Consider the following 72089-nt stretch of genomic DNA (forward strand, 5'->3'; position numbering starts at 1 on the left):
AAGGCGACTTGCAGTTCTGAGCTCCTTCTCTCTCCTACTCTCCTTTCTGTATGTATTTCACCTTTATCTCCTCACGTGGGTGTCTACAGGTTAAGGTAAGGTAGCGGTTGGTTCTGTTTCGCTGTTCGTTCGTACACGTAGCGCTAACCACCTTTTGTGTCTGCCGCTATTTCCATATAAGTGTCTATCTCGGCTATCTCTCTCAGCCTTTCTCTCTATATTTACTGCCTTCCTGTGTATCAGAAGTCTTTACATTTTTCTATTTCTTTCCCACTATCTTCTATCTTTTATTCTTACCTGTTTCTTTCTTTCTTTGCCGGTGTCCGGTTCCTTTCCGTTTTTTGTGAGAACAACTGGAGTCTGTTTTCCTCTATTCAGCCCTTCCTTAATCTATCAGTGGAATCTTTGAAGACTTTTGTACCCTTCCCAAAGGACAATTGAAAGGTACTACCAAACACTCACCAGATCTGAAGACGGACGGTTAACATCTCTCAGGGTTTTTTGGCTTTGGGCTTTTTCCCAGCACGAAGGGCGTGCTCCTCGGGTTTCCCCAAGATCTGTAAAACATCCAGATCAAGGTGGCCACCGAGGGAGCGCGTCCTTACTTACGTCAGAAGAAGGAGAAGAGGCCAGTGGAAAGCATAAGAACCAGGAAGAAGACAGAAGCATTAAAGTTGGAGGAGATACAAGAAGAAACAGGTGAGGAGGAGATAGGGGAAGAGGAGTCAAGTTTTGACAGTATACAACGCCCAATTAAAACCATGGCGTCTCCGGAACAGATACAGGAGATGTGCAACGCCATCCAAGGACTCAGAGTGGAGATGCAAACCCTGCATGCTGAGAACCTTCTGCTTCGTCAACAGGCTGCGGCCAGAACAGAGAGTAGAGATGATTTACCACCTATGCCATTTTCGTATGGTAAATATGAAGGAAACCCTAAGACAATAAAGGAGTTCCTAGATGCCTGTGCGGTATATTTCTCCTTCAGGCCTAGAGCCTTCGAGTCTGGAAGGGCTTGGATAGGATTTATCATTTCTAACTAGGCTGGAAGTGCTCTGGCCTGGGCAACCCCCCTGGTCACTAACCAGGATCCTTTGGTTAATGATTATGCTGTGTTCATACAGGGGTTCAAGGACCGTTTTGAACGTCCAGAGGTCCAGTATACCAAATACGAAGCTTTCCTCGATGTAAAGCAGGGAAATCAGGACCTACAAGCTTACATTGCGCAATTCCAGAGTCTAGCAGTATCCGCTGGTTGGCCAGATACAGCGCAACAGACAATCTTCAGAAGGGGGTTGAACGAGGAAATGAAGGACAAACTGGCCCGGGTAGCTCGTCCCAACAGCTTTCGTGAGCTAGTTACCCTCTCCCTCCAGATCGAATTTCGTATCCAGGAGAGACGTTTGGAGAGAAGGAGAGGAAGAGGCTATGTCCAACGGTACAGTCCCCCGCAAGGAAGAAGAGAACGCCCAACCCTAGAGAAACCGATGCAGATAGGATCTACCAGAGGGCCCTTAACGAAGACTGAAAGGAAGAGAAGACAAGAACTGAACCTCTGTATGTACTGTGGATCCTCTAGACACAGCCTCAAGGACTGTTCTGAAATTCCCTCCAGAAGACAGGGAAACGACAGACCCCAGGCCTATGCAAGGGAGACCGTGGGGACAACTGCTCAAACCCTTGCAATCTTAACAGATTCAGCCAGGAAGGAATAGAGGACAACCGTTTAATGGTATTTCAGGTCTCGTTTTCCTACAGTTTGAAGCAGAACATCCCTGTACTAGCCATGCTAGATTGTGGAGCTGCGGGAAATTTCATAGACGTCAAATGGGCCCAAGAGAACCAAATCCCGCTCCAGAAGAAGACAACACCTCTCCCAGTCGAAGGGGTGGATGGACGTCCTTTTTCTTCCGGATTTATTACGATGGAAACGGTTCCTATCTCATTTGGAATGAGACACCACACGGAGACCCTTTGGGCCTCATTACGACCCTTGCGGAAATGGAAAAATGATGGCGGAAATGCAATACCGCCATCGAACACCGCTCGTTGCGATCATGACCCGTCACCGTAAAGTACGATGCCATTAGCGACACCGCAGTGAACGGCAACGCTAACTGCACCAAGTACGCGCACGCGCGCCTTGCAAAACCGGAATCACCGCCATGGCGCAACGGTACGCGAATTCTGACCCTAGCGGACATGTACTGAACGCCATCAAGCACGTCGTAAAGTACCATTCCGCCATGGCGAGAAATACGGCAACGTGAACCAACCGTAAATGGCCCACTGAGTGCCTGTACTCCACTCCCTGGCCACATTGCACAACTCCTGGCAGGCGCAATGTACTCACACTATGCAACCAGTGAAATCTACAATTCACCCATGCATGCCAACGTAGAAAAGCATGCAGGGGCTCAAAGCGCCCCGTGAGTGGGCATCCATGTACGGCATGTCACCATAGCCGTACTGACGCAGCACAGGCATGTGAAGGTACAATACATCAAAATGAAAATCAAGAACACATGACACAAAACAACAGTAGTCCCCCATCGCTTGCCACCAGCGCAAGGCAACATCCAAAACAGCATCCTGAGGGGGATTGCACCAGCCCTGTACTCATGCCAGTAAACAAACCAACCATCAGCAGAAGCATGTACCACACAAGTTGGCAGAGTGACTGAGCAGCCAGGCTCATCCCAAGAGGGGCCGATGGGAGCTGCAGGGCACAGATGGCATCAATACAGAAGCTATTCCAATGGACATGACCCCAGTCCCCCTCCAACAAACGCACGCAAACACAGTCACCTGTGACCAGCCACATTCTGAACATCCCATCATTCCACCAATCGACCTGGCTGACAGGCACCAGTCGGCCAAAAGCCAATCCCCCGCCCCTGAACAGCACATCATGTAAACAGTCACAATGGCAGCCCCTATCCGTGACCATACTGTGCTACGTAGGCAAACGCGGCCAGTACTGTACCACACAACTCAACTCAGAAGGCGGAACACAATGCAGATCATCTCGCAATACATACCGCCACAAAGCGAAAATCGCCACATCACCTGCAAAGAACAACGCAACACGACAAATATCGGAATACAATTTAAATGCACATCCAAATGACAAAGGCCCCACAGCAATTTGCAAAATAACACCAAAACAACCATCATCACCGAGGTCTGCATCTGCAATAATTGACCAGCTTCCACTTGTGTGACGCCCTGTACCATCATGGCACACAGGGCCTACATCAACGTTCCAAAAGGCAACATGGAAGCGGCAAGAACCGCAGGTCCGTCCCATGAGGCAGGCACTAGTCGAGCTGAAAGGCCGAAATGTTGCACCTAGCCACCAGTACAGCGTAAGGGCATGTGGCCCATTGGCGATCGTCCCATAAGATCGAAATGGTGCTCCACTGATTCACCCGAAGCTGCAGGAGTCGAGAGTAAAAACCATCTGGAGGAGTGGCGTAGAGATGGCATCTGCAATAGGGCAGGAGATACCTGTCACCCAAAAGAAACACAAATTAACCGATTGCATTACGGGACTCATGATGCATTACAATCTTCATTCAACACACCAAATCCACACCCATATGCATGCTAGCCCACTCCAAAGGAATATACACACCCCTAAATCAGTATCGAATCATAACGAAATCAATCGAGCTAAATACACCATTGGCAACGTCGGTTACTGTGCATGCGTCCGTCAAGATAGAACCCATGACATGGGATTAGTAACGTGCCTAGACACAAGTGTATGAAGGCGCGTCGAGACAGGGAGGATCCGACAAGGGCAGATAGACGTATGTCCCACTATGGCAGCCTTGCATCACATAGCGCAGGGGAAGGGGAGTGATTCAAAAAACCCATGTACATGGCAGACCCTAAACGGAATCATCAGTCCATGCATCCATTCATCATTCCCTCATCCCGCAATGAAAACGCATGAATATTCACTCACATTATATGTGAAACTTCCATCGCGTCTGTGCGTAATGCAGTCCGCAAAAACCACTGTGCCCCTGGCCGGATCTGTAGTGTTGTGAAGCAAGATGGATTTGGGAACGTCCTGCCTTATCGTCCACTACGCTATTGCGCATCCCATTCAATTCATATCATTCATTGCCTGCTCGTTATGGGCCATGTCCCAAGGACATTCTACAATAGAACGTTACATTTCCAGCCAGACCTGTGGGCGTATCCTCGACGCTACTTCAAAACCAAAAATGCTGGCCTTCGAATTCCTCACTTGCAACATTACGTCGAAAAGGCTTCTGTGAACGCTTGCATTCACAATTACATCAATGTAGTGCGGCTGTGTGTCATGATGCTAACTGGCTGCAATCACAAATGGGACGCCACGCCCGTCGGTGAAGTACGTTACTGTGCTGCATGAGGGTCGGCCATCGATCGAGCCCTACATACCACTGACTCTTCACAGGTATGTAAGCGGCTGCAATCATAGCATGTGTAACAATGGGAGCATAGCATGAAAATCAGTCAAAGTACATCACACTGCCATCGGGATTTGATACATGATTCCAATCCCAAGATGCCATGCGGCCAAATGCAGCCTTACGTGCGGGACGTGCTCGGCCAGAAGGGATAGCATCTGCCACAGAATCATTCAATCAGCACAGGTGGAGGCCATACAGGCCGACAGCACATATATAGCAGACCCAAACCCCTCCCACAACCACTCCCACTCCAAAATGCTACCGGCAGGACTAGCGATGTTGGGCCTGGGGGACCAGATAGCACTGCAAGTGCTACAACTACAAGAAGACGACGAACAACAACAGGTACAACAACCGGGCGCACAGGGGAGACGGAGGAGAAGGAGGAGGAGGAGGGCAAGGCAGGGTCAGCAAGGCCCACAAGCACTGCCACTACCACCACGCAGGCGGCCCGCAATCCCACGCCTCCGAGCCGATCCGTTCAACCTCACTGCTGAGCAGATCCACACCCTCTACCGTTTGGACCGGGACACCATAATCGCCATTGTGGACATGACGCATGCTGACCTCGTGAGCATGATAGATAGCCCAACCGCCATCCCACCCCTACTGAAGGTGGTGTCTGCACTCCACTTCCTGGCCACAGGCACCTACCAGCACACAGTGGGACAGTTGCATGGCATTTCACAGCCACTGTTCTCACGGACACTCTTCCAAGTGCACGATGCCCTCCTGAAGCACGCCGACGACCACATCACACTACCACGCACGTACCAGGAGATTACCAACGCAAAAGTGGGATTCCATGCACTTGGCGGCATCCCGGGTTGCATTGGTGCCATCGACTGCACCCATGTTGAATTGGTTGTCCCACATGCCATGGAGGTCCAGTACCGCAACCGGAAACAATTTCATTCAATCAATGTGCAAATGGTGTGTGACTCCAACAAGATATTTACGCATTGTTGTGCCAGATTTCCAGGATCTACACATGATTCTATGGTCCTGAGGAACACAAGAATACCACGCTACATGGAGCGACACGCAGGGCACAGATCCTGGCTACTCGGTGAGTCTCATTCCATGCATGACATCGTGGCCCATTTGATGCGTCAATGACCTTGCAGGAGGGGGGGGGGGCTACTTAGCACTATCATTCCACTGACACCCTTTATTCGTCTCATACAGGTGATGCCGGGTATCCACTGAAGAGATGGCTCCTTACACCAATCCGGAACCCACAGAACGAGCATGAGGAGGACTACAACCATGCCCACTCACGTACCCGTGTGGTCATTGAACAGGCATTCGGCCTACTGAAGGCTCGTTTCCGCAGCCTCAGCAGGTCTGGCGGGGCACTCATGTACAGCCATGAGAAGGTTTCTAAGATGGTCATGGCATGTGTCATGCTGCACAACATGTGCATACGTAGGAATGTGCCCATGCCCCCTGACGCTGTACTGCATGCACCTGAAGATGATGATGATGATGAGGGTGGGGATGTGGAGGCACCTCAAGGAGTCCATGAGGCACAGGATGCACGTGCAATCCGACAGAGCATCATAGATGCATGCTTCTAGCAACCACGCATGGTGCCTATTACACGGAAAGGGGACCTGTGGCACTGTGTGTGTGTAGTACAGGCACATTGTGGACTGTACGCCTATGAAGGCCTCGTACGCAAATATCAATGTCCACACATGTCATTGGATGATTATGAGATGCTGTATTGTTAATGTGATTTGATTTATACACCCTATGGACCCGCCACCCAGTGAAGCCCAACACACCCCCTCCACCCTACTACCTCCCCCCCCAACACCAGTGTCCAAATATGCATGCTGTCCGTGGTTGGACGCTATTGCAAGCCCCCTCTACGGGTATCAGGGGCACCCCTGCCCGTGGAGCGCAGGTTCCTGCCAGATCTGCGTTGGGGGCTGCCCTGGACGGAACTTGCCACGGATGATGTCTCTGCCTGCTCGCGTCCATGCATGTCTCTGAGGGTTTGTGAGAGCTCCGAGAGCACACGGCGCACAGCAGCAAGTTCAGCACAAACGTCTTTGGACGTCGCATGCAGTTCCCCCCTCAGGCTCTCGGTGCTTTTCTCCATTTGTGCTCTCAGGCTCTCGGTGCTTTTCTCCATTTGTGCTCTCAGGCTCTCGGTGCTTTTCTCCATTTGTGCTCTCAGGCTCTCGGTGCTTCTCTCCATTTCTCCCCTGAGGCTCTCACTACTTTTCTCTATTTGTGCCCTGAGTGTCTCGGTGGATGTTTCCATGGCTGCCCTGGAACCCCCGCATTCATTTGCATGGTCCTTGAGTAGCGTGGACACTTCCTGCTGTTGCTCGATCAGCAGGTCGAGGGACTGTTGCCTCTGCTGGGCCATGGACATTTGCGGTGGTGTGACAGGGGGGCTGCTCAACACATGTTGCCTTGGCACAGGACTTGTGGGGGTTGGCCAGTCGTCGTCTTCAGGGTGCCCCTGCGTGGTTTCGTCATGGTGTAGGGGATGGAACATGCAGGGGGATTGGGAAAGGTCATGGATGGTACCTACGTCGCCAGCACTGTTTTCCGTGTCGGAGCATGCTGGCATGACAGCTGTGTCACCTATGGTGCTGCTACCACCAGAGGCAGTGCCATCAGATACGTTCTTTGGGGGGACCTGTGGTGCTGGGGTTGTGGACTTGCTGGCTGCTGGGGTGCCTGTTGCAGTCCCCTCCAGTGTGCTGCCACTTGATTCCTGCTGCTGCCGTGTCTTGATCCTTGCACCTGAGGTGGAGGCTCTTGGGACGTTGGTCCTGGCCCTCTTTGCAGGCGTGCTGGTAGGGGTGTCCTGCAGCTCGTCGTTGGTATCGGACCCTGTGGTGGAGTAAAGAGGGGCGAGCGTTAGTTATGGGTCTGTCGGATTTGGAATGGCAACGTATCAAATGCATTGGGGTGGTACATGAGGCTGATTTGGGACTGGGCCTTGGAGGTGGTCTCATTTTCGTGTGGATTGAGGATGCATTCATTTGGCTGCCTGCAGTTAGGGGGTGCATGCTGCACATGTAGGGGTTGTTTATGGCATCTTGATTGATTTGTTTATTCATTCTGACTTTTAGAGGGCGCTGTCAGGGCAAAGTATGTATTGCACTATGGGGTCACATGGTACTGCACATGTTCGTGGTTTGTGGATTTCGCATTGTTTCTCTTGGCCAACCTACCTGATTCTCCGGATGTCGGCACTCCTTTCTCCATCCCTCCGACTCCCTCTATGCTCTCCATTCCTATGGTGGAGGCGCAGATTTCCTCCCAGGGGGTCAACTTGATGGGCGACTCTGAACCCCCCCCGGTAGCTGTGGCGATGTTCCTGTTCGCAGAAAGTATGCTGCGTACGCGGATCCGCAGGTCGTCCCACCGCTTGCGACATTGCTGTGGCGTGCGGGGTGTTGTCCCCACCGCACTTACGCGCTGTGCCACCAGGGCCCATATGGCCTTCTTGTTGGCAAGGGCCGTCCTGGTCATTTGACTGGAGAAGACGACGGCGGCATTTTCCTGGAGGGTCTCGGTGAGCACGGTCAGTTCCTCTCGGGAGAAGTGTACCTGCCGCTTGCGGTCACACGCTTTCTTGGCTACCTTTCCCATATTTATTTTTTTAACTGGGGTTGCTAACGGGTTGGGATGTGTGTCAGGGTCGGATTTTTAATGGTTGTGTTGGGATTCGGTTTTTATAGTTGTGCGGCGTGCTGTTTCCCGTTCCGGCCACATGCTTTTACTTCCGTTTCCGTATATTTACGGTGGCCGTAATTTGCGGTGCCCGCTCGTTACGGTGACCGCTCATTACGGTGACCGCTAAGATGGGTGGCGGTATTGCACCTGGTGCAGCGTACGGCGGCGGTAAGGGCCGTTTTGGGGTCATTTCCGCCATCGCAGCCTTTCGGATTCCGCCATGGCGTAATGCTCGTGCCCGATGGGTCGTGATTAGCCGCACTTTGCTCCTTCGTGCAATGGCGGAAACGCTATTTACGCTGTTGCGGTCCGGTCAGTCACTTTCCGCCAGGGTCGTAATGAGGGCCTTTGCTTTGATGTCATCACGGCGGCACATTTCCCTCTGATACTAGGTATCTCCTGGTTACAACGTCATAACCCCAGAATAGATTGGACGGCTAACAAACTCAGCTTTGATTCAGACTATTGCAGAGAACATTGCATGAAGGGACTCCAGATTGAAGTCCAATCCAGCATTACCGAAAGACTATCCAACATCTCAGTTTCCTCTATCCCAGTACAGTACCAGACTTTTTCAAAGGTGTTTGAAGATGTAAACCCTAGACTCCTCCCACCTCACCGTAATGAAGACTGTAGCATAGACCTCAAGGAGGAGGTTTCTCTTCCATTTGGACGGATGTATCCCTTGTCCTTAGCAGTGAAGGCAGCTCTGAAGGATTATCTAGATGCCAACTTGGAGAATGGACTGATCCAACCGTCAAAGTCTTCAGGAGGGGCATCATTGTTCTTTATATCTAAGAAGGACTCAAAGGAATTACGTCCATGTATCGATTACAGGGGTTTAAATAGCCTGACTGTCCGTGACAGATACCCAATGCCCCTTATTCGAGACATTCTCGAGGCTGTCCGGAACTCAAGGGTATTCACCAAACTCGACCTACGAGGGGCCTACCATTTGTTAAGGATTAAGAGAGGGGATGAGTGGAAGACTGCATTTAGAACACCAATGGGGTTGTTCGAGTACTGCGTGATGCCATTCGGATTAGTGAACGCCCCGGCGATATTTCAGAGATTTGTAGACAAGATCTTTGCAGATCTTCTATATACATCCATCGTGGTATATCTGGATGATATACTGATCTTCTCACCTTCCTTGGAGGAACATTGAGTCCATGTAAGTGTGGTTCTACAGAGACTACTAGAGAATCATCTCTTTGCCAAGCCGGAGAAGTGCATCTTCGACGCTTCCGAGGTCTCATACCTTGGGTTTATCTTGTCCGCTAATGGGGTGCGAATGGATCCTAACAAGATTCAGGCAATAGACCGATGGCCAGATCCTTCCTCTGTTAAGGAAGTGCAACGCTTCCTAGGTCTGGCAAATTTCTATCGCCGGTTCATTCCGAAATGTTCAGACCTGGTTTTGCCCATAACCTCGCTCCTCAAAAAGGGAGTGGTTTTTCACTGGGATACTGAAGCACAGGAGGCATTCAAGAACCTTAAGAAACATTTCACTTCTGCTCCGGTTCTACTACAACCTGATCAGACCAAACCGTTTGTCCTGGAGACAGATACCTCCGGAGGTGCCTTGGGGGCAGTCTTATTACAAGAGGATCGTAAAGGGGAAGAACACCCCATAGCTTACTATTCCCGTACCTTGACGGGAAGTGAAAGGAATTATTCTGTGCTCGAGAGAGAGCTATTGGCTATGCGAGCTGCCTGTCAAGAATGGAGGCACCTTTTGCAAGGGGCAGCACAACAGTTCACGATCCGTACGGATCATAGAAACTTGAAGGTACTCCAGCAGATGGAGTGTAGAAATTCGAGACATGCTCGCTGGGCATACTACTTTTCCAATTTTGACTTCCAAATCACCTATATACCTGGATCTCAGAACAGTGTTGCTGACGCATTATCCCGAAGCTGGGTAGATGAGGAGAAGCCAAAATTACAGAAGGAAACAATCCTACCGAAGCATCATTTTTACATGATAGCAAATCTTTTTCTACAGGAGGTTCATAGTGGATTGGAGGAAATACACATGAAGAAAGAGAAACCTACCAATTACAAGAGATTGACGGACTATGGTTTCACCAGTCTGCACTATTTCTACCTACCTCGACTCTTCGGAACCAAGCCATCAGCTTTTGTCATGATCTACCCTTGGCAGGACATAAGGGAGAAAAGGCAATTTATGAGCTGATATCCATAAGTTTTTGGTGGCCATCTATGCGAAAGGATATCACCTCCTATGTTTCTACTTGCCCCATCTGTGCCATCAATAAGACACCTCGTCAAAGACCATTAGGACTCTTACATCAAGCCAAGGCACCGACACGTCCTTGGGAAGACCTTTCGATGGACTTTGTAGTAGAGTTACCAACTTCAAATGGTAAAACTGCGATCTTGGTAACGATAGTATCTTATACAAAGCTAGCCCACTTTGTAGCATTACAAGGAGTACCCTCTGCCTCTGAGACGGCTACCATATTCCTCAGGGAGGTAATAAGACTACACGGCTTACCCCGAACCATAATATCTGACAGAGGAACCCAATTTACCTCCAAGTTTTGGGACTCCCTTTGTCAACAACTTGGAGTTCAACAAGCTCTCTCCTCGGGGTATCATCCTCAATCAAACGGACAGACGGAGAGACTGAACGCTAATTTAGAGCAGTACCTTCGTTGCTATTGCAATAGAGAGCAAGATAATGGGCTTCTTTGCTACCAATGGCAGAATTCACCTATAATAATACGTATCATAGGGCAATCAAGATGAGTCCTTTCAAATGTACCTATGGGTACCATCCGCACCACTTACCAGGAGTCCTAGCTCCAAGGTCTAAGATCTCCACACCAGCCATAGAAGAGATGCTAACGGATCTCAGAGTGTCACACAAAGAAGCATTGCGAGCATTGGAAGACAGTAGGAGGAGATACAAGGTGTCCGCCGACACCAAAAGAGGTCCTACTCCATTATGGAAGCCAGGAGATCGAGTCTGGCTCTCTACTCTGTATTTACCTCGTTGGACCCATATGGGTAAATTTGCAACCAGATTTATAGGTCCATATCGCATTCTATCCAGGATCAATCCAGTTGCATTCAAATTACAACTCCCCAGCGCCTTAAGAAGAATTCATCCGGTCTTTCATTCATCGCTTCTAAAGGCTCATAAGGAAGATCCTTACAAAAGAACAAGAAGAAGCCCGATCACTGCCCCTCGCGATGAACCAAAGAAGTATGAAGTGGCCAGATTGGTGGATTCTCGTTACAGAAGGGGAACTCTTCAATACCTAGTCCATTGGAAGGGTTATCCGATTGCTGAAAGAACATGGGAACCAAGATCCCATGTACATGCCCCACGACTTGTTCAACAGTTCCACCGACGGAATCCGGGAAAGCCTGGAGGAAGCAAGTATCGAAGGAGGCATACTGTCATGCACCAGCCCTGGAAGTTCATGCATAGATGGAAATACCACTAACATGGTTCTGATAGTTCCAAGTTGACGGTCTAGTTTTTATCCAAAATGGCCGCCGGAACCAATAAACAACAATGCATTCTGGCGCCCGGCGCGTTGTATCAACTTTGTTACGTACGCTGCCAGTTTCTTTCCCAAAGGCGACTTGCAGTTCAGAGCTCCTTCTCTCTCCTACTCTCCTTTCTGTATGTATTTCACCTTTATCTCCTCACATGGGTGTCTACAGGTTAAGGTAAGGTAGCGGTTGGTTCTGTTTCGCTGTTCGTTCGTACACGTAGCGATAACCACCTTTTGTGTCTGCCGCTATTTCCATATAAGTGTCTATCTCAGCTATCTCTCTCAGCCTTTCTCTCTATATTTACTGCCTTCCTGTGTATCGGAAGTCTTTACATTTTTCTATTTCTTTCCCGCTATCTTCTATCTTTTATTCTTACCTGTTTCTTTCTTTCTTTGCCGGTGTCCGGTTCCTTTCCGTTTTTTGTGAGAACAACTGGAGTCTGTTTTCCTCTATTCAGCCCTTCCTTAATCTATCAGAGGAATCTTTGAAGACTTTTGTACCCTTCCCAAAGGACAATTGAAAGGTACTACCAAACACTCACCACATCTGAAGACGGACGGTTAACATCTCTCAGGGTTTTTTGCCTTTGGGCTTTTTCCCAGCACAAAGGGCGTGCTCCTTGGGTTTCCCCAAGATCTGTAAAACATCCAGATCAAGGTGGCCACCGAGGGAGCGCCTCCTTACTTACGTCAGAAGAAGGAGAAGAGGCCAGTGGAAAGCATAAGAACCAGGAAGAAGACAATAGCATTAAAGTTGGAGGAGATACAAAAAGAAACAGGTGAGGAGGAGATAGGGGAAGAGGAGTCAAGTTTTGACACCTCCAGTTATTACAAAATGTTGACTGTCAAAACAGCCAACAAGCCAGGGGGCCGCATTTCTTCTCTCACTATGACTTGGTGGGTACCTATATTCCAGGTTCACAAAATCTCATAGTAGATGCCACATCCAGGAATGGTCTGAAAGATATTGAGAAGCCATTGTTACGAGAACGCAAGTTATCCAAGGCCATCTTTCTTTGTGTAATTGACAACATCTTACAGCAGCTCCAGCAGGCCACTATAACCAATCCTCTGGATGTTGACATCAGAAAAATGTTGGTGCCATAAGGGGGTCTCCTATACTACAAGCATCATATATATATGTTCCTACGGTTCATTTACGAAGGAAGATACTACACTTGGCACATGATGCTTCAGTTGCGGGGCATTGTGGAGGAAAATCCACACAGGGTTTGATTGCAAGATATTTCTGGTGGCCAGGGTTACATCAGTCTGTTATGGACTACGTTCGCCAATGTTCTGTCTCTGCTCAGAACAAGAAGCCACAAACCTTCCCAGTCGGTCAATTGACTCAGGCTTCTTTACCTTCCAGACCATGGAAAAGAATATCTACAGACTTTATCACTGAACTACTTCAGTATCAATTATGTATGTCGATAATGGTCACTGTGGATTCTCTCAGCAGGATGGCCCATTTCTCTCCGTTACCCAAATTACATACTGCAGTGGAAATGAGCCATGTCTTTATGAAAGATGTATTCCGATTAAATGGCCTACCAAACGTTATCGTATCTGACTGTGGTACACAATATACCTCTAAATTCTGGATTGCTTTATGTAAGGAGTTTGGTATTGACAGGGCTCTGACTTCAGGATATAATCCAGAGAAGAACGGTCAGATAGAAAGACTTAATCAATCCCTGGAACAGTATCTCAGGTGTTTCACTAATGCAACTCAAGATATTTGGGCTTTCCTACTTGCAGAGTTGCAGAGTTTTCATGTAACGACTCAGTTCACTCTGCCATCAGAGTGCTTTCTATGGCACCTTTGGATATCATCCACCGTGGATTCCATTTACTACATCCCATGGGTCCATGACCCCTATGATTGAAGATACCATCCATAACCTGCATGAGGAGCAAAGGCAAGCTAAACAAGCTCTTGAGCAGGCACAAAACAGCTCTAAGATTTTCGCTGATCGCAAAATGAAACAAGATCCGGATTACCACGTGGGGGACAAGGTGTGGTTATACACCAAAAATCTAGCAAAACATATGACCCCTACAAAGTTTGCTCCTAAGTATTTCGGTCATTTTTGCATTGTGAAGAAAATCAATCCTGTGGCCTATCGCCTTCGCTTACCAGCCTCTTGGCATCAGATTCATCCTGCGTTTCATGTGGCATTGCGGAAGCCTTTTTTGGGTCCCACAAATGTTACAACCCCTCCTCCCCAGTATTGGTTGACGATCAGCAGGAATATGAGGCGGAAGCTATATGTGACTCACAATACTTCAGAAACGCCTTACAATATTTGATACAATGGAACGAGTACAGTGTGTCCGAATGTCCCAGGGAACTTGCAAACAATGTCCATTCCCCAATTTTGGTTAGTTTGTTTCATATGAGGTATCTGGGGACGCCCGGTGGAACCGACTCTGGAAGGGGGCATACTGTCAGGCTTTCATCTCATTCCTTTACAGAGTGGAGATGATCCATTTGGAAGCATTGGCGTTGGTACGGGACACACTCCATTCCTTGCTGTGACAAAACGTGTCGATGTCATGACGTTCAAGATGGTGGCCGACATTCAGTACTGATCGGATATTGGAAACAGATGCATAAAGGCAGCACGGGTCAGGTAAACGATGCATCGCAACTCTGCATCTCCTGGTTGCTATACGCACAGTTTTCCTGTTATTTTCATGCCTCCTCCTGGCTTTTATTTCTCCTTGCTCCCCTGCTTCTGGCTTTCTGCCTCCCTGTTGCCTGGTTCCCATGTTCACTCATCTATTCTCAGCTCACAGTCTTGTATCTCTGTGTTGCCTATCAGAACCTCCAGTCCCTGCTATCCTGCCTGGGGCTATCCTTCAAGATCACCTGTGCAACAAAGTTTTTTACCTACTTGGGTTTTCCTCCTTGCCTTGGGCTCTGCTCCGGGGAGGTTCCCCAGCCCTCTGTACCTATTCAGAGAGGCGAGGCAGCTTCTCAGGGAGACAGCCCTTACCTCTTCAATGCACCTTCCTGTGACACTTCTCAAGCAAGGCCTGTCACTGATAAAATGTCTCTTTGGGGTTATATCATGACTCCCTTTGTTATACCAGAAAGGTAACCCTATAGTCGAATGGTATGTATAGTATGTTGGCATGAAACCAATCGCATCATGTGACAAACATTGTGACAAAAAAAATCGTCAATGTAACCAAAGGGCGTCCATTTTGTATAATATCGGCCATTTGCTTTTTTCCTTTCTGTCAAAACGCTTTGCAAATATATTCTATGCTTCGAACTCACACACAGTGCAAGGCCACGGCCTGAATGCTGAACTACTAACACAGGCAGAAATGTCAAACTGTGCAGAAATACATTGTTTTTCTCTCTCACTAAGTCCTTGAAGGCCAGCAAAAGCTGCATCTAATCAGAAGACCAGGTGCCAGGTTGTCTTGCAAACGCTGTAGTAAAAGGCAGTTAAAACATGAATTATATTCTTCTAGCTTTGCTCCTTCGTGGAGAATGGCATTTTCTGCTTCAGAACTGTCTGACCCTTAGCTCATGACCCAAGTCACACAGATAACGTAGTAAGGAATGTTTCCCTGCTAAGAACACGATATCCTTGCTGAGCCAGAAGCTCCATGTTCCCCATAACAGAAAGCTGTCTCTGCTGCCTTTGCTAAAAATAACTATGATTGGGCTGAATGAAGACTTGTCATAACTTGTCATAATTGTATAATTGTCAATCACTGAACCCTAGCCTGCATGACATGAATATGGGCGGATCGAATTGCCTTCATAAAGATGATGTCTAATATATATATTGCTGCTCGTGCGCTGTTCGCTCTCTCTCGCATCTCACAGTGTTTGGGAACACACGTCGTGAGGCGTTGAGACCCAGTCGGCCGACTGAGAATACTTTGAAATAAACCAGACTTGTTTGGAAAACGAACCTTGTGCCTGACGTGTCACTTTATTATATGGTTATTGTGCCTTAGTTTCCATATGCGGTCTTTATGGCGTAGCAAATATGGCGCCCAAACAGGGACCCTCCCACTAATGCTCTATCATATATGTTGAAGGTGAAGAAGCCAAAAACGAGTCGAGGACGAAGCCGTCGAGCCGGGATCGGAAGGTGTTTGGGGCGCCCCTGTAGAAGTGATGAGAGACCCCTCCGGAGATCTGTACACAGCCGATCCCTGATCGACGAGCAGCACCCAGAGAGCATCGAGGCGAGGGTCCTGGAACGAGGCAGATTGAGCCAGACACGCAGTCACAACATTTCTTTGTTGCGTCTGTATACAGGCAAATTGCGTCCTGAGTGACAAATTGGTTGATCAGGTGAGTCATGCCCCGATTCTTAAATGTCCTGATATTGGTTGAGTGTTGCTCTTGCAAGATCAAACGCCCAGGGTAAGAATTAACCATGCCTGGGAAATTGTCTTCCTGTTTAGTGAGTTTTTTTCACTGCAGTAGACAATCTTTGGAAATTGGGCAGGTCGTGCCACCCAAAGGGTCGCTGGCACATGAAATGTACATAAAATACGGTATAGGGGCAATAGTGTTTAATGCGATTTGGCATAGGTAGACCAGACATGTATCAGACCTTCAGTGGCCTAGTAATGGGAGCTTTGAATTCGCACATATAGAACACCTAGAATCAGTATTGTTACACAAGAAGGCCTGACCAGCAGCGTTCGACGTTGTAAGAGACTGGAGGAAGGAAGCTAATCTCTGATTGAGAAGTAGGGAGAAACACACGCGCAGACACAAAACGAATGCAGAAAAAGCACTAGAGCATGACCAACATCAGCAGACAGAAGTCATTAGGAACAATACATCCTCAGCAAGATTTGCATACATCAGATAAACTAATAAAGAAAATATTAAACGAGCAAAGAAATTAACATCAAAGAACTGACCCAGTTGCACCTCCTCCTTAAGTACCTCCCATTCCCGTTATTCCATCTGCACCTGCCGTAAGCAGTTCCTCTCCCCCTGCGCCTGTGACATCATTTCCTCCACCGCCTTCAGAGAATGAGTTACCCACTTTAGCAGGCAGTTCTACAGAGATGGGGGCCTGCGCAAGGAAGCATTAGCCAGACTCGTAGTACGATTAACAAAAAAAGGAAAGAAGAACTGAAAGAATGGGCCGAAACGTATACTAATGATAGCAATGAAGTGGCTGTGCAAAGTTCCATATCTGATCATAGAGGGCTTGGTGAACAGCAGGTATTGTTAGAATGCATGGGGAATTATCTTGTGAAAATATGGGGTAATTTGACCGATACAGTGGTACCGCAAGAGTTGCACAATTTGGTTGTTCTTTCAGATTTGCTAGATAATGCGACAAAAGGACGAGAGAACACGTAGGATGAATATTTGTGTTTAAGCGAGACTTGATCGATTGCATAGAGAATTGTTGAAAAAAGATAAACCGCATTTGTCATATGTCCAGCAACGATTTTTGCCACCGCTGAAACCTCTTAGTGAAGAGATGCGGTTTTGTACGCGAGATGCGCTTAGATGGATTACGGATGCTGCCATTTCCCCAATTGAAGTGCATGATATGTTTAGTCAATATACACCAGAAATGCAGAGAAAGGTATCACAGGTTATGGTAGAGTACCTACAAGATGAATGTATGAAGAATAAGATATGTTGTCCTGCTGATTTAATGACAATTTATAAAAGAGCATTTTCACCTGAAGCTGGAACAACTGCTTTTTCACTTGATTTAGCTTTGTTGCTTAACGAACGAATGTAGAATCGCCTAGTTTGAAATTACCCATGAAAGAGGTGGCTCCCATGTTTGTGCCGAAAGTATGAGTTGCTGCCTCTGGAGGAACTCCAGCGTGAATGATAGAAGGTCATTATATCGCACAGTTTGTACATGCCCCTTTTTCAAGGCAAAAGGTAAATACTATAAAGCAGACGATCCCTTATATTAGGAAAAACCCATCAGGATTCTATAAGGAAATTGAATCTGTTTTGAATTCATCTGTTTTTACATTGTGTGACATTGATTTATTGTTTCCCGTGATTCTTCCTGTAGACATATGGAAACAGGTTAGAAATATAAATGACGTGCCGATGTTAGGTGATACATGGGAGAAAGGCTGGAGAGAAGCCACTGTAGGTAATGTTGGCTTTAACATCACGAATAGTAGAGAAATTGAAAACTTTGGTGCCCGAGAAAAGAATAGTTTGGGGTAAATTGACTGCTTGTTTTGCAGGGCAAAGAAGAAGGAAAGACAGATTATTTTAATCGATTTGAAGAACTATTTGCAGATTTTAGTGGTCAAGATCTAAGTACTGAACCCAGGAAGAGATTGTTTGTTGATAAGTTTGTGCAAGGGTTATTACCGAAAATTCAAAGTTTAATAATGACATCTGAAAGTGCATGGCAAGCAAAAACACAAAGTGAAGTATTACATATGGCCCAGTATTATGAGAACAGAGTAAATTTGGAAAAGGATGAGGAACTAAGGGACAAAGGGAAATTGAATACAAGAGTACTGTTACAGCAAGTAGCGAACAATAACAGAGGTGGTGGGAACGCACCGTCCAGTGTCCAATTTGCATTAACAACCAATATGCAAGGGGGTCCAATAGGGATTAATCAATGCACATATTGTAGACAAGAAGGACATTGGCGAGCACAATGCCCGCATATCCAGATTAGAAATGGGACTTTTCTGAGAAGACAGAATAGAGGTCGTCCAGGAATACAAGGAAAGAATAGAAACCAAAGAGCGCCACAATTTAAGGATAACCAGGGTAATCAGAACCAGGACCAGAATCACAATCAACAACGAAACAATACAAATGGTGGGAACATTTTTGACAATCAGTCCAGTGCATATTACTCTGGCGACTTTACATCTGACGATGTACTGTTCTACTAGGAAAGCCCGAGTATCTATTCCTATAGACCAGAAAGGGCCCTACGTAGAAATGAAGTTTGGGAATAGTGAGCACATTTTTTTACTGGACACAGATGCACAAAAATGTTCAATTGACCCTCAGCGAGTTCCATAAATACCACTGTCAGGGGATAAGAATGTCCCAGTAGGGTTCTCAGGTATGGCAGTAATTAGTCCAGTGTCACAACCAGTACCTATAACACTAGGTCCGTTCACAGAGTCTTGCCCATTTCTTTTGATGAAAAATTGCGGCGAAAATTTTTTGGGATTAAATTTATTGAAGAAATTGAATGCGGTCATTTATTGTTCTCTGGATGGAGTGCATTTGACAATCTCGCCACAAAAGATTCCTGTATCACAATTTGTATCTAAGTCACTAACGACTGACTTGAGTAAAGTACCGGCTTGTATATGAGCAGTGAACGACAATGATGTTGGTTGTTTGAAAGTAGAGCCAGTAAAGATTGTTTTGAAAGAAGGAATTACATTGCCGCATATTCCGCAATGTAAAATTTCAGCTGAGGGAGAAAAAGCGTTGAAATGCATTGTATCAGATTTGATTAAAAGAAACGTAATTGAGTAAATTTCTGATAGTACTTGCAATAGTCCGATTCTTCCGGTTTACACCAAAGGAGGTAATGATATAGCTTACCGTTTTATAATTGATTTACGCAGAGAAAATAAAGTGGTTGATCCTCAATTTCCATTAGTCCTGGATGTGACTACAATTTTGACTATGATGCCAGCCTCTGCTTCGTATTTTAGTGTTGTTGATTTGAAACGTGTTTTTTAGCATCCCAGTGCATCCAGATAGCAGATATTTGTTTGCTTTTACTTTAGGAGGACGTTCATTTACATTCACACAAATTCCACAAGGTTACACTGAGAGTCCAAGTATTTACAATAGAGCTTTGAAGGAACAACTAGATATGCTAGAACTACCGGCAGGCTGCGGATTACTACAATACATAGATGATTTACTGATAGCAGCAGACATAGAAGATATTTGTAAAGAGAGTACAGTTGCATTATTGACACATTTAATAGCACATGGACACAAAGCTTTGCTAAAAAAAATCCAGTATTGTCAAAAGGAAGGCCTACTTGGGCTACCTCCTTTCGAAGGAGGCAAGGAGGTTGCCATCAGAAAGAATAGAACGCATCTCTGATATGCCTATTCCAAAAACGCAGAAAGAAGTCAGGGCTTTAATTGGCATGGCTTCATATTGTAGGCAGTGGATTGCTAACTTTTCGATGATTGTGAAACCAATAGTTGCATTGACAAGGGAGGATGTTGCATTATGTTCAGCTTCAGTTTTGGGCACGCCAAATTACGACAAGAGTTTTAAGTTATTTGTGCATGAAAATAATGGATATGCTTTGGCTGTTTTGACCCAGGAACCTGGGGGGAGAAATAGACCATGCGATTACTTCTCTTCCACGTTGGATCCTGTTGCATGTGCTTTGCCGCCTTGCTTGTGAGCTGTTGCTGCAGCCGCTGCATCAGTAAAACAAACTGAGGGAATGGTTTTAGGTCATGCTTTAACCGTAATGGTACCTCACTCAGTGGACATTCTTTTAAATAGAATGCAGACGTAACACCTTACATCAGCCAGATTAACAAAGTATGGAATAGTCCTATTTGCACCGCATATCCAAATTAAAAGGTGTTGCGCTTTAAATCTGGCCAAGTTAATGCCCCCTCCAAATGAGAATGGGGGTAAAAAAACAATTCCCCCATGACTGCTTAATGGTTACTGAACAAGAGACAAAAGGAAGAATTGACCTAACCGACACCCCACAGAAAGAGCCAGATGGAGAACTGTTTTGTGACGGTTCCTGTTTTAAATTACCAGATGGCACATCAACTGCTGCTTATGCCATCACGACACTGAAAAGTATTATAGAAAGCAAAAGAATCCCATATAACTCAGCACAAGCTGCAGCAATAATAGCGTTGACAAGAGCATGTGAAATCTCTGCAAATCTCAATGTAAACATATATACTGACAGTCAGTATGCCTTTGGGGTGGTATACAATTGTGGTCGATTATGGGCTGAAAGGGGTTTCATGACATCACACGGAACCAAAATCCAACATGGCACTTTGATAGTGAAACTGTTGTCAGTACTTGCGCTTCCCAAGCGATTAGCGATAATGAAATGTGAAGCACATAAAAAAGTAACATGTAATGTTGGAAAGGGAAACGCATTTGCAGACAAAATTGCGAAACAAACTGCCACTGATTTACACACAAAAACGTATGTTGAAAAAATTGAGGAAGTTCCTTGCATGATAGAAAATGGAATTGCAACAGTTAAGGAAAGGCAAGCAGAAGCTACTGTAGATGAAATAAAAATCTGGTCTGAGGGCCCAGCAGAATTATATTCTGAAGGTTGTTGGGTGGACAAGAAAAATAACAGATAGATGTTACCAAAGGCCTATGTGATGGCAATGGTCACTATGGCCCACAGTCCAACACACATATGTGCTAGAAAAATGATACAACACCTGGATTCTGTATGGCAGAATCCACACATTAGGAAAACTGCTGAAAAATTGGTTCAAAATTGCATGACTTGTTTACAACATAACATTGGAAAGGGAACAGTGACGCCAGTAGGAAGTTTTGAGCCACCGTCCATGCCATTTGAAGTCATCCATTTTGATTTCATAGAAATGGAGAGGTGCCAAAACTATAAGTATGTTCTTGTGGTGGTTTGCGCCTTCAGCAAATGGTAGAGGCCTATCCCCTGAAAGACTGTACAGCTATGTCCACAGCTAAAGCCATGCTAATGGAATACTTTCCCTGTTTCGACCTACCTCGTGTCATATGTTCAGATAACGGCACGCACTTTATTGCGGCCGTGATATTGCAAATCTGTGTAGGTCTCCAAATTTCCAAATTGATAAACGATTCCATTCGGTCAGACACCCAATGAGTGCCGGTTTAGTAGAATGCCAGAACGATATTTTGAAAAACAAGTTAAGCAAAATATGTGTGGGGAGAAATTTGAAGTAGCCCGATGCACTACCGCTAGTCTTACTCTGCATGCGCACAACTGTACAGGCGAGGACTGGTCTCTCCCCTTACGAAATCGTGATGGGGAGACCAGCAAATGTTTGGAATGTCCCTCGACCAAAACGGTTGCGAGACATAGAGTACCCATTACTTATTGATTACTTTGAACAGTTAACTCAAAACTTGCGTTTGATTCATCAGCAGGTGCAGGAGGCTCTTCCTGTCAGATATACTGGCCCAGGACATTGTCTTCAGCCTGGGGACTGGATGCTTGTCAAAGATTTTGAAAGAAAATTTTCACTTGCACCGCGTTGGGCGAGACCCTTCCAGGTGCTACTGGCTACTCAGACTGCCGTCCGAGTGAATGGACGCAAGCATTGGATCCACGCAACACACACGAAAAGAGTTCCATTTTCTTTGCCACATGAGAAAGAGCTTGATGATCCTGACAGCGAAAGAAAGCTGCACTTGATCACAAAGATATCATCGCCAGTTCTCTGTCAGAAGTGCTTCCCGAGCCCGAGAAAGGGCCTGGGTAGATTGCAATGAAGATCGGAAGGCCAAAGGTGCCTCAACTTTGTCCGACTGCTTCCTTATCATCATCATGCAGTGCATCTCAAGCTGGCACTGCTCTTAGATCTGGAAATGAGAGTGGATTATTCATCGACCATACTGTACCTTGAGCTGTGAGGTGCAATCTACGTTCGCAAAATCGGAAATGATCAGCTTTTGTTTCGCCTTTGTTCCTAGCTCATGGATGATGCTGGGAACGGAGGCCTAGGGAAAAGGCGCGTATGAGCTGTATCAAATTGAAAGCTCTGACACACGGTTTCCCTGTGCTACCATTGAAAAGTGACGGACCAATGCAAACTAGCACGGAAAAGCAGGGGCATATGGTACAGACACTATCAAATTGATACCTGCTCCTGCCTTTTTGGAGCTCTGTGCAAATTCACATTAGCTTGCTGTCATCAATATGCAGGCTAGCCTGGAATGGCCTGAATGTTTGTTGCTAACGTGTGTTGCTGTGGAGAATTTCCTCGACGGACACTGAAAAACTTTTCCTGAGATAAACATTACAGACAATGCCTATATTCGCTCCTGCTCCCTCCTGCACCGATGCTGTTGATGATATAAAGATAGAAATTAAGCCTACTGCAAGAAAGATTTGATTTAGAAGGAATAATATGCTAATGATTATGATACCACTTTACATTTTTATTACACTTGTCCCAATATTCTGGTATCTAGAAACTGTGCATCCTTTGAACTCTCTTTTGACTGATACCAATGTTCCTACTATGAGCAGCTGTCAAGATTGCCACAAGACATCCAGCCCAAAGTGTTCGACAACGGGTCTTGCCCGTTTTAAGGAAACTCTGTTCCTTTGTTAAAGAGCCAAAATGCCCTTTCCGAACCCGTGCTGCCACGTTGCCATGTGACTATGGTGTCCTCTCCACAAACAAAACTACCACGCTGTACGAAGGAGGAGGAGCCAAACGAGGTTGCGGCTACCCGTTATAACGCTTCCGGGTATCCATACTCACTGCTTCTGATTTTCGTCTGAATCACAGCAGGCTCTCGCTCCCATGTCTTCACCCCCTTGACTGCGCCTGTTCTTTTCCTGGCCTTTGACCGCAGTCTGTGTTTCTTGAACTCTTTTGCTTCCTTGTTTAACTGCACTTGGATTGTTTACACGTTGCCAATCCCCGGAACGCTAATCGACCTGCCTTTGTCTACTGTTTGTTACCTCCTGAACTGCTTCCGCATGCTGCCAAACCTCGGAATGCTATTTGACCTACCTTGCCTGCTGTTCTGTTCTGCATTTCTGTCCGCACGCTGCCGAATCCCGGAACGTGATCTGACCTGCTCTGCCTCTACTGTTCGCACCGGTCTTCCAACAAGACCTTTCTTCAACACCTCGGATTCACCATGCCGGCTCCAAAGGGACAACAACCGAATTCTCTACACTGTGACATCATCAGCACCTTACCTGAGTAAATCTGCATGCCCAAGAGAATAGCGCACGAACTAGAGACTGACACCCTGCGCTCAGGTCGTTAGGCGTCCTCGTTTCGTCGGGATAGTCTGGGACTAGAGACTGCCACATTTCCGTGTAGGCGTCCTTGTTTCTTCGTGAGTTAGGGATAGGTTGGGTTTGCAGAGTTTTCTCAGTAGTGCCTTCCCACTGTCCACCCATTGGTTAGTCTCTCTGTCTGTTATTTCTTCATCATAGAAATTCGTTATTGTCATTTATTATCACTTCCTGAACTTGTCTTTCCCGCTCTATCTCTTGAATCTTCTGATATACAATTTTCCTCCTACAGCCCATATTCTCAGTGTACGTCAACACCCACTACAGCGTTCCTTGATCGGCTGCATTGTCTACGCTCCACAGTGTCTGTGTCCATCTCCAGCTACGGCAGTAGATCCATCTTTCGACTAATTGGTTCCTTTGTAGTTTTACTTGTAAATACAAAGGGACACATTGGTAGGAAGAACTCAACGGCTACTCTTCGAGTTCTTCTACCAGGCCTCCTGATCAAGAGTCGGACTAACTTGACAGCAGCCCAGTACATGTGCTCTCTTATACTCTCCCCTCACAAGAAGTGAAAAATAGAAAAGGGTATGACAATAATACATTGCTATTGATTATGAATATGGCCCATGCTATCTTAAATAGGTCCAATTGTTGGGTCTGTTCCCCTTTACCCCAGCACGGGGAAAGAGGAATGGGTTGGTATGAACATCCTCTGCCACTTAATACCACCTGTTACGCATCATTAAGAGCGCTATGTTTTCAGAAAATGGAATGATAGTGTCACTGGTCAGTTTTATGGAACAAACATAAATGAATTTGAAAGATTGGTATTGCAACCGTTGGGTTGTTCCGTATTTACAAAGAAAAACAAAGTAAGCCCGGTAACAACAAGTCCAGTAGATAGGCTCTCTAGGCCTTACAAGCCCCTAATCACTTTTAAGATGGCCCTGGTAGGAAATAAAGATGCTGTGCCTCCATCTTATACTATTAATCATAGTCCACGTTCTGTCCCATTTTGCTTATGGAAAAAGGGTTCCCCCCTTTACTAGATGCATGAACATTGCTGTGCTTGAGCAAGAAGAAAACCCATTATATATAGGAGGTTCTGTCTATTTTATATGTGGAGATCAGGCCTACCCATGGTTATCTAGAACTTGGGAAGGGACCTGTTATTTAGGTATACTTCTACCTGGTGTATTTCTTTCCAAAACTTCTGAGATAGCAAAACTATCTAGATCTTGGCCACGTCGAGATGATACTGCAGGACAGATTGTAGGGGATATAGTGAAATCATTTATACCATTTTGGGGACAAGCAATACATTCATGGAATATAAGGAAACTGTCTAGGGTGTTAGAAAAAACAATACATGGAACTACAGATATACTCTTTAATATGACATTGGAACAAAAAACAATCAGGTTAATTGCACTTCATAATAGAATGGTTCTTGATATAATTTTGGCTGATCATGGAGGAGTATGCAAATTGGTGGGGTCAGCGTGCTGTGTATTCGTAAGTGACTCCTCCCCCACGATATTTGAAGCAATTAAAAAATTGCATGTCCTAAGCTCTGAAAGTCATGTTCCCACAGGTGGTTGGAATCTGAATATAAGTGTATGGATCTGGGAAGTGCGATCATGGGGATGCAATTCTAGTTATGATATTTGGAATCCTCATGTTCTGCTGTTGTTGCATACAATGCCTGCTAGTCCTCTGCTCCCAAATTACAAATGAGTGTGTACATGCAATTAGAACGAAACCTCCTTGCATGTTAAGTGAAGGTGCACAACACGAAAATGAAATAATTAAAGAATTCATGGCAATTCATATTTCTGATGACGATTACAGAAGTGTGGGTAGTTCGGAATTAGATACATGGTCCGATGAAGATGCAATGTATGGATGATGCTATTGGCTTACGGCCAAAAGGAGGGTTTGTTAGACCAGAAAAGTAACCCTATAGTCGAATGGTATGTATAGTATGTTAGCCTGAAACCAATCGCAGCATGTGACAAACATTGCAACAAAAGAATCGTCAATGTAACCAAAGGGCGTTCATTTTGTATAATGTTGGCCATTTGCTTTTTTCCTTTCTGTCAAAACGCTTTGCAAATATATTCACTGCTTCGAACTCACATACAGTGTGAGGCCAGGGCCTGAATACTGAAATACTAACACAGACAGGAATGTCAAATTGTGCAGAAATACATTGTTTTTCTCCCTCACTAAGTCCTTGAAGGCGAGCAGAAGCCGCATCTAATCAGCAGACCAGGTGCCAGGTTGTCTTGCAAACTCTGTAGTAAAAGGCAGTTAAAACATGAATTATATTCTTCTAGTGGTGCTCCTTCGCGGAGAATGGTATTTTCTGCTTCAGAACTATCTGACCCTTAGCTCATGACCCCAATCACACAGATAACGTAGTAAGGAATGTTTCCCTGCTAAGAACACAATATCCTTGCTGAGCCAGAAGCTCCATGTTCCCCATAACAGAAAGCTGTATCTGCTGCCTTTGCTAAAATAACTATGTTTAGGTTGAATGAAGACTTGTCATAATGTGTCATAATTGTCATAATTGTATAATTGTCAATCACTGAACCCTAGGCTGAATGACATGAATATGGGCGGATTGAATTGCCTTCATAAAAATTATGTCTGATGTATATATATTGCTGCTTGAGCGCTGTTCACTCTCTCTCGCATCTCACAGTGTTTGGGAACACACATCGTGAGGCAATGAGACCCAGTCGGCCGACTGAGAATTGAAATAAACCAGACTTGTTTGGAAAACAAACCTTGTGTCTGACGTGTCACTTTAGTATATGGTTATTGTGCCTTAGTTTCCATATGCAGTCTTTATGGCCTAGCACTTTGGTTGAATCCTCCAGATTCTCTTCTCTTTGAGGTTTCCCAAATGTCTCTTTGGCTTTATAACATAACCCCCTTGCTTGAATCCTCCAGATTCCCTTTTCAGTGGTGTTTCCCCAAATGTCTCTTGGGCCTTCCAGACTCCTTTGCTTTCTACTTTTCTTAAACGTTGTGCTGGCTTCAATATTTCTATCACTTATTAATATCTCTGGTTTCTAAGGCTCCTGTGACCTTCTTTCTCTCTTTCTCTCTGGCCAACCCTTTTACTGTCTGTATTTCTCAGCGAAGTCCAGCGGGGTGACTTCCCAGCGGGGTTGTGGCGGTTCACCTCCCTTTTCTGCGTTCTTGGCCCGTAATCGTCTGCTTCTCAAATACTGCATGGCGCGGCAGACTCCTTGATTCTTGTATTCAGAATGGAGAATTCTTTTCTTTGTTCCTTCCTGGTCTTGGTGCTGTTTCTCGAGTTCATGACCCACCAAGGTCACTACATCAAGGAACAAGGTTTTCACGTCTCCGTTTCTCGTTCAGCTGAGTCACCTCTGTAGGCGTCTGCTCCTCGGATACTGTCCGGCATGGCAGGCTTCTTGGATCTCATATCCAGAATGGAGGATTCTTTCCTCTATTCTCTCCTGGTCTTGGCACTGTTTCTCAGGTCCCTGATCCACCAAGGCTGCAGCATAGTCACACCACCAAATTCTCTACTCTCCTTTCACGATTCTTTGTCTTTAATTTAACGCTCACGTACATCAAAGTGTCATGTTGCTGTATGTCCACAGCTGAGTTCAACTGTTCTCCAGCATTACCTTGAGCCAAAGGAAAAGTGCTGTCAATCTTGGTTGCAGGCCATATAGTCGAAAAATAAGTTTCATCTATGCCTATAAAAGGCAGAAATTGTCTTCTTTGGAGGGAGCGCCTTAAAGGAATGGGACTCCGTGTCCCACAGACGTGAGTCACTCCCAGTGAGGTCCCGTTTTCCCTAACCCCTAGGGAGGGTCTTGCACAGGGGGCTAACCTCTCTAGTCTCAATTAATCCATTCTACCCTCTGGGAAGAAGGGATGAATTGCCTAGATACATCAGAGAGTTTATGATTTAAAACTTGATCTCAAAAGGTATTGGGCATATGGAAAAAAAACACACTACACTGACCGATCCTCATACGGTTTAGTTTACATACTTGAAACAGGCTAGATTAAAGTGTTTGATAACTTGACGAAGCAATCCCCTATGTGGTAATGATTGTGCTTTCATCTAAAACTCCAACAGCTTCTAATGCACTACCCCTGCTGCACAAGCCCTGCTGTGTGGTTCATCTGGTGGTTGTAACACTCTGAAACCAACCAATGTTAAAGATTAAGAAAAAGAAATCCAGACCATACCAAGCGTTGAGAATCTCAAAATATTATTATTTATAAAACACTGTTATTTCCAAACGTAATAAGATTTCCAACAAAATAGTTTTAAGTTGCTGGTCACATACAAAAACTCATGTTATCTAAGACCATGAGAAAAGATACATTAATCAGAGGAGTGCACCTCAAAAGGCCTCTCACATACGTACCCAATTGTGAAGACCTTAAGAAAAACCAACATAAATTAATTAGTGAGCACGTGCTAATGTTTCACCCATTTGTTTGGGCTTTGTCCAGTCTATATTCTTTGACAGTAGTTGTTGAACGTGAATTCCTATTATGTTCCAAAATTGTCCTTAACACTACTATTTGTACAACCTAATCATACAAAGCTCAAATGTCGATCCTATTCATTCACCAACTTTCAACGCATATTCTGTAAAAGAAAAAGGAAAAAGAGAGACATGGTGGTGAGTGGCTAGGAGAGATAACTATTAACATATTACATTCTAAGTTTCAACAAACACTATCTCATTGCATGTATAACAAATTGCATCAATCTGAAAAACTTCATCTAAGCCATTGGCCGTGTTATAAGCTTATGGTCCTGAATAACACATCACTGGTTCCCACCTCGACCAGACACTCTCAAAAGATATACAATTTTAACACTGAAGCAATCTTTGGCACTTCTCCCTTTGATATATTTCCTAAGACAAATTAAGGTTTATTATGGAGGCCCCTTCTTACCTCACTACTTGGACTTGTTTATAACATGTTGAATGGTAAGTCCACTGAGACTAAGGCCTATAATATAATGAAAAGTGTCATTGTTGACTGGTATACATTATGTCTCTTTACTTATATGAATATTTATCATTTGTGTAGACTTCCTGTACCTGTTTGGCATCACATTCTTTTGTCAGTAAGCAACTGTGCATCTGTACATGAGATTGAACCCGTAGGCCCTTTAAACGAGGTAACGATTTATTAGATGGATGGCGATGCAGAATTTACTCTGACACTAATAATAAGGCAAACTCAGGAAGTTGGCAAAACATAACTGTTTTAATTGCAATTGTCTAAAACAGGGAGTGCAACAACCATCAACGGATGTTTGCTCAAATCTCTCTCTCGAGTTCTCAAAGCCTTTCATAAAATATTACAATTATATAGTGAAAATTCGTCATCATTGACATCATACTACGTGGCAAAATAAGAAAACCTACCTGGGGTTGTGATTGGTCTACGGGGAACTTCTAGGTATACTTTCTATGGGGGATAGGATTATGATTGGGTCTCTAAGGTCAGGTGGACAGTTATGCCCACCCCTAGTGCAAGTCATCTTCGCTGTCATGAAATACACTACGTTTCATTGGCTTTCAACCTATAGGGCCCTTTGCTACATGGCCCTCTATAATTGGTTGGCACGCTACCCTTCTGGAATATTCCACTCGCCAGCAGCACGCAAGCTGGTACCCCAGGTGCATGTCGGTTGACTTGACCATGCCTTCCTCCCTAATTAGCCCATCATCCATCATCACTCCTGCTGTCTGCCATTCAAATTGTCTTTGAACTCAGCCTTGCAAAGTATCACTGCACATGAGAATAAAAGGGAATGTAAGCACAGTCTTATCTTGAGTCCCGATGTAGCTTGCCCAAAGTCTATTTCCAGCTAGACCATGTGACTGGAGACTGTGTTTTTAGCTCCTTCTTCGTATTGAATACTATTAAATGAATAAAACCTGGCACTCAGTGTTTTTCCATTACCCCCAACAGGAGCTTGTCTCGCTTCTCACATTCATTGTATATTCTCGAATAGATAACCAGTTTCTTGGCTGCCCCAACCCTTGTCACTGAGCCAGCAACGTTTCTCGAATCTTTCTCCATCGTCAGCTGTTTTCTTCTACTGCGCCACACTTTCAGCCCTTTCGCTCATGGGGTACTAGTTTGCTTAAACATGACGTGGAACATCCAGATTCTATATACACATATATATATTGGCGGCAGCGCCTGCAGTCTATTCACTACGGATAGCCAGCCTTATGATTACTTAGTCTACTTGCGTTACAGCATCTGTACAGTTATAAAGCAATTAGCATTTTCTTCAGTGCTCTTCACACGTGCAATCTTCATTCTCGCATATGAAATATTGCTCAATTCTTCACTTCGCCATCAGATTCTATAAGGTCTATATACCTTCTTTTTCGGGATCTCTTCTTGGTGCGTCATCTCTGCTTCATGTGACATCACCAGTATCTTGCCTTCCCGGCTTCACACTTCTTCAGGAACCTCCGTTAAGAGACTGTAATTTCTCTACAGGTACATCATATAGGGCCTTCTCAATGGATACCTTGTTTTGAGGATTCTTCGCAGAATAGGTACCATTATTGGCGTTGTGCATGTTGCAATTCCCGGCTTCCAACATATAGGAAGAATGGGGGTGGGACTTCCGGTAGAGGCATTTAGCTTCTCCTCTACATTCCCCCCTCTGGTTGATTCATCGACCACTCTCCCATCAGTCTTCACATCTAGACATCCTTGTCTGAAAAAGTGCTTCTTTGGAATTCATATCTTCATTACACCTTTTAGAGATCCTGCTGATTTGACATGCTCATCGACACTCCAGGTCATGTGGCTACATTGTCCATTCAGACTGCAGTAGATCCGTCGTCCCACATACTTCTTGTGGTTTCTCAGATACAGGAACTTAATTCCCTCAGGTGCTAGAATAATACTGGCTTCTGTATATTTTCTTATTTCTTCATCTGTCATCTCTTTGGATCCAAACACAGACTCAAAATCGATCATGATCTTCATTCCTACTGCTTTCTTTGCTGTCTTCTTGCATTGTGTGATTATCATTTTGATCACACAGAATTCAAACATGATCATCACCAATAGTTCTCAGAGAAACCTGAAAATATTTGCCATCCATTGTGGAACCCATGAGAAGATAGATGCAAACCAGCTGTCATCTGCAGTATCTTCTGTTTCATCTTCCATCTTGATGTGCAGATTTGTCAGCATTGTTATAGCCTCTGTCAAGGTCCCATTCTCGTCATCATGAGAAGATATGAATGTGCAACATGATTCTCTGATTTTGGCGCAAACACCTGCATTTATAGCTGTAATCATGTCTAGGACATATCTATTCTGAAGCGTCATCAGTCTTATGGCTCTCAGTGCTTCCTTGATTGCGTTGAATCCCTCCATGGTAGTGTTGATCGTCTGCAGAAGTTCACATCTGGTAATCTGTAACCACTTGGCAATCGCCATCGTCTGAATCCCTGTCATGAAGACTGTTGCAAATACTGCTGAAGTCTGACTGAACAACCCATGTTCATATGGAATAGCATCGAAAGCTTCTATGGATTTAGCTGAAAAGTAGTTCTCCCTCTTTGTTTGATTAAGAAATTCAACTGATCTCCTGTTCCTCAGGTGAGCATCTGCTTTTGGGAATTCCCTAATTTTCAGGTGACTCTTTGGAATCACCAATGCTGGAACATAGACAATCACTATAGAACACAGCCCTCCCCTTGGGCAACTTCATATATGCTCTGGATCCGCAGGCCCAGTAGTGGTCCATTATCACTACTGTTCCATCCTTCATTACCGGCACATCGAAAATTTGGCCGCACTGCTGATTCACTCCAACTTTTCGTGTGCCATTGTTTCTGAAGCATAGCTCTGCACTAGCCAGAGGCACTATCTGCAACGGGCCTCCTTTGTCATCAACCCATGTCAGCAACATTGCATTCCTTCTCCACACTGGTTCATAATATCTTGTTATTGCTACTGCTCTGCACACAATCAGACCTTCCTCCCAACCATTTGGATAAAATATTGTTCCCTTGATTTGCAGCTGGCCTCTCTCCTTGCATCTTCACATATTTCTTCATAATTATTTCCTTGACAATCAAGCTGTTTGTTTACTTCCCATCGGGTTCCTGCTCCATTCATTCCAGGCTGTTCATATCTTATCACGTGATCTCTGGTGTATGGTCTCTCTCTTGTCTTAAAATCTTGCACATAATAATCTTCTTCTGGAGCTGTCTTCTTGTTCACCCATACCACGGATGCTGATCGACCCTGGAACTGACCTCTCGTATGGCAGGCAATGAGCTTTCTGGACTGCTACCTTTATAGTAGCAGTCCTTGCTGCTGTACTCCTGACTGAAACTGCACTGGTCACCTGTCTATCCTGTGATCTTGGGCCCAGTTCCCCTCCCCTGCCAGCTGCACACCTGCACTTCCTCCTGGGCAACCCCTGCACTTGGGGGCTGTTTCTGTATCCCTACAGTCCCCCCTGCTCTTGACACTTGATGCCAGCACTTACTCCTGCACTTGGCACGAGCTGGCCGCACTTAATTTATTGTTTTATTTATTTTATTTATTCTTTACTGTTGATCCTATGTATTGCACTGCCCTCTCCCCCTTACCCTTGCACTTTCCCTTTCCCCCCTCCCCTGCACTGGCGCAATGTCACCTGGCCTAGTAAAATTGTTGTCCTTGCCTTCCCTCTGTTCCCCCTCCTTTGCCTCGTCGCGCCTTGAAACACTTGTGTATAGGCGCGTTATAAATGCCTTATCATATCATATCATAGCTATGAATATCTTAGAATTCCCCATGGCATAAGGTATGAGAGCACAAGCATACCTACTCTCCCTAGAGGTTTTCTCCCCTACCTTTTTCTTGTGCTGATACCACATGTTATTCCCCAGGTGTGCTGTACTGTCTAGATAGTTATTTAACTCATAATCATCTTCCCTTGTTCTTCTCCTGTGTCTCCCGCTTGCAAGGAGGGTGCATGCATAATGCTCATGAAGTACATCAATATGGGTCCTTCCTAGAGGGGGAATCATAGGGACACTTGTCAGAGAAATGGGGGACCTTACATGTGTCACTGTTGTAGGGATAATAACAAATTGCCTTGGTCCAGGGACTTCTATTTTGCTGGGAGCAATTAAATAAACAGTATGGATTAGCAGGATCAGGATAACAATAATAAATTCTGAGCATGCATAAATTATGCACCAGTACATTAAACCCCGCCATTTACGATTCTCCACGCGTCGTTGAGTGTGCTCACTTTCCGAAACTGTACCATTCTCGACAGTCCTCGTTGTGCCTGTGTACTGTTTTAAGGAAGGAAAAAAACCTTTTAAATCAGGCAACCCTGTTAAATGATCAGGTAACTGCAGGATCTGCTCCAATGTCGCCATATGCAACCTCCTGATTGCAGGGCCATTTTTAGGATCATGCAGAAAAAGACGTAACTTAGTACTGTGCCCAACAAGAGCAGGATAAGCTCATAGAATGAAAATGAAAACAGCGAGAAGGAACCTATGGGCATCAGCATCTGACAGGACCATTGGATTAACCAAAAAGAAACCCAGTGAGGGGGGCGTGGCCTGGAGCGCCAGCGATGAGGCAGCTCCATTAATGGCCTCCGCATGGGTCCGCAATTATAAAAGATTTTCTTCTGGTTCCTGCTATGCCCGCCATGAACCTTGCCAGCATGCTGCAGTGGAACATCCCCCGCACCATTAGCCGCAACCTGGGAGCTTAACGCCCCCAGGATCTCTAGAAATGCAGCGAGGAAACATTCCTACAGCAGCCTGCGCTGCAACCAAGATGGCAGCCGCTTCCCAGTTCCCGCATCTCCGAACCTCGCTACCACTTCCTTACTGATGCGCTGCGGACCTTGGTGACTGGATTCTCCCCCGCGCACTCTAAAGGTGCAGTGACAGCACCCGCTCCCGCCTGCCAGCTCTACTTCGCTGCGCATGGGTTGCCTATGCTCCTGGCTGGCCCCGCTCTCACGATCCCCGGAAGCGCAGAGTGAGCCACCCGCCACCAACAGCTCCCTCTCCGGCCCCAGAGAGTAGACGCTCTCTGGCCCCTCACCACTCGGAGGCTCCACAGCTCGCTGCCCGCAGCCCATGGGATCCAAGCCTGCAGCCCACCACTGGACCGTGACGGGAAGCCCCGCTGTGCCCGCCTGCACCGAAGCTTCCTGGGGCGGCCCTGCCCACCTCCCCTCATCGCCTACCGGGGAGAGCCTGTCGCTGCCAGCTGCACCCGGGGCCCTTGCTGCAGGGGGTGACTCGGAGGCCCATAGCCACCCTGCACTGTGGGGCTGTTCCTTCACGGCGACCTACACCACCCCCTTAAGGCCTGGAGGCTCTTCCCACCTACTCAAACTCCTGGGGCGCTCCGGCCCACCACGTCCTCTAAATCTCCCCGTCCTCTGCCATTTTCAGTCCCTGCAGCACGCAGACTCTGAGCTGTACCCCGGAGGGTGCCTCTTCATCCCGAAGCCATGTCTAAAGCACTGAAGTTCTCCAAGTCGTCTGACATCTCGACCATGCTGCAGGCCTCAGAGAAAGGGAGGAAAGCAGACCCCCCTAAACTCACACCCCAGAAGGCGACTGATGACAAAGGGATGCTCGCAACCAAAGAGGACCTCCAGGCCTTCATGTCGGAGATCAAGTCGGAATTCAGAACCTGTATGATGGAACTAACCGCTAAATTAGATCAAACTGAGCAAAGGGTTAGTAGCATCGAGCAGAGGGTGGGGGAGGCCGAGGATCTCGCCATGGAGCACTCCAACTCGCTAGCGGAGATACAACGCACCATCCAGACATTAATGGAGAGAACCGAAATTCTTGAATACAAGCAGGAAGACATGGAAAACCTCTCCCACCGCAACAACCTGTGCATTCAAGGGGTGCCTTCTTCAATTTCTGACAAGGAGCTTCCCGGATACGTAAACTCCTTCTTCCAGACTTTGCTACCGGATCTAGACGAGGCTCAGCTCCTACTTGATCGAACCCACAGATTGCGCCCTCGCTGGGGAATGGACTCAGACCCCCCTCCGGACGTAATCACAAGAGTCCACTTTCACACCACCAAGTAGGCCATTGCAGCGATAGGCCGCTCAACGGACAAGCTCTCTTTTCAGGGTACCCCACTACAGATCTTCCAGGACCTCTCCCCTCTAACTCTCCAGAAGCGCAGATTGCTCCGACCTCTCTCGCTCTTCCTCCGAGATCAGCAGATCCGCTATCAGTGGCTCTTTCCCATGGCATTGCAATTTTCATACAAAGGCACCCCCACACCATCAGCCACCATGACGATGCAGCCTCAATCCTCCGTCCAGAGTCTCCCGGGACCACAGACCCATCCTCTCCGGGCCGAGTGGGCCCTACTCCGAAATTCTCCCAACCCAAGACGAGCCCCCTGGTCAAAAGCGCAGAGAAGCCGCAAACCCAAATGACGTGCGAGGACTCCCGCGCAAGATACGTAGCACTGGAACCACCTAAATCTTTGACCTCGCTGCGGACCCCGTGCGGTCCATACCCTCCTCCAAGGTGGATGTCACCATTTGACCCTTGGAGAGACTTTCAACCATGTTGGTCATTCTGTCGAATGACAGTTTGGGTAACCAGGGGTTGGGCCGATAGTTCAAAACCGGTCCCCCTGGTCGCACTTTGGACCCCCCGTTGGTGGCCCTCCCGTTGGAGGCTGAAGTTGGGACTTTGGATCTCCCGTTGGAGACGAGTTAGGAAAAACCTTCAGCCACAGGAGACCCCAAAGCTGCTGTTCCCTCACAGTTATGGCTGCTCACCGCAACCCCAATACCCCTCCCCCACAGAATACAGACTCGAAGCGCCAGCCCCCACATCTAAAACTGAAATTCACCACTCTGAATGTCAGGGGTTTGAACTCCCCCCCCAAAAAGGAAATACGTTTTGCAAAGACTACAGGACGACGGGACCTCAATCGCTTTCCTACAAGAAACGCATCTAATCCAAGCAGACTTTTCTCGCCTGCGAAGCAGACTCTTCCCCCTACAATTTCTGGCATCCAACAGAACCAAGAAGGGTGGCACTGCCATCCTTTTCACAAAGGATTTAAAGCCCCAGATCCTGGACTCCCTAAAATGCCAAGAGGGTCGCTTTGTGGCGGTCAAATGCATCATCCTCGGCCAACTTTACACCCTTATCTCCACTTACGCCCCGAACGAGCACCAGGAAGGATTGTATCAGGACCTAGAAGACTCCCTCCTTCCAGTCCTCGAGGGACAAGTAGTCATCGGTGGAGATTTCAACAGAGTCTTGGACCCGCTTAAGGACAGGTCTCACCCCCCAACACCCAGAGACCTGAAGTTAGCAACAGCCCTGCTCCACTTGTTTCACACGTTGAACATTGCTGACACCTGGAGGGTGCTGTCCCCGGAAGAGAAAGATTACTCCTTCTACTCGTACGTGCATCGCACCTCCTCTAAAATCGACCTATTGCTAGCTTCCCACCAGATCCTGACCTTCACGGACGATGTTACGATTAGCCCCCGGATCCTCTCGGACCATGCCCCGGTCTCGCTCACCCTGCGGTCCCATGACCCAGACCCTCCTCCCCGCCGTCAGTGGAGTCTGTATGACCCCATTTTGGGAGACATGGCAGTGAGGGACTGAATCGCCAGAACAATTAAAAATGTTTTCGCTGAAAACCGCGACGAGGACACCTCCCTGGCTAACACCTGGGATGCCATGAAAGCTGTACTCAGAGGGGAGGTCGCCCAAGGCGTGACGTACCAGAGACAGAAGCAAGCCACCCGCGCTACCTTGGAAACCGAGGTCTGTGATGCTGAGGCCACTCATAAACGAAAGGACTGGTCCCCGAAATCTTACAGGATCCTACAAATGGCAAGGAAGAGGCTCGAGGCGCATTACGCCAACTCCACAGCAAACCTGCTAACCAGAACCAAGCAATGGTACTACGTCAACCAACAACAAGGCTAACAAGATGCTGGTCAGTAATCTGGCTAAATAAAAGAGCAGAAACACCATCCTGGGTCTCCGCGACTCACAAAGGAAGATCCACCATGCAGACCATGAGAAATAACGGCTAGCAGTCGCCCACCAGTCGGAAATAATGACGGCATCCCCGCGGGTCCTGGTCGAGCAACGCTCCTACATCCGAGAGGCGGCACTCCAGCTCCTGTCTCCATAGGCAAGAGAAGAACTCGAAACGCCTATCATAAATGAGGAAGTGGAGGAAGCCATTAAAAACTTGAAGCCTAGGGCCCCAGGCCCAGACGAATTCTGCACACGATTTTATAAACTCTTCCGGCCCGAATTAGTGGCTCCCCTGACCCGCCTCTTCAACTCATTTGTGGCCACTAGAATGGTTACCCCATCAACGCAAGAGTCCATCACGGTCCTCATTCTCAAACCTGGAAAGGACCCCCAGGGGAACAGTTTGTACAGACCCATCTCACTGGTGAACTTGGACGCCAATATATATTCCAAGGTGCTGGCCAACCGCCTCGCGCCTACTCTTCCAAGTATTATCAACCCGGACCAGACAGGGTTTATATTTCATAGGTTGACTAAAGACAACATTCACAGGGCACTGGATCTAATAGAGGTTGCCAAGCAGGACTCCCAACAACTGGCCCTGCTGGCACTGGACGCAACCAAAGCCTTCGACAAGGTGGACTTGCCCTATCTGCGCCTCACTCTGGAGGCCGTCGGCTTTGGCTCGACCTTCAGGAGGATGATCCTAGCGAACTATCAAACCCCTAAGACCCGGCTCAGAGTTAATGGCCGCCTGTCGGATCCAATCCCTCTCACATGCGGAACGGGACAGGGATGCCCACTATCTCCCCTGCTCTTCGCCTTGGCCATGGAGCCGCTGGCCCAGCGGGTTCGCATGAGCCCCCTGATCAGTGGTCTGAGGATCGGCCCAGCCCAAAACAAAATTGCCCTCTATGTGGACGATGAGTTGCTAACTATCACCAACATCAAATCTTCCATGGGGGCGCCCCTAACCGAAATCCAGAGCTTCGGTGGGGTATCAGGATTCGCCATCAACTTCCAAAAATCAACAGCGCTGGGAGTGGGCCTGAGCCCAGGCGAGAGGGAGGCCTTAGAGAAGCTAAGTCCGCTTCAATGGAGCACCCAAGTGATCCCATATTTGGGGGTTCAGATCCCCGTTCACCCAGCGAAACTTTACCAGGTCAACTTCCCCCAACTCTTCGAGGAATTGGAAAGGGACCTCGCCCGTTGGCAGACACAGGAGATCTCACTTTTGGGTCGCATAACGACATGCAAGATGAACCTTCTCCCCTGCTTCTTCTACGCCTGCGCCTCCCTCCCAACCTTGATCCCTCTTCCCCGCCTTGCAGAGGCTCCAAAGAAAAATCATCGACTTCATTTGGAAGGGCAAGAAAGCGAGGATCCCTCGAAGAACGATGATGGCCAGCACGAGACTAGGAGGACTGGGGGTGCCTGACCTTCGGAAATACCAAGCGGCGGTGCAACTGGCCCACCTCCATGCATGGGGCCTCGTCACTGGGCACCCGAAGTGGGTAGAGATCGAAAAGTCTCACCTTCCTCTTCCCCTCCGCTTTCTTCCGTTTATTCCCACAACACTACGCCGGAGCTGGCCAGGAATCCTGACCACCACGAAGCAGCCGATAAAGGCATGGGAATGGGCCCGCAGATTTAGAGGTGTCCCAGGGGGCCTGAGCGCATCTTCCCTGTACTTCCTCAACCCAGCCTTCTCCCCGGGAACTCATCCAACGAACTTTAGGAACTGTGTGGCAGGAGGCCACGAAACATTGGGGCAGCTATTTGGGGGGGATGCCACCCTCACCTTCGAACGCTGTAAAGCGATCTTCCAGCTAGCGGAGACGGACAGATTTACTTATGCCCAACTGAGACACTGGTGCTCCCACCCCCAGACCCGGGTGGCGGCAACACAACCCCTTGCCCCGCTAGAGCTTACAGCAAATGACCTGCATTCCCGGGGAAAGATCTCAGCCCTCTATAAACTACTGCAGGAAGACCCCCTCCAAAGTAAGCCCTCCTATATGTCCCTCTGGGAGGCGGACCTGGGCCATCCTATTGAAGATCATACATGGGTGGATGTCTGGACCAGAACGCGCACAACATCCTGTTGCATCACTAACCGGGAATGCTCCCACAAACTGCTCTTGCACTGGTATGACCCCCGGCTGTGCCTCCGTAACTTTCAGCGGGCTCTGGACCCCCACTGCTGGCGTCTCTGCGGCCGCCCAGGCTCCGACTTCCACATGTGCTGGACCTGCCCCAAAATAAAGGCGTTCTGGACCCAATGCCTCGCCACCATAAAGGACATCACTCAAGTGGAACTTCCGCTAACGCCCGAGCAAGTCTTACTGGGAATCCCGCTCCCGGACTCTTACCTGAGAACAGGGAGAAGGGCAACACTGATATCCCAATTCTTGTTGGCAGCCAAAATAACAGTGGCCCGCACCTGGAAGTCTGCGGAGGGTCCCCTGATGACCCTCTGGTGGGTTAAACTTTGGGACATCCTGTTGGCCGAGAGGGTCACGGCAGCCAGAGCGGGACTGCTCCACCGATTCACTGACATTTGGGGCCCAGTCCTAGACTATGACCGGAACTACCCGGCCCTGACCTACAAACCACGCCTGATCGCAAGGGCCCTCCACTCTACGGACGACAACTCCTTGCATGGTCAGGATTGAATGAAACGCAGACATAGGGCCCGCTTGGGAACACAGGGAGGAGGGGATGGACAGTTTGGTTTATATGCTCTACGAGGCCAAAAGCAATGTTACTGTATATGTTGTCCTGTGTGCTGATTCATAAACAAACAAATAAAAAAAAAGAAACCCAGTGAGGAATTAATCTTCAAACTGCTCACGTTTCCAGTCGTCAAATTCGAACTCTAGATTTGGCATATTTAGAACGTCAACACTTTCTAAAGTTCAATTCAAAGATTCCTGTGAATCAAGAACTTGGTTTGCACCCTTGCTATAATATCTATAAAGAGTGTCCGCGGTGAGCCACAGTCCAAATGCACACTTGCATTTATTTAATCAGCAACCTGGGCGTCCTTCTTCCTCGTCATCGATCCAGTCTGCACATGCTGAACTTCTTCTTCTTGTCTTGCTTCTGAATCACCGGTTGGAGGTGCGTCGGTCTAACCAGCATAGGACTTTTTGTCACTCAAGTGGATCCAGGCGCGTATAGCTTAGACTTTTACTGCTGAGGGAGTACCATTCTCAACAATATAGGGACCACTAAACCGTGGCTCGTGCCATTTCCAGGTGGAATTACGCACTAGAACTGGGTCTCCAATAAATAGTTCTGGTACAGATAAAAGTTCTTGAGCTCTGGTTGCTGAATGGTCTTCATCTGCGTCCTGAGACCGAGTTGATCTGAAATGACAGTGATACTAGCGGTCATACATGTCAAATAAGCATGTAACTCATTTCCCCACATTTCTGCAGTCTTCTGGGCATTACTTCTGCTCCTCAATGAAAGAGACAAAGGCATTCTCATTCACCTCCCTGTCACTAGTTCGTGGGTTGTGAGGTGGTCTTCCAAACCAGGCGGATTCCTTAATGCGTATAATGCAAGGGGCAGGCAGTATAGCCATCCCTTCTTCAGTGTCAATTTTAATTTTGCAAATCTCTCTTTAAGGAGACAATTGAGCCTCTCACATATTCCCTTCGCTTGCGGGTGATAAGCAGAAGAAAACATGTGTTTTATACTAAGCAATGGACTAATCTGTTCAAATACTTCATTAACAAAATGTGGCCCATTATCGGATCTCAGCACCTCACATACTCCCCATCTGGGAAACACTTCTCTGACTAAAAACTTTGCTGTGCAAGTGGCATCAGGGTGTGTACAAGGACCTGCTTCGATCCACCTGGAAAAGGGACATACCACCACTATCATATACCTATATCCACTACATACTTGCAGCATATCAATATAGTCAATATGTGAATGCGGAAAAGGACAGTTCCGGAATGCCTTTCCACACTAGTTTGAATGATTTTCAAAGATCCATCATTGAAGAGAATCTCCCTCCCTGCTAACGTATTTTCTTTTACGTGTATTTTCTTTTACGTGCAGGATGTCATTTGTAATTAGGACAATCATGCACATGCTCACCCTCTGCCACAGGCTCAGCTACAAACATGGCAGGGTTCACTATTTTAAACCTAACTATTTTGATTGCTGGATTTGATATAACTACCTCATATGCAGAAGCTCTCTGAGACGTGAATGTACCGGAGGTTTCTCGAAAATGGCAAACAAAGCATGCTCAACAAACAACGTCATAGAACACCCCATCACAATACTAGTAGACTTCTCTATTGTGAACGCGGCTGTTGCCAGCAACTGTTCACAAGGAAAGTGCCCCTTCATAACTGGATCCAGAATCCCAATATAATATGCCAAAGTTTTATACCCTAATGTAGTTCTCTGTGTAAGTACTGCTGTCATGGCTGTCGCATTTGTATGTGAAAATAAAAAGAATTCCTCATCATAGTTGGGAATTCCTGAAACTGGAGCTGTACAAATTGCTTTCTTCAATTCTTCAAACCCTTCCTCCATTTCCTCAGTCCATTCTATTCTTTCCTTATTCACTTGTACTTTCTTCAGAGCCTGCAAAAGGGGTATTGTGTATGAACTATAATCAAATACCCACGCTCTAACATAGTTACATAATGCCAAAAACTGCTGCATTTGTTTTATCGTGTGCAGTGTTGCTGTTTTCATAATCGCCTCAGCTATTTCAGGTGTGACTCTCTTCCCCTCATGTGAGATTAACTGGCGTATGTACAATACCTCTTCTTGACAATGGGCCTCATTACGACCCAGGCGTAAGTTACCGCCTGGGCCGTGACTTTACCACCATGGCGTAAACTACGTTTACGCCATGGTGGTTGGCGGACTTACCGCCCCATTCCGACCTTGGCGGGGCGGTAAGTCCCCAATCCCCATTTACCCTTCCCCATTCCCATTTTTGCCCCATAGGGCATAATGGGAGTGGGGAAGGCGTTAATTACGCCACCGTAAATTACGGTGGCGTAATTAACTCCATGGTCCCTTAGCGCCATGGATTTTAACACCTGCTAAAAGCAGGTGTTAAAAGCGCCATGGCGCTAAGGGACCTCGTAATTGGCGGTAAGGGGTCGGCGCAGCTAACGCTGGCGTAAACCCCTTACCGCCAGGGTCGTAATGAGGCCCAATATTGCAACTCCTCCTTATCCACTGTATATGCCTTGTCTGCTAGAATAGTCATTGGGCCTCATTACGAGGCTGGCGGTAGCCGTGCTTGTAATACAGGCACAGCTGCCGCCGGTATTTTATTTTTGCTGACGCCCAGGAATGGGCAATTACTGGGTCATTACGGCCTTGCCAGACCCGGTATTTGCCCATTCCTGGGCACCAGAAAATATTCTTCCCCATTCCCATTTGAGCCCCATAGGGCCCATAGGGCTCAAATGGGAATGGGAAGCCAGATTCACTGGCACGTTATCAACGGTGCCGGAGCATCCAACATGTTCTGCTCGCGGGTGCTGGTACGGCTGCCAGAGCAGACCTAGTGGCCACAATGGCACCCGCGAGCAGACCTCATAGTTTGCCGGTCCGTGAACTACGGTACTGGCATGCTTACCGGTACCGTAGTTCCCGGACCGGCAAACTTATAATGAGACCCATTAACTGAATCAAATCTTGTCTGCACTCATCTTCTGTCGTGCTACAAATCAAAATATTATCTACGTACTGCAGCACAACATTTTGCAAATCAATATTGCTTAGGTCCATCTGAAGGACCCTGTTAAATATCGATGGAGACTCACAGTACCCTTGGGCAAACTAGAACTTTTCAGTTTAGTTTGGCGAAACGTAAATGACGTGAGGTCTTGGGAGTCCTTAGGCAACAGTATTGAGAAAAATGAATTTTTCAAGTCAACCACTGTACAATACTGTGCTTCTGCTGGGATACTACATAGTATCATACTACATAGTATCTTTGCCGGATTCGGAACTAAAGGAAACTCTGCCTCGACAATTTAGTTAATCAGTCTCATATCTTGTATAAATCTCCATGACCCTCCCTTCAATATTTTTTCACAGGGTACACCACGGTACTGCACAGTGACTCTGAAGTCACTAAAAGACCTTGTTCCATCAGAGCTGAAATAGTCTTAAAAATGCCATCATCCGCCTATCGAGACATGGGATACTGTCGTGCTCGAGGTAAAATTGCTCCTGGCTTCAACTTAATCTGAACCTCTCCTATCCCTTTCAATAGTCCTATGTCATAGGGGTCTATAGTCCATAAAGAGTTTGTCACTTTTTCCAAATCATCATCAAATAATTCTGGACGTTGTCGTACTATAACCATTCGCTGTGGGATCTCTCTTTTCTCTATTCTGATCTAATATGTAATAATCATCTCGATTATTACTTCATCATCTAATGGATCGTCTCTGAACATATCCTCATCAGTGACGTCAGCCAATCTATACCCTTCCCCAGTGGCAATCACTGTTCTCCATGGCCTGCCCTCGTCATTGGTTCCTTCGAGCATGGCCATCTCCCCTTGTGCTATGGCTGTATTTAACTCTAGGGGAATAATCTCCCCCCCTCTTCGTCCATAGGTATCTGTGGCCTGAAAAAAACCTCATCAGTTATGTTCATAATCTTTCCCACTAAGTATCCATGTCAACAAAATATGTACCCCATAAAGAAAAACACCTGGCTCTAATGGCATTCCTCGCAGGGCCATTTGCCCTGTAAATGCCAATATAAATTTGCCCACGTTCATATAATGTATCCCTGGAGTAGAGAACACAGTATGCCTTCATCAGTGAAAGAAATTGTTATATTTAATTTTGTCATTAAATCTCTTCCTAAAATATTAACCAGTGTCTGCCTTGAATACAGTCATGGAAAACACATGTCACACTCTCCTATAGAGACTGGTAATTCATCAGTAAAAGGAACTCTGCTTGTAGCTCCAGGGAAACCTAGAGCATTCATGGCATTTCCGGACATTAGATATTTCCCTTCTCGTATACATGAACGAGAAGCCCCAGTGTCCACTAAAAAAGAAAAAGATTTGCCTCCTATCATCACATCAACCATGGTTCCTCTTGGGGGGTCTGGTGTCACTGATAGTACTGAACACATCAAGTCGTCCTGTGAGCTGTCCTATTATGGATACATACTTACATACATACCGTAAAAGGACTTCCTCCGACCACAGTGACGCCCCCTATTCTAGGTGTCAGTATCTGTCTTGTGTTTGCATTCTGCTGTATCTGCATGGGTGCGTGCTGCAATTGCCCTCGTGGGCGATTCAATGGTGCTTGCTGTGTCTGCAATGCCTGTTGTATTTGCGGAACTTGTCCTTGATATACCGTTTGATCTTGGGCAATCCCGTCCCTAGCTTGTAAGCTCTATGCTGGAGGATAAGATGTCCCCCCTCTTGGGAATTGCCCATTATGTACATACCCTTGGCTTCCACATGTTTGTGCAATGTGCCCTGTCATCCCACATGTCCAACATACAGGAGGAGCTTTTCCGACTACCCCCCCCTTTATTAAATCCTCCTTGCACATTCTGATTATCATTCTGCACATTCAGAAACCCGCTTTGGTTATTCTGAAAACCACCCCTTCCTCTGTAGCCCATTCCTCTGCCTCATGGCATAACCCATTCCCTCCTTGATCCAATTGGCATTGATTGCTTGACTGTGATTACCCACTGCTTGCTGCATCCCCAATCCTTCTCCGCTTGTCAGTACCGCCCCTTCTATGGCGTAGTTTGACAATTATTTCTGAACTAGCTTCCTCAGGTTTTCTAACATCTTCCTTCTTTTTATTTTTCTCTTGCAACAATTGTCAGTGATGCACTATAGTCAACTGTATCTCTGCCCACGGCTTCGCTTCCATGCCCACTCATTTCTTGAGCTGTCTCAGTACTTGTTCTGGCAATCCCTGACATACAATGTGTCAAAATACTGCCACTGATTTTCCACACGACTCCCTCGTTTCAAGAGTACATCGTTCCTGAATACTTTGAATATGAGCAAGCGGATCTTCATCATCTTTCATCTTACGTGCCATAATTGCACTCATATCTGACGTATAAGGATATTGTACCCTGATCGCTCTCCAGACATCTGCTCTACAATTATTAAAAGGTACTCCATCATGCGCTGTGTTCGGTGCCGTGACACTTGAGTATCCTGCTCTCGTCCAAAGGTCATCAGCTCTTTCCCCAATAATGGCTGCTAGGAGACCCTTAATGTCCCCTATCGCCAACATATTTCCCCCCTGTCATTTTCTCAAGTTCATAAATCCTTTTTCCTGCACCCGCTGTTAAACTGGGAAGTTTACACCTCAAATGATCCTTATCCATTTGTGGCCAAGGAATATACTGCAGTCTGGCCCCTCCTTTCTCCAATAAAGGGAACTGTGTGAACCCAAATCCACAATCGGCTCCCATCGTCTGCCTATCCATAGTGGGGACAATGGTTCCTGATTGCCTTCTTCCTGGCAATGACCTCAGCCTGCTCACATATGGTGGCGACTCTCCCTTCTCGCCATGCGATCACCCTTTAGGTCACTCTGGATACGCTATAGGATCTGGCGTTCTATTCTTAGGCTGCTCTAGATCAGACCATCTTACTTCCTTGTCTGTCTGCCGACATCCCTCTGGGCCGCATGCACTTCCTCCCTCCTCCCCACAGAAGGTTTCTCTCTCTCCATCTGACATATCTAGCTCTCAGCTAGTATGGCTTTTGTCCCCTTCACCCTTATTTAAAGTCAACCTGTCTAAGGACAAGGCTATGTGCTTGAGACTAAACGGGTCTCTTTCCTTGCTTCATGATTGGATGACCAGGGACTGATCTCCCTTCCCTCGGCTTCCCAGTTTGCTGCTTTCACTTAAGTCTTGATAGGCCTTATCGATCCTATCTCCGATGCTCCCTATGCCAGAATTCTCCTCTAGGGTTACCCTAGACGGCCCTGACATCGCTCCCTGTGACGGGAGGAACTCCTCTATATTGCCCCATGATATTACTGGACTCGATACCATCAATTCTTTGTGAATGCGGTCAATATCGTGTTCCCATTGTCTCCTTTTTCACTCGGTTTCATCGTCTAATTCCCTTCGCTTTCTCGCTTCCCATCTAACTCTTTCCTCTTCTTGTCTTGTCGTTTCTCTTCTCTTTTCTCATTTGCTCTACACTCTTCTTCCCTTCGTCGTTGTATCCTTTTATCCATTCATTTCTGCGCTTCCTCTTCTCTCTTCTTTTCTTGCCTATCTCGTTCTTCGATTGCTCTCTGTCTATTATCATATTTCCTTTGATCCTCCACACTTTCTTCCTTCGTTTGCTTCTTCCTGATACATTTGTTCTCATCTCTGGCTACTCTTTCTCTTATGTTCATCCTCTTTCAGTCTTTCTTCTCGTTCCCTGTCTTTCCTGTCCTGTTCCTCTTGATCTTCCCTTTGCCTAACTTCTTCGATACTTTTCCCATCGAGTTTGAGCAATATCTGTTTTCCCATCCATTAATTCTATATGAGCGTTACCTCGTCAGCTTTATCCTTTTCTCCTTTCCATCTTTTAATCCCTCTTTCTATCTCTGTTGATATATTTGGTTGTTCACTTTTCTCTTCCCTGTTTTGTGCGACCTTAAAGGTCTCTTCTCTCCTCCTAGTCGCCTCCGGAGTATCATCACTATTATAAGGAGGTGGTTCGTATATCAGATTAGCATACCCTGTCGCCATTTTCACATCCTTCAATGGATACAATCCTTTGCTTTCTGTACTGACGCCTTTTACTTCAGGCAAGGTAAGGGGAGCAGAAGGATTGGCACCTTCCTGCTTACACTGATTAAGCATCCAATCCTCAGGTGGCAGATCCTCTCTCTCTTCCTGATACATCTTCTGAATCTCTAAAATAGCTAGCCTCTTTTCCAATTACTTCCCCGTGTACACAGCATGCACGTATGTGGTCATGTGTTGCAATACCCCTTTTGACAGCGATCCCCCTTGTAGCCATGTTATGAACATTTTGTCTGCTGTGCTTTTTGCCCATTCTGCTCTATACTGTTTGAGCTTAGGCACGTGTTTTGGCAGCGTCTTGCACAGGTTCATCAGGGGAGTAATATCTCCCATTGTGATGAGTCTCAATTGACAGTCAATACTTACCGTCGTTTAAACAGATATGTTTCAGAAAAACAACAAATATGAGCGCGCTGCAACCTTCGCCACTCAAAGCTTCTATTTCTCAATTATCTCAACCCACTTTTCAGTTGGCGCAGACAATGACTAAAAAATAGGTAATAACTTTTTATCTCTACTTCAACTTTGCACAGTTTACTCTTGTCGCTCTGTGACACCTCTTTTCATTTACAAAATACACAAACAGACAGACAGACTAGTCGACTTTTCACATATATACTATGGTACTCCTTTTCTCCTAGTCCCTAAAATACTCTGGTTGGAGTTTGAGCCATTCCCTATCATAAACCTGTTGGTGTGCCGCCTAGTTACCCCCTTGGGGTTTTGATATGACTCCTTCTAGATCTGTCTTGAGGTAGGAAACCAGGCTCTATAAACGCGCCTCGTTTTCACTATAAACGCTCCTCGTTATATAGTAAACAACCCCCCTTTACTTTTCTCTGGTACCACAATCCCATTCCCTTATTTTGCCAGTCCCCTCAATCTACTCACCATTCGCTCTTCAGCTCAAGACCTAGGTATCGTCTCCCTCCTCCAATCAACCACCATCGCCTTCAGTTCGCTCAGCGCCTCTGGAAACCAGGAGGGATTTTGTCAAAGAGGGACCGTCACGCGTCCCACCTGTATCGATCTTCTTTAAAGTTTTCTATATCGGCCGCTCTCCATAGGAAACCTTGTGATCTTCTGGCTAGATGTTGGAGGGTGTCCGATTGTCCGAAACACTAGAAACCTACTGGTTGATGGGTACTATAACCAAACCCATCTCTGCTACCACGTGAACCGGTAGGCCCTTTAAGCGAGGTAACGATTTATTAGATGGATGGGGATGCTGAATTTACTCTGACACCAATAATAAAACCGACTCAGGAAGTTAGCATAACATAACTGTTTTAATTGCAATCGTCTAAAACAGGGAGTACAATGGACATCAACGGACGTTCGCTCAAATCTCTCTCGAGAGTTCTCAAAGCATTTGATAAAAAATTACACTAATATAGTGAAAATTCATCATCTTTGACATCATGCTACGTGGCAAAATAAGAAAATCTACTTGGGGTTGTGGTTGGTCTACGGGGAACATCTAGGAATACTTTCTATGCGGGATAGAATTATGATTGGGTATCTAAGGTCAGGTGGACAGCTACGCCCACCCCTAGTGCAAGTCATCTCCGCTGTGATGAAATACACAACATTTAATTGGCTTTCAAACTCTAGGGCTCTTTGCTACATGGCCCTCTATAATTGGTTGGCACGCTTGTACCCTTCTGGAATATTCCACTCGCTAGCAGCACGCAAGCTGGTACCACAGGTGCATGTGGGTGGACTTGACCATGCCTTTCCAACCAATTAGCCCATCATCCAGGGAGTGTAAGCATAGTCTTATCTTAATTCCCGATGTAGCTTGCCCAAAGTCTATTTCCAGCTAGAACATGGGACAGGAGACTGTGTTTTTAGCTCCTTCTTTGTATTTAAGGTATCAGGTAATAATATCCCCATATGTATGGTCGCCGTAAATAATATCGCCGGGAAAATCTCGTGGCGATATTATTTGGGTGACCATATATATGGGGACAGGGGCAAAAAATAAAAATGTAAAAGAAAAAGAAAAAAAAAGTTTGGGGGTTGCGGGGGTGTCCCCCGCATGTTCCATGCAATAATGTCCCCACAAAAAACGGTCATTTTTCGGTGATATTTTTGCATGGCGAGATTTTTGTGGCGACATTATTACATGGAACCGTATTTAATACTATTAAATGAATAAAACCTGGCACTCATAGTGTTTTTCCATTACACCTCAACATGAGCTTGTCTCGCTTCTCATGTTCATTGCATCTTTTCGAATAGATAAACAGTTTCTTGGCTGCCCCAACCCCTGACACTGGGCCAGACAACCTTTCTCGAATCTTCCTTCATCATCAGCTGTTTTCTTCGCCACACTTTCAGCCCTTTCTGTCCCGGGGTACTAGTTTGCTTAAACACGACACGGAACATCCAGATTCTACATACACATATAAATATTGGTGGCAGCGCCTGCAGTCTATTCACTACATATAGCCAGCCTTATGATTACTTAGTCTACTTGCGTTACAGCATCTGTACATTTATAAAGCAATTTGCATTTTCTTCAGTGCTCTTCACACTTGCTATCTTCATACTTGCCCATGAAATGTTGTTCAATTATTTACGTTGCCATCAGATTCTATAACGTCTATATACTTTGTTCTTCGACATCTCTTCTTGGTGCGTCATCTCTGTTTCATGTGACATCACCAGTCTCTTGCCTTCATCGCTTCACACTTCTTCAGGAACCTCCTTTAAGAGACTGTCATTTCTCTGCGGGCATATCATATAGGGCTTTCTCAATGGATGCCTTGTTTTGAGGATTCTTTGCGGCATAGGTACCATTATTGGCGTTGTGCATGTTGCAATTTCCAACTTCCAACAGATAGGAAGAGTGGGGGCGGGACATCCAGTAGAGGCATTTGGCTGCTCCTCTACAAGATATCTCATCTTCCCATTCATTTTTATCTTCCAATTCATATATTATACTGAAACGATATGTAAAGGATTCATGTCTTAAAGATTGGGTCAGTAGCACAATCCATATGAAATCATTTTTCACTAAAAGTCATGTTCACTCCATTGCGAATATTTGTAAATGATTGGCAATTTTCTGTATTCCTGTTAGGAATCAGGTCATCTCATCAAAGTATGTGCCATGCCATGGCAACATTATCCATCATCAGTTACTATGTTTAGAATTAGTGAAAGCTATATTTGAATGGCTAGCGTGTTCTTCCTTCCTAACTCACCTATGGTTGTGCGCACTGTTTCAGCTTGGTTTCCGGTCGTGTCCTGCATTCAGGAGCGCCGCCGCCATCTTGATTTTTCTTTTATGTAACGTCATGTTCGTGATGTGGCTGCCGCGATGTCGTCATACATTTCATGACATCATCACGTCATTGAGTCATTCCGCCATTGTAAATGCCGCAAACAAAACCGAGCAGTGCCAGCTTTGTTATATCCACTTGTCCTTGGTTCATAAACATCATTATTTTTGTTTAAACTTGATTTATGTCTTATGTTAATGTTAATATAATATGTTAACATTCAGGGTGTGATATGACATCTATTGTAATAAATGTTCCAATTATTATATAACATCACAGAATTGCCTCACTCAATAATAATGCATGCATGTATCCAATTGTGAGCATTGGTAAGCTCCTTTTATATTAAACTCTCCTAACTCCAAGTTACCATCACTGTTGTATCTATCCTGCCAGACTTGGCACAGTCCAACTGTGTAATTAAGAAATATGACCAATAAGCATTGGTTTGAATACCCCTTCACTTAACCATGGGCCAAAACATTTGTAGAATAATTTGCATGGACTATCTCTTGCGTTGATTCTGATAAATTAATATCTTCAAAGGCATAAAGTATTGTAATACATCACCATCTAACTTCTAGTGACAATCTGATACTGGTGTCCAGTTCAAGGTGTAAATCAAAAGCAGTGAAAACGGACTCACAAGACATAACAAGCAGTATCTATGCCAAGTGTGTCTATCAAAGTATAACACTGCAAAAACATACAGTACCCCATATACAGGTCAAAAAACGAAGTGAGTTAGACATTCAACCAAGTGTTGTCTTCAAACCATCTGACTTCATATAAAGGTTTGTATTTCTGTGTCCCTGTTTAGTCCCAGTATGGTACATTTTAATTTGCATATCAGTTTTGCCTCTTCATGTCTCAATATCAATTTGCGATCCCCCAGTATTGTATTAGGATCTATATGCTTGACTCTGATGAATTTCATCTGATCTGTGTTGTCCATCTGGTGTTCCAGAGCCCAATGTTCTTGTATTGGCAGTCTTCCCTCAGTATTAGTGGCCAAATTGAAATGTTCCCTGACGCGAAATCTCCATTCTCTTATAGTTGATCCCACATATAGTTTGCTACATACACAAATTACTATATAGATGACATTTTTAATTCTACAATTAATAAAGTCATGTATTTGCACTCGTTGGTTACCCCCTGTAACATAGTTTTTTACATTAGTCAAAGCGTGTTTACACAGTGTGCAGTTCATACACTTAAATAATCCCTTCACAGGCTTCCCACTTACAGCACCTCTTGGTGCAGACTCCATCTTATTACTCATGAAACTAGGACTTAGAATGGTTTTTAGTGTGGGTGCCCGGGTATACACAAAATCAGGTTTGTCTGCAATATATTGTTTTAAGTCATCATCCAAATGCCAGATCGGGCAAGGTTTCTTGAACATTTTTTGTATTTGCTTACTGTACCTTGAGAACTGCTGTGATCATTCTCGGCCTATTGTCCTCTTTCTAATTACTAACTTTTGGTGTCAAAGGTGTTTCTCTGTTAATGCGTTCCACTTTTAGTTTATATACTTACTTGCCTTTTACAGTTTGTCCCATAGATCCTATAGACGTTTGGGCCAACCCTTTATTTTTTTTTAAAGTTAATCAGTAAAGGTTTTCATTTGTACCAGAACTATTAACATCATATATGTGTCATTGCTGGGCCACACCACAACAGTGGCTAGCCACAGAATTAGAGAGAGTGCAAATATCTGGAAATCTTACAACAGTTGAGTCTAACATTTTACAATTCAGCAACAAAAAAAATATTTAGATTGAAATATATGAACAGATCATAATTAAAAACTGTTTGTATGCATAATTAGGAAGAACTGGTACATTGCTCCAAAATAACAGGGCTTTAAGAAGAGTACAAATACCCACTGTAGACAATGTGAAGATGTGGAGAAATTAGAATAAGGGAAAGCTGGTTTGGGTTTGAAAAAAAGGCCTAAAAGAGCTGTGGGAATAACGTATAACCAATAAGGAGTTAATCTGGAAAACAGTATCAAGGATGGGACAACCTAAGGGATCTTCAGGGTTGCTCAGCACCCTGGGCTGATGCTTTCTGTTAACATAACAATGTTTAACTTCATCTTAATAAATCCCTAACCCTCAAGGGACACCCTAGTCTATAAATCGAATTCCAAAGGCAAGGGCCAACAGAAATGTCCAGCCTGCCCTTTATTGATTGATTGATTTCATTTTTGTAGAGCGCCATGTCACCCATAGGCCTCAGAGCACTTGAACATGACAAAACAAACAAAGTAGCACAACAATCATGGGGGGAGCATGTCGAACTTTATTTATGACTAATCAGGAGTTTAATAGGTTCTTTAGCCACATGGCTAACCCAAGCGTATAAAATAAACGTTCCAAATCCTGGCCAACTCAAGAATCCAAGACTGATCTATTACTGTCCAGCCCTAGTCTAGAAATAAACAAAAACAATGGCTTACAGGAAGTTTTGTCAGTTATGACCTCTCCGCTGCTTGGCCACTCAGCAGTGTTCCAGTTTCTTCTCCAGAAATGTTTTCATTCAGTTCTCTTCTCTAGGCCTCGCCACAGTACTTTTCTTTGCCTCTCCACATTCCTTTTTGTCCTCTAGACCTCTCAGAAATCGGCTTCCTCATAGGCCAGGGTACTCACTCCTTCCCCTGCCATTGGGTTTGAGTTAGGGCTCCCTTCACCCCAACCACAAGCACAGAGGATCCATCTCCTCAACCATCTGGATAAGTTGTTTGAAAGTCTTTCTCCTTCTGTTCTCTCTTTCTCTTCCTTCCTCTGAGATCAGGGTATTTATTCCTTCCCCTGCCTTTTATGTTCAGGGTCGCAGTTTCCTTCCCTCGCACCACCATAATCACCTTTGCCTGCTTCTTGGGCAAGTCAACGTAGAGTGGCTTGGACTGACCCTCTCTACATTTGCCAAAAATCTATATGCCTTCTGTCAGGAACCTTAGGGCGTCCTCAATTTCTTTTCTCTGCCATCCTTATCTCAGGTGGCCAGGGAAAGGCCATTGCTTTTGAACCTGGGGGTGGATATGCGAGGGAGGATCACCTGTGTGGAGGAGATTTGAGGAGTGAGGAGAGGATGTCCTTGAGTGAAACATGGTATCCTCCATTCCCTTTTAATGATGAACTTTCAGTCCCAGCAGCCTTTATAGGTTATTGTCATTCTTTCCTCTTTTCTTCCCTTCCAAATGACCCCAGGAAATGCCATCAATGCACTGGCACTAGGAAGAGGTTAAAGAGGAGAACATTACCTTGTTCGGGAAGGGTAAACACGTATCAAACCCCTAGTATTATATCAGCGAGATATCATGCCAAAATAGTGAAGAAGCCATCAGGAGTTGTGCCTACTTCCACTCAGTCACACCACTCTAGTACTGGGACGAGGAAGAGGTGACTAGGAGTTTTACACACTAACATTCAGTTAAACCAATCTGGTACTGAGCCGAGGAAGAGACTTGAAGACTATTACGAGGGTCAGGCATGTCCAGAGAATAGATGTAATTGTGGTCAGGCAATTAAAACAAGGTCTTGCACCTGCAACCTGTTAACAGGTCACAGGTGCATGAAAGGTGGAACCGCCAGCTCGCAGGGGGGAACCGGCAGGAGAAGCGGCAGGATAGAAACCAGGCTGGGAGAGACCAGCCTGAGGGAAATTGGCCTGAGAGGGGAATATTCCTGCCCAAGAGGGAGCTGCCGAGGAGGGTCCTGTCTGGAGGACAGGACGCCAGATACTGAAGAGGAAGTGACTGTGACACCGGTGCCGAGCGGGCCGTGAGAAGGTTGAGATCACCAGAGTATCCTTTGCCTGGTGCCTACAGCCGGAACTGTGGGGCATGGAAGACTCCCAAGCACTGCAGGCCACCAGGAGTGTCAGTGAGTTAAGAGCGAAGCTACGAGCAACACGCAGCAAGGTTCGAAGTAGGCGAGCGTTGCTCGCTGGGCTCCCGCGACATGTACGCAGAGCTAAAGGATGCCAGAAGAAAGAAGAGAGGGAACGCCTGGACGAGCGGCTGAGTACCGGTGAGTGAAATAGAAGGAACACTCATACTGGGGCACTCCTGGGGCAACAGCTGGGCATATGGATATGCTGAATTAACTGAAAAGTATAACAATTAATGGTGAACCCAAAGGGAAGGGTTTTAGATATCCAGTAAGCTGCAAATTGAAATTAAATGAACTTCAATGTGAAGCAAGTTTTATTGAATACCGAATTAAAGGAAAGTTCTGAAGAGCTTATAAATGAAGTGAAAACAAGAGTGAAACACAAGCAATAAACCTTTGTGTAGTAATCATTTTTTTAAATGTTTGAACCATGTGAAAAAGCAAGTGAAGAACACTTAAAGGCAATTGATATGAATCTTTATGAATAAAGTGAAAAGCAAGTGATGAGCACTTTTTAATACTGTAAAAACAAGATGTTGGAAGAGATTGAGCACCACAGAGTGATTTGTGTGGAAGAATACATTGTATCAAAGCCAAGAGACTGCCAAGGCGAGTCCAAAGTGAATTGAACCAATACACAGGTGGGGTGAGAGAGAAACCTGTGTTGGTACGAAAACCTAAAGAATACTGAAAGCTAACAGAGTGGCAAGCAATAAAACCCAAAGGCTACATAAGAATAACAGAGTGCAAAAGATTATCAGTCCATGACCTGTGATGGGTGAACCGTGTGGTCCGAAAACTGCGCCTAGACCGAAGGATTATCGGTTGCGTTACTTGTGATCGTTGGACGATGCGGTCCGACAACTGCGCCTTTACCCAGTGAACCCTAATTAGAAACAGCCACAGGAAGTACAGATGAAGAATCACTTCTCATAAAAGGGTTGCTAGAGTGAAAAGAAGAGAAATCTGTAAGAACTATTGACAAGTCCGAAGGATAACAAAGTTGAAGTGGAACTGTTTTGAAAACCAAGAGACTCAAACTAATTGTAGATGTTGAATCCTTGAGGAGTGGAACCACAAAGCCTTTCGAAACTTTTGAATAGGATTGCTAGAGTGAATGAGAAAGAGAGCAATCTGTATGAACTATTGAAAAGCCTGAAGGTTTATAAATTTGACCTGGAACTGGTCTTGAGAACAAACAGACCTGAACTGATTGTAAGTTTACAAGCTGGAAAGGTTGACGTCTTGGAGAGGGGAAACCTGAGACTTGGTAAACTGTGTTGTCATCTTGGGGAAGGGAATTCTGGGGCCTTTTTTGGAACTGTGTTGTTTTCTTGTGGAAGAGAACCCTGAGACCTTTTTGAACTGTTTTGAACTTAGGGAAGGGAAGCTGTAAAGTACGTCAAGAGCTGGAAGAAGCTCAGAATTTTATTTTGAACACTATTTATTTTGTTTCTGATATACTTACAAATTGTTTAGCTTTAGATGTGAGGGCAAGTATAGGTTTTGGATACAGACAGACTTTTAAGTTGAACCTACTGACACAGACTATACTTGGTTTCTTTAGGTAGGGAAATCCCATCTTAGCATAGGGCAAGTTAGGCCTTACTCCATTCTGACATTTAAGTAAATACAAGTATTTTATTTAGAATGTTGTTGGTGTCTTGCTTCATGATGCCTTCACACTTGTCAAACACAGAGTGCCTTTGGATTGCTTCTGATGGATCCAATACTTTGGCCCTCTATCCATACATCTTTCTCTCTTGTTTGTTCTGGGCACTCACTCTTCCCCCTGTCGTTGTTCTTGTTCTTGTACAGGACTGTACACGGCTTCACTGAAATGGAGCCCTTATTTTATATCTCTTAAAATCCCTGAAGTAAAAGACAAACTTTGATCATGCAGTGTATATTGTTTTTTTTGCGGTGGATAGCCATACATATAGGAGATGTTTATATTTGAGAAAGTTGCAGGACTTGAGGGAATCATAAAATAAGTCAGTGCAAACAAAAATTTGAAAACTATATACACCTTACCTATCTTAGAAGGAGAGCATTGGTGATGACGCACTCTTAGTTGGTTTTCCCCCCAAACAAGTGTTCTAACATTTAAAGCACCAATGCTCTTGCTGTGAGGCACACCAGTATGCTTCTGTAATTGAGAACAGTGTAGCCATGTTTGTTGTGGCATGGGTATGCATGGGCCGGAATTTCAACCACATCGAGTGACGAATGGGCACTTACTGGCAAAACAATAGACAATCAGCTTCATTACAAGTGAGCCAGTTCGGAATTAATGAACCGGTAACGTTGCTACCAGCACCTTTTCTGGACCGGCTCACTCCGTGTTTGCAGGCCTCGCAATGAGCATAAATTAGACTGATTACAAGTTTGCCGGTACGGCTAAAATGTGACGGTACTACCTTTACCGCTGCATTACTGCAGTGCCCAACTACAAGTATGCCGGTAAGGTGGAGGAAAAACCTCCAGCAAAATGCTGGAGGTAATTCCGCCGCCTCGCGGCCATAATGCAGCCATTTCGGCAGTAATACCGCCGAAATGCCCATGGAGTCTTGTGAACCCCATAAATGGAGCCTAACACAGCCATACCGGCAGACATGTAATGAGCCCCAATGTCTTTCACTACTGAATAAAAGGTGTATCGGGAATATGTTTGTGCCAAAACAGTGGTGAAATGTCTTGATGAAATGAATGTGTCCGGCGACCAAGAGCAGCAACATTTCCAAATGTCTCTCTAAAGTACAGTAATAACCTTAACTCTTTTAAAAAAATATTTTTTCCATTCATCCCTTATTTGATTTGAAGCCAGATGGGCTTTACTCATATTAGTGAAATAGTCCATGTGAACAGGAATAGTGTTATGTGAGAATGGCAAAATGGTGTGTGTTAATCTGTCTGGCGAGGGTGGTGGGGGGATGTGTAAATGTGTTTCATTGCCATACGTTTCCTCACAAGTGAGTGTTTTCATGTGTTTTAAGCATGCCTGATGTGTGAACGGTGCTCATGCGTCAGGTCATTGTTCTATTTCCATATTTTCTGCGTCTGTTCCCATATGTTAGTGTGTTTTCCTTGTGTTGGGGCCATACCCAAACTGTTAGATATGCATAATGCACAGTGTGTGTTTTTTCCATTTCTCTTTAGTTTTCACATTTTCTGCGTGTGTTTTTTTCTACATGCTGCACAAGCTGACATTATGAGAGGTCCGCAATGGCATGATGGGAATGTTCTGCTCTGTGTCCTTTTCGTTGTGTATTCTCTACTTCTATTTTCATGTGTGTGTCTTTTCCAATTGTGGTGTGCATGCCCTAATTGTGAAATGTGCAGAATAGCATGGTGCTTGTGTTTTCTGCTTCCATTTCATGCATTGTGTGTGTGTTTTCTGTGTTGTGAGAATGCCAAATAAAACCAGTCGCTGGCTACTTGCGTTTATGAGCTTGTGTCTGCGTTTACCATTGCCACTTGTGTCGAGGGGCCTGATTCGTGGAATTTTTTGCCCGGTTTAAAGTGACTTTGCACTGCTGAAAAGTGGTTTTGCAGTGCCACCAAAATCCCTGATTCATGGCACTGTGCAAAGTGTATTTTTGCATTGCAAAATCCGGGCAAAGTCATTGTTGCAGTACAGAATGAACTTGCCACTGACTTTGCCCTTCAAAAATACACTTTGCACACAGGGGTGGACTGGCCTATCTGCCATTCTGCCACCGGCCGAATCAAAATGGACTTTGGATGGCCCTTGGGCCCGATTTCGTAAACCACTCTTGGGCCGGTTTTATGAGCCACATTAATATACATGTGGCTGGGCTGGATTTTTGTAACTGAAGTTGTACTTGTTACGTTGCCTCACAACGCCTGCTGCCAGCTTGCCGCACGGCGGCAAACATATGTTTTTATGATTAGAATGCACACAGTGTTAGTCGGAGAACCTCATCAAAGAAAAGGTAACACTTAGCAAGTGTTAACTTTGCTTTGATGATGCACCAATAGCATGAGTCGTGGGGCTGCCAGTGCTGCAGAGCCCATCATTGCACTCGACTCAAGTGCACCCTGCCTGTTGACCCATGCACAATCATTTATCTTTAACTGCTATTTTCCAATATAACAATGGGGTAGTAATTACCGAGAGTGAGGATGGGAAGAAATAAGAAGGAATGGTAGAAGAGACAAAAACAAGCAGGGTAGAAGGATGGCGGGAAGTTAAGAGGAAAAGTGGTGGGGTGACAGGAAGGAAACAATGTAAGAGAGGAATGAAAGGAGGAGAGGAAAGATGCCCATGAAAGAAAGGGGAGAGAATGGAAGGGGAAGCAAGAAAAAACGAAGGAACAAAAGAAAAAAGAAAGAGGTAATCAATAGGAAAGAAGGGAGGGAGGGATAATGGAGTGATGGATGATGGGAGGGAAGGGGGATGGAACTGCTTGTTCCTCCTAGCTTACTCAAGTAAAATAGACCAGCAGGTTGAACGTTTGCTGGCGCTGCTGTGATCTATTCATCATCTGCAGGTAGCAGGTTCAAATCCGGGCAAGGCCAACTCAGCCTTTCATTAATCAGAGGTTGATAACTGAGTACCAACTACTTCAGTTGGGAATGATTGTATGTACATATGTGCTATGTACAGTGCTTTGGCAAATGTGCTATTTAAATAACAAATCATTATCAAATGCCAGGCAATGGAAAAGGAATGTTATCACTTGATTGCTCAAGTGTTTACACAAAACATTACATGCAGCAAACACCATTAACCTTCCATAAGCAGCATTTTTTCTGTAAAGTTGTGAATTGACATGATTCACGGATGAGGGTTTGAGGACCACCAGTTTAGGTGAGGGCTTTTTTTGAGGTGTCCGGGCCCATTTCTTGTCCCAATCCGACCCTGTTTGCACAGTTCCATGAATCAGGGTTTGTGTCAGAAGTGCAAAGTCACTTTTCAGCAGTGCAAACTCACTTTGAACCGTGCAAAAAATTACATGAATCGGGCCCAGTGTGTTTTCCATATTTTCTGCGCACGCCCAAAAAGTAGATACCTTTTTAATTTTTGCTAATTGAAAAATAACCCAACACTCGCTGAACCGATATCCAGAAATGTTGCTGTGCATAACAGCTCTCCACAAGGGCTAGGTGCATGCCAACAATATCTAAACTAGAAACAAACAATTACGAGATATTTGTCCAGAAAGCAGTGTTATTTGTTATTTGTGTTCTGATGACGACATACATATTTTTCCAAATTTGGTGAACTGTCATGGATGAGTTCATAGGTTCTCGGATATGCCACACCCGTAGTCTTAGGTACAGCATCATTACCTCAATGTCGCAATCTACATGTATACAACCATCTGTGCATTTCTGCGTAGTCAGCAATTGCAGCTGAGTGGGGAAACACGTGTGTATTTTTATGAATGCCCTTTGCTGTGAACACTGCTGTGTTTTCTGGATTAAGCGTGCATTGTGTAAAGGGTAAGTGAATATGAGTGTCACACCTGAACTGAAGCCTGTTCCTTTATGAGGCATTTCAGCAGGACATTTCCTGAGCTGGCACTTAACCCTTAGCGTCCAGTCTTACTAATGGGAGAAGACAGAACTTGACAGCGCCGGAGGTGCTCTGCTTCTCAGCACCCGGTGAATTATTAAGAGAACGCAGTGGCCAGGCAAAAATATGAAAACTATTTCTAGTCACAAAAAAAGAAAACCTGAAAGAAAATACCTTATTGGTTCTGCAAACTGATCCAGCCTCGCGAACATTCAAATGATATGAGACGCATTTAAAGTGCAATCCAAACATTCGGTAAAGGCAGCCATGTCAAGGGGAATTACAGCAGGCAGCGGTTGCAGTGGCCAGCCGGCCACAGGCAGAATTAGACCTGCTGCTGGGCGAGGTGGAGGACCAGGTGGGCTCAGGAGGGGGGAGAGGACAATCCATCATCCCAGTGCCTTCGAGTTATGGGCAGGGAAAAAGTCTGACTCCCACCTGTCTCTGAGACTTGATATGTTGATGCACGTGGCTCCAACACCGAAAGGGCAAAGGTCAGCCAGGAGAGAACTTTTTGATTAAAAAATAATTAGAACCGTGCTTCTGCAAAGTCATATGGGAATTTGGCTAGATACCTAGATGCCTGTAATTGGCTGTTACACGAATATTGCACATGGGGCAAAATGCTACATGTCAATGCGAGTTACCCCTACCCTGCTTCACCATGAATTGTCCTTATAATGGATGTTTTCCATTTCGGTTTAACTAAGGGGTCATTTTGTAAAAATTCCAAAGTGCACGAAGGGACCGTTAACGTTTGCAGTTTGGTGCTGTTGGGTCCTCTGCATGCAATTTTCCTCACTTACAAAGCGGAGTGTAATCGTGAAGAGTAAATCAAGGTGTAATCGCCCGTACTCCTAATTTTTACTCACCTCTTTGTGAAAATTAAACGCTGCCTGCAAATATCACTTGTGGGGACATTTCCGGCTTTAAGTTTGATTTTGAATATTTATAAAGCGCTCAAGACAAACTTAACCGTGTAAAGGCGCAGATGGAACACAAAACGTGTATAATCGGCGTAAGAATGATGACTCTTCACAATATTCAACAAAGGTCACATATATAGATTAAGCAGCATGGGTGGGAGTGAGAATCCTAGCGGGACGCCACATCTCATTGCAATGGGGTCCAAAATGTAGTCCCCAAATTTTGCCTGCTGATATCTATTATCAAAGAATGATCCAAACCATTTATTTTGCCTTTTCAGAAACATTCCCTGACACTCTCAGGCGATCAAGCAGATGGAGATGTAAAGTCAAGGCGTGATGCTTTTCCGTCTCCTTTTAACATTGTGCCCCATTTTGAAGGCCCTCCAAGGCGTTGGAGGACAGCAAATGGGAGCATTGCTTTCCTCCCATCAAGTGCGATGTAGGCCAGGTACTCACTGTACTAAGGCCCCCTTTAAGTCCACAGGGTCATGGTGTCACCGGCGGGATGTCGCCGCTTTACGGCCCCATGTCCTTGTCCTAACAGACTTGCAAGTGGGTGCTCATGGTCCTTGCACGGCACCTCCTATCGTGCCTGCAACCTCACATCCCACCCTAGAGTTACCAGCTGAACATCGTGTTGGGGTTCTCAGCCACAGGGCTTGTGCCTATAACATGGAGGCTGGTGCAGCGTATGATACAGATTTTCCATACATTCGTTACAGAAAGTCATGATTCTATTAAAGACTCGGAGGCGAAAGATTATGCACATTCCACTCGAGGTGCTATAGCGTCATCTGCCTTTTTGGCAGGAGCACGTCTAGAAGATATTTTAAAAGCTGCAGATTGGTCTAATGAAACAACATTCAAGAATTTTTATTACCCAATTCCATGTTACGAACTTGCAATAATGAAGGGCTTGTTTGGCCCTGCTTTGGCCCTGCTGGCATTCGCATGTGTGAAGCGCCCGTGGGCCCACTGCAGAGGTGAGTGCTCGATCCAGCCATAATATCGCAGCTTTAAAACAAAATAGTGCAGCAAAGCCACTTGCAGGCAGCGACCAGCCCTAAAAAACAAAACAGATTAATAAAACAGGTGTTTTGTCTCCCTCTCCGCACGTAGACATTTTCTTCAGAAGAGAACCTTCGCGGACTGCCATGTTCCTAATCGCCATCCCAGATAGGGGTTTGGAAGTAAGGGTAGGCGGCTAATTAATTTCTCCTATACGTTAATCCAGGGTCTATTCAGGAGTTCTGCTTTGTGAAAGCCAGCACAGTCCAAGCTGATTGTACACACCAGGGTGACCTCAACTGCTAGTCTCTGACGACTGGTGTCGCTGCATTTGGAATATTGCTTTCAATATAGTTTAGAAAAATTCCTGAAGGGATTTTCTGTAGCTTGTTGCAGGGACACCGGGTGGAATATTCTAAATTAGTACCCGGCGAGAGTCAAGCAGAATGCAACACGCATTCTGATTGGCTCTCGCCGGGTCATTACCCGGCCGCGAATCCTTCGATTCTCGGCCGGGATTCCAGCCGCCTTGTCCTCGGCAGGGGTGTGGCAACCCCTCAGCCAATGAGGAGGCTGACAGCGGGGCCATCCCCGCTCCGAGCCTCCCCACGGCTGAGAGGCTTCCTTCACCCCCTGCCGGGGACTCGGTGTAAGGCTTTTTTTAAAATTCCCTTTCCTCCCTCCTCCCCCCACCCCCACTTACCTTCTTGCTCCTGCTTCCCGGTGGGGGACGATGGCAGCCTCCAGCCGTGTGGAGACTCAGAGCTGGGCCATCCCCGCTCCACGCCTCCATACGGCTGGTGACTTCCATCGTCCCTCGCCGGGGATGCAGGTATGTTTTTTTTTTGCTGTAACTTTTTTTCTTCCTCGTCCCCCGACTGCCCTCCCAACCCCACTTACCTTCTTTTTGGTCCTTTTTCGGGAGAAACGTGCTGGGAACAGCACATCCGCTCCCGATGGCCACCATGGAAAGGGAAAACGGACTCCGTTTTCCCTTTCCCGGCGGCCATTTTCTTGGTAATTTTTATTTTTTATAACTCTGTTTATTGAGTTTGAACAACACAACATAAAGAAACGAACATGAATGAGACATGAATCATCGGCATACATAGGATGAAGGCAATATGGCAATAATAACAGCTAGCATGGGCCCACGAGGTCGAGGACCGTAAGACATCAATAGGACAAGGCAGGCAATCAAGACTAGCAGTGCTACTGGTGTACCCTCACCCGCAGGTCTCAGGGAGCATCCAACCATTTACCCCATACTTTTTCAAATTTACGGGGGCAGCCCCGTGCATTATAGATCCGGCGCTCTGAGGCTGCGCACATGTCCAACTCGTTACTCCAACGGTTCAGGCTCAGTGGATCGGCAGATCCCCAATTGGCTGCAATAAGTCTTTTGCCTGCTCCCAACGCAATTGCCAGAAACATTTTCCCATATTTAGACAGGTCTACTTCACCTCCAATGCCTAAGAGTACCATCTTGGGATCCCTAGGGATTGGTGTCGCCAGAGCGGCTGAGATTGTGTTAACACAGTCTCCCCAGAAGGCCTGTACCACCCGACAGTCCCATATCATATGATAGAAGGTGGTGGGTACATTTTTGTATCAAACGCATGTCCCGTCTTCTATTCCACCCCATCTGGCCATTACGGCGCGTGAGTGGTATGAGCGATGGAGGATCCTCAACTGTATTAGTCTAAGCTTGGATTCTATACCAATTTCTCTGGGGCACATTAATGCTTCCACCCAGTCTTCAGGTTCCAGGGGACCTACATCTCTTTCCCACTTTGCCTTGAGCCCGTCGAGCTGTGCAGCCCCGAACGAGTTAAGGGCCTGATAGAGAGTGGAGGTGACCTTAGAAGAGATGTGTTGCGGGAGAATATTGGTCTCAATGGGAGAGCGGGGGGTATGATCGTCATGTCAGGGAATTGGGTGCGGATGACGTGGGTCAGTTGTGCATGCCGAAACCGGTCCATGGGTGCCAGGTCGAATTGTTCTCGCATAGTCTCGAAACCCAGGAGGCGACCCCCTTGTATCACATGTGCTGGTGTGTGTATTCTTTTTGCTTGCCAGTGACCAAATGAGCCCATTTTCACTATTTGCGGAAGGAGCGCATTGTGCCATATGTGTTGTATCAGTGTTGGCGGTCCTTTCCAGCCAATTAGTTTGTGTGCGTCCCGCCAGGCGCGACGGATGTGGTGGGTCATTTTGGGCAGCGCCGGGAGTTGATCGTGGGTGGCGTAGAGGATTTGCAGCAGTGTTACGGTGGCCATGGTCTCCAGTTCAATACGGGTGTGTGGTAGTGTGGGGTCTGCGTGCATCCAGTCATTCACTACTCCTATCTGTGTGGCCAGGTAATAGGTGCGTATGCAGGGTAAACCGATGCCTCCCTCCCATACTGATCTCTGGAGCGGGTCAAGGGCGATCCTGGATTGTTTCCCCCACCATAGCAGCATGCGCAGGTTCTTCTCAATAAATGCGAAGGTTTCACGGGGGATGGGGAATGGGGCATTCTGGAGGACATACAACAGTCTGGGGAGGGTCATCATTTTGAATAGCGCGGCTCGGCCCATTAACGATAGGGGAAGTGATTGCCAATGGGGGGTGTCTCTGTCAAACCGCTCAATTACTTGTTATAGGTTAAGTCGGAGGAACCCATCGAGCGTCGGGTCAAGCCGTATACCGAGGTATCTAAATTCCCTGATAGAGACATGGTATGGGCAGGTCTCCGGGATCGCAGATTCGCCACCCTGAATCGGGAAGAAGATGGTTTTGGCATTGTTAACGTTTAGGCCCGCAAAGTACTGATATTCCCTGAGAATGAGGGAGACAGCCGGGCACGAGATGCTCAGGTTACTGAGGTATATGAGCAGGTCATCCGCATACAGCGAAAGGCGGTCTTCTCCCCCTCCCGGCCAAAGAAACCGGTCCAGTTGGTGTTAGCTCTAAGCTCAATCGCTAGCGGTTCGATGGCCAGCAGGAAGAGGAGTGGGGATAGTGGGCATCCCTGTCTCGTGCCCCGAACCAAGGGAAATTATTTGGAGGACCTGCCGTTCACCCTCACCGTGGCCTCCGGGGATGCGTATAGGAGTTTTACCCATGATATAAATGTCTGCCCCAGGTTCATCCTAGCCATGATCTCCCACAGGGCATCCCACCCCAGAGAGTCAAACGCCTTTTCGAAGTCCACCGCCAGGAGGGCAAGTGGAGCTGGTATTTCCTTTGCCCTGGACAGCGCCAATTGGACTCTGCGTAGGTTCATTCGAGTTAATTTATTGGGCATGAAACCACATTGGTCTGGGTGGACGAGGGTCTCAATCACCTGCAGTAGTCTGTTAGCGAGTGTTCTGGCGAGGACCTTCGCTTCGCCATTGATCAGGGATATAGGACGATAGGAGGCGCATTCCTCCGGGTGTTCCCAGGCTTGTGTATGACTACTATGCATGCCTTCCTAAGGTCTGGGGGGAGTGCTCCTAGTTCTCTGCTGCGTAGGAACATGCGATGCATGTGGGTAGGGAGCATGCCACCGAGGCATTTCCATGTCTCTGTCGCAAATCCGTTGGGGCCCGGAGTTTTCCCGGGTTGGAGCTGTGCCAGCGCCTCTTGCACCTCGGTGTCGGTGATGTCAGCATTCAGGAGATCTGATTGGTGCTGTGGGAGTATCGGGATCTCGATTCTATCGAGGTAACGTGAGGGTTCAACTGGCGGGTTCCCGGTGGGTGGGGTATAGAGATTTTGGTAGCAGGCAGCGAATGCCTCGACAATGTCAGAGTCTTCTGTCAACAGTGTTCCATCCGGAGATCTGATGGCCCTTACGTGTCCCCTGCTTTGTTCGCGTCTCTCCAACCTGGCCAGAGTCTTGTTAGCTTTGTCGCCCCGTTCATATATTTGGCTCCGGACTAATTGGTTAGCAGTTCGCGCATTATCTAGAGATAAGTTACTAAGGGCGTCTTGCGCGGTGAGCATCGCCTCCTTTGCTTCTTGGGTGCTGTGTATTAGGATTTGTCGTTCACACTCCAAGACGCGTGCTTCTGCTTCTCTGACCTTCTGGACTTGACGTTGTTGGTAGGCGGAAACCACAGAGATAGCCTCCCCCCGGAGAACCGTCTTGTACGCCTCCCAGATCGAGATCGGGCAGTCCACGGAGCCCTCGTTGAGTTCGAAATATTCCGTTGTCTTCTTTTCCAGATCCGCAGAAATTTCAGGGAGACACTGATGGTATGCGTTTAGGTGCCAATTACGATCCGGCCGGTGGGAGGAGTTTTTAACGGTTAGAAGGAGCGGAGAGTGGTCCGAAATTCCTCTCGCGAGGAATTCAGCGTAGAGAAGCCTGTGGGTTATGTTGCGGGGGATGAAGGCATAATCAATCCTGGAGAACGATTTGTGGACACCCGAATAAAAGGAAAAACTTGCCTCGTCACTATGAAGTGAGCGCAATGTGTCCATCAGTCGCCTCGGTGAACGCGGCGAGCGGTGTGGAGGTGGGGCCTGTTCCGGATCTCCTATGGGTTCTATCAACTGCGATGTCCATAACTTCATTAAAGTCCCCCCCAATCACCCACATATCAGCCTCTTCTTCCAGGAGCAGGCTCTGTAGTTTGGAAACTAGTTCTTTCGTCAGCGTGGGAGGGGGGGCACAGATTGCTGCCAGGCCCCATTTCTCGCCCCAGATGTCGGCCAGCAACAGTACATAGCTGCCCCGGCGGTCTGTCCTGATCTTCCTAACTTGGAGAGGAACACGCTTGTGAACGAGTATCATCGTGCCCCTAGCACCTTTCGTAAATCCGGCATGGTAAGTATGTGAGTAGTTGGATCTTTTGAAAAAGTTGGTGTTTGTGCCTATCAAGTGTGTTTCATTTAAGAGGGCAATGCCCGGTGAGTGTCGGTTTAGGTACTGGAGCACCAGTCTCCGCTTTATGCTGGAGTCGAGGCCGTTGACGTTCCAGGACAGTATGGTTACCTTGTTGGAGTTCATCCTATCTGCGTGAGTCCACTTGTTGGGGCGTCTGGAAGGAATAGTGGCAGTTGCGCATTTTCCAGGGGCATATGTCGGTTTCCTCTCAGGGGAGACATCCAGGGGTTGCCTTGCATTGAAGTTATGATGACTGGCAGACAATTGCGACCACGGTCCAGGTCAAAGACAGTGTTTGTTTACCTTGCCTGCATTCGTCGGCTTCCGGCCTTCTTGTCTCGTGATTCCGTTTCCTTGGGTTCCCAAAACTCTCCCCACCCTGTACTTCCCCCCCAACTGGGAGCACCTGTCACCCAAACATTAAACTTATAACTTGGTGAACTTAAACTTCCTCGGGATGACCCGAACTAGGGTGGTAACTTCTGTGGGGTCACCCGGACTGCGCTTGAGACTGCGGTGCCTAGACGTCGGCGGTCGCAATAGTGTAATTTCCGTGGTATCCCGTGGCAAGTTCAGTTCTGTGATGGCCAGACCTCATCCGTTCCCTGTGGTGTTTTTGGTGGGACGCTGCGGCGATTCGGTTTCCGGGTCTATCTGAGTGAGGGATGGCGGGCTATGCCAGGGCCCGAATTTGCGAGCGGACGGTCTGTTGAGGATCTGTGTTTCCAGCCAATCCCATGCTTCTTTGGGGTTGTGAAATAGGTGGGTCGTGCCCTCGTGATGGACCTTGAGCATCACCGGGAAGAAGAGAGCGAACTTGATTGACAAGGAGTGAAATTTCTTCTTGACAGAGTCGAACGACTGGCGTGCCTTTTGGACCTCTTTGGTGTAGTCCGGGTAAAACCCCACTTTGTAGCCATTGTATGTGATTGGACCGGAGGCCCGTGCAATCTGCAGGATAGTGTCTCGGTCCCGATAGTTGAGGAGGCGTGCAGTTACCGTTGTGGGCGGGGCGCCTGGGGCAGGTCGCCCTGTGGGTCCCCTATGTGCTCTTTCAATAGAGAAGAATTTCGACAGTTTCTTGGGAGCGAAAATGTGAGTCAGCCAGTCTTCTAGGAAAAGTTCGACACTGGGGCCTTCCTCTTTCTCCGGGATCCCAAGAATCCTGAGGTTATTGCGACGTGCCCTGCCCTCACTGTCTTCGGCTCGGTATTCAAGTTGGTTGACTTTTTGGGCAATCATGGCAAGTTGTTGTTCCAACTGGCGGACGTTATCTTCTGTATCCGACACCCTTTGTTCCGCTTCTCCGACCCTGGACGGTAGGTTGCAGAGATCTTGGCGTAGGAGAGATACTTCCGTGGAAACTCTGCCTATTTTGAGTTCCAGCGATGTTCTTGAGTCCCCAAATGCCTTCATTAAGTCATTCAAGGAGAGTTGGGGGTCCTGAGTTTCATCCCTGTTGCCTGCTTCCGCCAAGTTTTGTGTCACCTGGCGAGAGGGGGCCTCCTCTGTGTAAAGGTCCATTTTACTCTGCAGGGTCTGCCGCTTGGCCTTGTCCTTGCCCATGGCAGAGTCAGTAATTTGCGTGAGGATTTAGGCCCGGGTGGAATGTGTGGATGCCCCTCAGGGATTGTCGTGGGCCGTTGATTGTAGGGTAGCGGCACAATCTCCCAGCGGTAATGGAACCCAGGACCCCTGATCTGGGACGGCCCAGTAGAGTTTGGGGGGTATCTCAGTGCGTGATCCCACCAGGAGTTATTCCCCCTTTGTGGGGTGTATGTCCAGTGGTTTATGCCTGTGGGGCTATGAGCCCTGCATCAAGGGCCTTCGCTCCCCCAACAATCGTGCCCCAAAGATGGCCAGTCCTCTAGGCCTTGGAGCAATTTTGCAGTGTGGGGGTGAGGCTGCAGGCGTTGACACCAGCACCGGGTGCTTTTAGAGGTGGGAGGGGGAGAGCGCCTTCAGTCCCCGCCGCTCAATACTGTAGTTATCGAGGGGTATGCCGCCTCCTTCGTGCGGTTCGCCGTTCCGCAATTCGCCAGATTGGGGGGGAGTGGTTGCCCGTACCTTGTTGTTGCTGTTGGGGGAGCGCTGCGCCGTGTTGCCTGTGTCCACACCGCAGCTCAAGCCCGGGTGCTGCAGTCTCGCTGATGGGGAGTGGAGGGCGGAGGGGTTCCAGCTCCATGCCTCGTCCCGGTTCGTGTAGCCGGCAGCGTAGGCAGGTGTTCTTCCCCAGGGGATGGGGAGCGCGCTCAGCGCTCGTGGACCAGCTCCTCCGCGGGCAGATCTGCTACGTTGCAGGGGAAAGCAGGAGGGGTGCACCACCCCCCCAGCGCGGGACACTGTCCACTTGTTTGCAGGGTTGGCGGGGGGAGGCTGCACATACCTTGCGATGTCGTTGGGGGGTGTGGGGGAGCAGCGCCGCACTGCCCCCAGCCTTCTCTCCTTCCCCGCTGTGTCCCGGCCCCAGGCGTTGCAGTCTCGTTGATCGGGAGGGGGGGAGCCTGTTCTCGTTCCGCTGAAAGGGTGCCCCGTGTTGCGGGTGTCTGGCCATCCCTCGCCAGGGGATTGGGTCGCGGTAGCTGCAGGCGCAGGATGTCGGCCGCGGTCATGCCGCGATTCGGGGCCGCTTCTGGCCGCCTTTTCTGAATTCCAGCTGGGGGGGAGGGAGAGGATGTCTCCCCCGCAGTGGTCCATTGGCGTGATATCGCCGGCTGCGGTCCAAGGATCACCCGTTCCCCAGGGCCCCAAGGCCACGGCCGCTCGAGGGGGGAGGGGCGGAGCAGCCGCTCACGTCCGCCCAGCAATGGCGGCAAGGCTCGCGCTGATGGACTCCGGGACGTTACTCGTGGTCCCAGGTCCGATTCTGCTCCAGGTTGCAGGAGTCGCTGCCTGGGTAGGTCTGCTGCTTCTGCGTTGTCCGGGGTTGGGTATAATCCGACAATTACGGTGGTTTAACAGGATATATTATCGCGGCCGCCGGGAGCCGATGCAGTTAGCTCTTCATGCGCGGCTCGCGCATGCGCAGTCCCGGTAATTTCTTTTAAAATGCTTTTAGTGCCCCAGTCACGCAGATATTGCGGGCCGGGGTACTAATAGCAATATGACCCGAGCGGCGGGGGCATTACCTGAGTCACTAATGCCCCCGCCGCTCGGGTCATATTGCTTAAATGTACACCTACTGATACATTTCAATGTCATTGTGCACTGTAGCACTATTTCATTTTCTTTAGGTGCAATGGGTTTTGCGCTTTAACTCAAAGGCTCACAAATGAGTCAAATTTAGAATCGTATGGTCTCGGACGAGCAAACCCTGCCCGAGTCAGGGCCTGCCTGCGACACACAGGGTGTACTCGAGTAGTCCGGGGCTGTGCAGGCGCACCCTATCAAACTCACGAACGCACTTCTTTGTTATCAGCAGCATCTTGCGTGATAGGACACAGTTGTATGATTGCTAGTTTTCGGGCATACACATAGGGGACCAGTCCATGCATTTCCAATCTCGCTTCATTATTAAATGTCGAACATTCAAACGGGCAGTCATTGTGTCATCACCCAATTCTACCATGAGGGAATGGTAGGAGCTTGTTAGTTCAGGTTGAAACACGTGGGCTGCTTCCTTCATTGGAACACTGCCGTTCGCGGTGCACTGCCGTTAGTTGTGGTGGGGCCCCTAGGTGAATTTCCCTAACCCCTATTATGAATTAGTTCTCTTTTCTCATTCCTTAAAATTTCACTGTGATTAATTGTGTTCTGGTAATCTCCAAATGTCACAGGTTTCCCCTTTTCTCACCTGTTTTCGCTGCTTGCTGGAATCCTTGGGAGGAGTTTTCTTCTTTACGGTTCGGGTTTTGTACAACCCCGCTCGGCCGTCTTCGGCTTCCAGCGTTCATTCAGCTTCTATGGCCGGGATCAATAGGAAACTTCCAGGAAGTCCAGGATACGAAGAAGTGTACTCGGAGGCGGGTACACGGAGTCCGGGAAGAAAGCAGGATAAGAAAGAAGGAGAATAGTAGGAGAAAGCGGAGGGTCCGGGAACCAGGAAACAACAGAGTTCCGCGAAGGCGAACTACGGAGCACACGTCTAGCCACAGCAATCAATGGGAAAGAGATGGTGGTGATGCATGCGTCCCGCATGTTGAGGGGAGCAGAGTTAAACTACTCAGTGCTGGAGAAAGAAGCTCTGGCATGCCACTGGGGAATTGAAAAAATGAAGAATTTTGTCTGGGGACAGGAATTTGTTTTAAGAACCGATCATAGACCTTTAAAATCAATTTTTGAAAACAAGGGTCTTGACAAGGTATCAAGGAGAGTAGCTGGATGGGTAACTAGACTACAGTGTCACAAATTTGTAATTGAGGTGGTTGCAAGTAAAGAAAATGTTAAGGCTGATCATGCCTCAAGGGTGAAGCTTGAGGATAATGTGGCTGATAATGACAGAAGTGTGTGTGGAGAAAATGATATGGTGTTTGCTACTGTAGAAGGTGTTATACTGAAACAAGAGTGGATTCAGGCTTTAAAGTCTAATGAGATGTGGAGACGGATTATGACTTTTGTAGAAAGTGAATGGCCAGAGAAAAGACTGTTATCAAGTGAAGAAAGGTCAATGTGGGAGGTGAGGAATGAATTATCAGTGAAAGGAGAGTTGTTATACCGCTGGGACAAATTGGTTGTTCCCGGATGTTTGAGAAGTAAACTAATAAGTCGTGCACACCAAGGTCACATAGGTGTGTGTAAGACAAAAGAAGTTATTAAAATTGACTACTGGTGGCCAGGGATGGATCATGAAATTGAAAAGCTTGTGGGTGCTTGCACGGACAGTATCAAGTCAGGGAAAACCTCCTTGCTGTATCCCAACCAATGGGGAAAACTAGTACCCCAGCGGGTGTGTGGCAAGACCTGTCTATGGATGTTTTGGGTCCATTAGATATGGGTGCGGGTAAAGGAAGGTTCATTCTCGTACTGGTCGATATCTTTTCTAGATCGACTGAGTTTAGGATTTTGAGGGAAGTTACTTGTCAACGGATAATAGAATTCTTGGAAGATGTTTTTGAAAGGGAGGGTCTGCCTAGAAGCATCCTCACTGATAATGGCCCACAATTCGTGGGGAAAATGTTCTTAGAGTATCTTGGTAAATGTGGTGTTAAACACAAAAAGACACCCTTATACTACCCTCAAGCGAATGGGATGGTTGAGAGGGTCAACAGATCTATTATGGAAGCTATTCGTGGAGCGAATGTGAGTGGTCTTGACAGAAAGGTAGCTGTGAGAGATCGATTGTATGCGTTAAGAATGGCTCCACGAATAGAGATAGGAATCAGTGCTTTTGAATTGATGAGAGGACGGAAAGCTAATACTTGTGTAGCACCTGCATGGTTGGGCAGGGCAAGAGAAACGGATGCAGTGGTGGATGATGTGAGGAAAAAGATGGATGCCCGCAAAAGTAGGTGGGTGGAGAGAGTTAATGAGAAATATCCAAAGAGGAAAACTGCAGTTGAGATTGGGGATTTGGTGCGTATAAGAAGCGCGGTTGTCTCCAAGAAGGGGGAGCCACTCTATTCAGAACCAGTTAGGGTGACACAAATCTACAAAAATGCTGCATGCGTGGAAGGTGGTCAAGTCTGGAGTTTATCCAGAGTTGCAAAGGTTAAAAGATAGGTGTTCAATTCCAAATGTGTCGAGATAACAGATCTTGCATTTCCAATGTGCGGCATCTGAAAATATTAAATCATTCTTTGATGTATAATAAAGAAGTTTTTTTTTTAAAGGGGAGGGAGATGTGTTGTATATAAGTTCTTTAGTGTCACAGAGGCCAGCAATTCCATGTTAGAATTCTTGTATGTCATCTGCTATGGAGTGTTCTTGTATGTCATCTGCTATGGAATGTTATTGCTATAGAATGTTGTTCTTTAACCACTGTCAGTTGAACTCTGGAGATTGCCTGTGTTGGGGGTCTCTTACTAAGCTGCTTGAAACAAA

Source organism: Ambystoma mexicanum, chromosome 5p (genome assembly GCF_040938575.1).
Source record: "Ambystoma mexicanum isolate Mex_15411 chromosome 5p, UKY_AmexF1_1, whole genome shotgun sequence".
Classification (NCBI taxonomy): domain Eukaryota; kingdom Metazoa; phylum Chordata; class Amphibia; order Caudata; family Ambystomatidae; genus Ambystoma; species Ambystoma mexicanum.